General features: G+C 45.6%; 1 protein-coding gene and 2 pseudogenes across 1 annotated transcript in view; 2 read left to right on the top strand and 1 right to left on the bottom strand.

Moving 5' to 3' along the window:
* Positions 1 to 23993: 23993 nt before the first annotated feature.
* Positions 23994 to 25206, bottom strand: LOC120705176 (annotated as a pseudogene).
* An 8373-nt stretch (positions 25207 to 33579) lies between these two features.
* On the top strand, positions 33580 to 40563 carry LOC120702138 (annotated as a pseudogene).
* Positions 40564 to 70547: 29984 nt separating this feature from the next.
* LOC120703674 (putative disease resistance protein RGA3) overlaps positions 70548 to 72089 on the top strand; it is a 2888-nt gene continuing 1346 nt past the window's right edge. Inside the window, exon 1 of the mRNA XM_039987824.1 lies at positions 70548 to 72089. This exon is cut by the window's right edge and continues 1101 nt beyond it. Coding sequence (XP_039843758.1) covers positions 70608 to 72089 — 1482 coding nt within the window. The 5' untranslated portion in view covers positions 70548 to 70607.

Below are 72089 nucleotides of genomic sequence, written 5' to 3'. Positions count from 1 at the left end.
ACACCCCGGTATACTCACAGGTAAAATGCTACAGCGGTATTCCGTGCGCTTGCAGATTTATTCGTGGTTCATGAAATACTGCCACCCCAAATTGGCGTCTGCGGGCGTCATCGCTGGTGACGTTGGTAGGCGCCAACAAGCTTTTTTTGTGCCGTTGCCGGGGAAGGCACAGAGTGAAATATATAGACAAAGTTGTGAACAAAATTGAAATTGGTATTCGCTTGCTAAACAGGCTAACTTGACTTTATTTTCTTGTCTTTGTTGATATGAAGACAGGGTAGTGTATGACCGGTTTCGACTTGCCGCAAAACTTTCATTTCGATCCAGAGTCACTTTTGAGGAGGACGCGAGGTCGTCTCGTATCACCTCGGAGATCACTCTCGGCAGTTGATCCAGTCATCGCATCGTCGTCAGCTCCTAGAGCTATGGCCCAGAAGACACTCCGTGATTACTCTGCTCTGTCTGCTAACCAGGTCTCCATCGGGCCCGAGGTTAACATCGGACTAGAAAATTTCGAGATCAAGATGGGTCTCATTACGATGGTGCAGGCCAGCCCATTCTGTGGCAAGGCCAATGAGGATGCCAGCGCTCATCTCCAGTAGTTTTATGAGCTCTGCAGTACTTTTGTTATCAAGGGTGTATCGCAAGATGCAATCCGGCTCCGTCTGTTTCCGTTCTCTCTCTTGGGGAGAGCGAAGCAATGGTTTTATGCTAACAAGGCTGATGTGGATACTTGAGACAAATATGCCAAGGCGTTCCTCTCGAAGTTCTTTCCGACGGGCAAAACCAATGCTCTTCATGGTCGGATTTTGAATTTCCAGCAGGCATCAAATGAGTCAATTCCTGATTCATGAGGATAGTGAGAAACAAGGGCTATGGGCAGAGCCCGGTTGGGATGATCAAGACTATCACCCCTCTTCCAAGCCAGCTTGGGAGGATTGAGAAATTCATACTCCACCAACCGAGCCAGTGGAAGATGTTCAGAAGATCCCTGACTTCATTGCCAACACAGTATGGGAAGATCTGGAAATCGTCTATCCAGCATCTGAGGATCATATTCCTGCGCCGTTTACGCCATCAAAGAAGATCAAGATGAAATGGCGCAAGAAGAACAAGACTTCATCGACCGCTACTTCTCCAGGTACGGACGAAACGACCTCAACCTGATCAGGTATGGAGAAAGGTCCTGCTTTTCGGATCCTAAACCAAGAGCTAGCTTGGGGGAGGTTCCCTTCCCTAAGTCAACTGTATCCCTTTATTTGCTTTCAATAAAATTTGGTAAAAACTTTTAAAAATAAAATAAAAATTTACTACTTTATTTCCCTTTTCCATGATGCGCGGTAAGAATGTTTTAACTCCCTTTTGATAAGTTGAAAGTATGAGTTTTGCTTTGCTCTATCATGTCTGTTGTGCCTAGTTTGAAAATAAGAGTTCTCTTGAGTTTATATTCGTTGGTTATACAAATATCTTGCCAATAAATCTGAAAGTTCCGTGGGTTGCATATGCTTGATCCGAGTCTAAGTTGTTGTGAGTTTAGATATGGTAAATAAGGTTATGCAAGCTTGTTCTAGTGATGCTTTAAGTCTGAAGTTGTTTTCGAAAAAAAAGGCAAGTTCCCCAGCGATATGCAATGTCCTACCAGAGCCATATGTCATAGTCCATGAAAAAACCCTTATACATATGCTGCTTGATGTTCTGTTGAGTTTTGTCAAATTGGGTGACCCTAGTGAGATATTCTTCATGCTTTCTCAATCATAAGCACGTACACATCCCATCCATTTGCTATATTCCTACACTGAGAATTAGCACCACCATCCATTCCACATAATAAATGCTCCATGTCTCGGTGATCTCTCTCATAGAACATCCCTGAAATAAAATAAAGTCAGATTATGGTTGCCCCAAAAAGAAGAGAAAAGATGGCATGCCAAAGAAGCATCACCCAAAAAAAAGAGAGAGAGAAAAGGGGTAACCATGTCTCAAAAAAAAGAGAGAGAAAGACAGGGATGATTCGAGAGAGAAAAGCCATTACCTCAAGGAGTAAGCCATATTCATCCATCCATCCATCCACTCATACACTTGCACCTTTTGATCGAGATTGCATGACTTGTTTCTCCATGGATCCTCTCTTTGACTTTACAATAAATAGAATACAAGTGTGCCCTGTTTTTATCCTACCTTGAGCTCCACAAAGGCTTGTAGTAGTAGGAAAGATCAAAGGCAAACACTGCCCTGGTAAGGAAATACAAGATGAGTGCCTCGAGAGAGTTATCCTGGGAGCTTTGCCATGTTTTCAAAAATCTTTCAAAAAAAAATGTCTCTAGATGGATTGCGTATCTATGAACAAGTGCACCGTTCTAACTCTCAACAGCCCAAGACAAGGAGACAGCTAAAAAGCCCCATGAGGGAGTAAGGTAATTGAGCAAAGGTATGCTAACCAACTTATTTAAGGTTATAGATGAATCTCTTTGCTTCAGACTATGACATGACAGGTAAGGTACGAGTCAAAGTGATTTTCTGATCAACAACCTGATTTGTCCTACTTTGCTCAGGACGAGCAAAGGACGGCTTGGGGGATCTTGTTGACGCTCACTAACAACCATTTTCAGGCATCAAGTTGATCAGAAAATCATGAGAGTTTGCATTTCTTACATGCATCCTTATCTAATAAAGTCCCTAAACCACACTTTACCTTTTAGAATATGCAAGTTGTGTTTTCAAGCTAATATGCAGTTTAAAAGCACACTTTGGCCCGACATAAAATCACAGAAATTATCAGAGCACCAATTCAGGCTCAGATGGACCAAAAGTGATGCAAGAACCCAATTCAAACAAGTCAAGACAGGCCAACCCCAATGTGGATCAGACAATGAGGCCCAAGACAGCCTGCCAGAAGAAGTTGGGGGCGGTTGGTGGCCCGGGCAGGCCGACCGACCTACCTGGTCGGCCGACCTAGCCCGTGGGCCCCACCGCCTCAACCAGGGCACATGGTGTCTCTCCATTGGTCCCCTACGTCGGTTGTAAAGGCTTCACCCTGTGGCTCCCTGCTATAAATACAAGGGGGGTGGAGAATAGGACACACACACACACACACCACACATCTCTCATCTCCTCACTTGCATTCCTTGCATAGTCTTTAGGCTTAGTGGAGTTTAGGAGAAGTCTTGGAGTCATCAAGTCGCCGGAGTTGCTCGAGAGTCTGGTATAGGTTCATCTCTAGTTCTCTCTTATAATATTCGGTTGTTTGTAATAGAATTAGACTATGGTTACCGATATCTGCTTGAAGTATATTCTGAGTTATCGAGTATATGTTTCTTGTCATGTTTGCGTTATTATTCAATGCTTGCATTGCATGACTGCCCTATGCTGGAGATGGTTAGTCTTTTGTTCTTAGAACTCTATCAACTGCTCCAGTATTCATATGATTGCTCTAGTGTGATGTCTATCCATCCGCAAGGTGGGGGCTCCGCGCGGGGCACTAGAGTATCCCTTACTAGTGTAGACATGGTGTCTCAATTAGCTAAGAGTTGCTGGATGTCAACTATACCCACGGTTTGTAGAGGTAGCCAGCAGGTGGTGACAGCCCTGTTCGAGCCTTTTAGTAATCCTCCATGTTCGGTATGGGGGGTAGGAGGTACATAAAGTCGCCGGGGTGTACGGGATCCTCCCATTACTTCGATAGCGATCTCCCTGTTGTGTAGTTTAATCTCTGATGAGCTACCCAATGAGAAAGTGTACATATAGCTAGCCTAGCACAGCTGACTCGAGCTCTGACTTTTACCTTGCTCCCGGCCTAAAGCATCTTTTATCTTTTATTTATCCAAGAGGGTAGTTTGTGTGTGTGTGTCACACTACCTCCTACCATGTTATTATCTTACCCCTGTTTATGCATGAGAATATCCAATCTAGATAGAGTTCACCAACTAATCTATATATCTTCTCACTCATCGCCTTCCCTGCAGAAATATAAATGACACCCCGGTATACTCCCGGGTAAAATGCTACAGCGGTATTCCGTGCGCTTGCGGATTTATTCGTGGTTCATGAAATACTGCCACCCCAAATTGGCGTCTGCGGGCGTCATCGCTGGTGACGTTGGTAGGCGCCAACAATTATCTTGTTGAAAATGAGAAGCCGATTGCTCACAATGCTTCAACGATGGTTTTGCATCCTTAGCTTGATCTAGTTGCTTCTTCTGCTTTTGAGTAATTCCTTTCTCCTCATATCCAGCCAAGAGTTTCCTTAAAACTCGGCCTTCCTTTCATCTTGTTATTTATGGAATTTTTTATAGAACTCCCAGATGGACCGGTCAGACCGGTTTCTAAATCGGTCAGACAGGTCTTATCAGACTTGGCGCCTCTCTTCTGCTCTTGCCCCCCGAGCATTGAATTTTTTAGTGAAACTTAAGGGGGCTTTTTTGCTGAGACTTTCTAGCCATGCTTTAAAAGCTTAGATCTTTCTTCACCAATTATTACATTTTTTTCCTTTTGACGATTCATTTGACTTTGCCGAATTAATATTTTGGGATCTTGCAACTCAATGGTATGTACTAGGAAAGGGGTTTTTTCAATTTGCATTTGTGGGACAACTAATCAGCCTTCATCAACCACCAATTGAATTTGTCTCCGAAGCATATTGCAATCATTAGTGGCATGAGAGAATGAATTGTGCCATTTACAATAAGCACGCCGTGTTAACTCATCAAGTGGCAGAATAGCAGGAGACAATTTAATGTGTCCTAATCTCAATAATTCATCAAATATACGATCATATTTGGACACATCAAAAGTAAACTTCATATTTTCTAGCCAACTTTTATTAATCGGCTTGAGAGAACCACAAGTGCAAGGTTTATCACTAGAGGACCAAATAAACTCAGCAGTACAAAACATCTTTATCCTCATCGTCCGAACAATTTGAATCACATCCAAGCACATAAACAAGATGAATAGACTTTTCATTAGACTTTTGTGAATTTCTAGCTTCTTTAACTAGGCTTTCATTAGTCGGAGCTTTTTGCAAGACTTGACTAACATCTAGAAATTCCTGTCTATCTAGCATTTCTTTATAAAAATCAAGTAAGCCAGAAAAAGCTAGATCCGCAAAATCTCAATCAGAAATTATCAAACTATAGCATCGGTTTCTTGTATCTCTAAATCTTCTAATATATTTAGAAATGTTTTCATGCAACTTTTGTTTAACCAATGTAAGATGCGATAATTTCAATTCAGTTTCACCAGTAAAGAAATAATCATAAAATTTCTGCTCTAAATCGGCAAAAGTGTAAACTGAATTGGGTGGCAATGAAATAAACCAAGTAAATGTAGCACCTGATAAAAATAAAGGAAACAACCTCAATTTAAAAATATTATTATTTCTAGCTTCACCATATTGTATAATAAATTGACCTATATGTTCCAATATAGTTCTACTATCATCACCTGGGGATTTAACAAATTCAAAAATTTTAAACCCTTGAGGATATGCAACATAATCATAATTCTCAGGGTATGATCTTTGATAAATTCGGCATTTCACCTTTGGTTCTATATCAAAAGTTTGCCGAAATATCTTAATCACCTCATCTTTAATACTACCAGATCCAACATCATCGGTGTTAAGCACATTTGTGACCGGTGTACTACTAGGTTGAGCAAAGTTCAGTGGTGTACAAACATGTCGCAATGAACTTACCACCCCATGTGGTGTCACATTTGCATGAGGTGTTGAGCTATATAAAGTTTTTTGATGTGGTGCTGTTTCATTAATTCAGCCAGATCATTGGTTAGCTGAATTAACCACCATGGCATTAGTAACAGTTGGAGTTCTTGCACTAGTCGAACCACCCATTGTTTTATCAGCATTAAAAATAGATGCATCTTTGTCACTACCAATAGACGTCATACCAAGGTGGTCTCTATTCGACTAAATCGAGCATCAAACATACTATGTAATTTTTGACCGACGAACTCCAACTTATTATTCAAATGAGCAACTACAGCACCATCTACCATATTAGTAATTTCTGAATCAAGAGCAGGTGGTTCATCAATTTTAACCTCAAATTGCGAAGAATCGAAGGTAACATCCTTGAGCTTCGTGACCTTCCCATGTCGATCAACGGAGAAGTGCGATACATAATGCTTCATATCTTCTTCCTCTTTTCTCTGGATCTCTTGCTAATGCTCTTCTCTGATAGTTTTCTGGATTTCTTCAATAGCTTTCTGATCTTCGGCCGAGAATTGCTCAAAAGTCGGCCTTTGAATATTTTTGCCATCAATCTCACCAGGTTTAGGTATCTTACCGGTCATGGGAGCCCATTGATTTTTTCCTGTCCCCAGCAGAATCGCCAAAAAAATATGTTGACGCCTTTGGGGATCAACACATGAACGAACTCGAACGTGCGGCACGAGCAGGGGCTCGCTGCAGCACCTCCTGCATGGACCGGTCGGACCGGTTTCTAGGAGTGGTCAGACCGGTCGCCGCCGGACAGATCGATGGTAAACCTACGAATGTTAGCCCGGGAAGACCCGTCAGGGCAGGCGCATGTAGGGTTGTTTTAGTATCGGTAGGCCATCTAGAACACCCTCAATCGACGTAGAGATGAAGAAGGAAAAAGTTAGGGTAAGAAAAAGTAAAAAGATAAAAGTTTTTATATTTGATCGATTAGATACCCTCAATTGGCCGTAACCCTTTATATTTATAGGGAGGGATGGTCTTACCCCATTAGGAATCGAAACCTTAATTATTTCATGTCAAAATACAACTCCCAACTCGGACTGGGCAGTTCGAACCGGTCTGACCACCTTAGCCAACCAGTCTGATCGGTCCGGGTCTGGGTTAATTCTTCATTGAGCCATAGCTCTCTCATCCGGACTCTAAATTGGATGTTCTATATATGAATCTTGATCTGCTCAACGAGAGCTATCTGATGGTGAAGTCTATTTTCATTTTGAGTAACTTGACCTGACTGGTCTGACCGGTTTAGTAGACAGATCTAACCGGTTTCTGTAGTCGTGCCAATTTTAGTCGTCAACCCATTCCATGATGCGGACAGGGCAGGATGTACTCCTCGCACACGGCGCACGGCGGCTCTCCCCGGTCTTGGCCACATCTTTTGTGAGCCCATTGAACAGGCTCACCGCCACCTCGTCGCCGCCGCCGTTGAGGTCGTGCCCGCCCTCCCGCCCTGGACGCCGCGACGTCCCCCACACCCTGCCGCTGTCGAGCTGGCGTCATGTTTCGGCATGGATGGCCGAGTTTCGACTTGGACGGCGTGGAGGGAGGGGTGGAACTGGCGGACCTACAGGGTGGCCAGGGTATGCCGTGGCATACCCTAAGCTAGCCCTCCTCTACACTAATGATTTTTTTTTTACTCGGATTTGGTCAAATTTAAATTGCAACTTGGTAGTTATATTGATGACATTAGACATGAGAATACCTTCAAAGATCTTACTAATCTTGTTGACCTCTCAGTTAAGCTAGTTCAAACTAGGAGGCATAAGATTTATGATATGGTTTATAATCTTCTAAAATTGGTCTTGCTTCTACCGGTGGCAACGGCAAGTGTTGAAAGGGTCATTGACTTTAGTGAAAATTAAGCTAAGAGATAAGATGGGAGATAGTCTTTTGAATGATTGTCTGCACACATTCATCGAGTGAGATATCTTCTTTCAGGTGGATGAAGATGATATAATTAATCTTTCATGAACTTTTATGTTGCAGTATAAGTGAATTGTCCACCTCTTTCCATTAGTTTAAGCTTTTGGGTTGAATTAGTTGGTGCATCCAACACAAATATGGTATCAGGGCTAGAGGTCTGGAGTTCGAATCCTAGTGGGCGTGATTAAATAAAATAATTGTAGCCGACTCCTATTTCACGTTTGAGGCCTGGCGGCACGTGAGAGGGAGTGTTGAAGTATAAGTGAATTGCCCACCTCTTCCATCAGTTTTAAGCTTTTGGGTTGAATTGGTTGGTGATGTGCAACTCAATATTTAAGAAACGTAGGCCTGATAAGAAGAAATAAGGTAACATCGTTGAACTTTTGTAGGTGTGTAAGCTTATTTTATGCATTTCTAAGATTTAATATGCTTCTACTATTTATATTGTAATCTATGCAAATATTGAACCTAATTGCTTATATACCAAATTGCTCGTGGAACTTTTTGTTTTGTACCGAATTTTTTAGATTGTACCGAATACCGAATTGTATCTTGAAATTTCCAATCCTAGGTCCGCCACTGAGGGGTGGAGAGGACGAGGCCGAATGCGCAGACAGCGGTGGCGGGTAGGTGGGCCCAACGGCTTTGGACAGACCGTGGGCGTAGAGGACGGAGAGGTAGAAACAGGATCCTAACTTGCTGTCGTTGGCCGTGGCGGTGGTGAGGTGCGTGGTGGCGCCGACACCGGATGCGTAACATTGCGCGCAGGTAGCCGGCGAGGCGAGGTCGGGGCCGCTGTTGACATTTCTTAGCGTAATCACTAGGAATGGTTAATTCCCAGCAACAGCACCAGAAATGCCTGTTGGCGGTCCTTAGTGCAATCACTAGAAATAAGGGCGCCGAATCCATCCTAGTAACTGCACCCAAGGGGTGCCACTCTCGTGGTATAATCAATACGATTATAGATGGATCCACAAGTGCACGGATATACCATTATAGCATTTCACCCGGAGAGTAAGGGTATCGTCATTTATTTGTGTCCCAAAGGACGGCAGCGACAAAGGTATTGTACTCAACATTAACCATGACATTGTGCCTCAAGTAACAGGCAATGCTCTAACAAGGGTAAGTACAAATAAAGAATAAGCAAGGGTAATGCGACACAGCACACATCCACACTCCAAGATGAAGAAATAAAGGAGATAAACTATAAAACAAGGAACTACTCTATCCTACATCAAGTCAGCTGGAGCTTAGGCTAGGTTAGGTGTCCAAGTGCTTCTATCCAAAGCTGGGGTCATGTTAGATCATGGTCAGGACTGCAGGTGCCAGGAAAATAGGATAGCGGGGTGAAGGTCCTGTACCGGAGTACATCCAGTCCCGTTACCTCATTGCATGAACTCCTACACCGAACCCGAACGTCGCGGAGTACGCTAAACGCAACACCGCTGTTACTCCGGACGGACAGGGCTGTCACCACCTACCGTCTACCCCGGTCACATCATGGAGCACGGTCATATCCGAAGGTTCCCGCATACTCGAGCACCACGCTCGTGTATGAAGTCACTGCTTTAGTGCCCCCAGGTCTCTATTGACGCTCCTTAGCGCCCTAATTTATATACCACAAGCGCACGGGATCGTGTAGCTTTTCCCTTAGAGTATTCCCCCAAGGTTTATCAATCTGTGGATCGACAAAGAACTACCTAAGGTTTTCCATCTAATCTAACGGATCTATCCTAACATGAAACATGAAATGCACATATAGAGTAACCTTTAATAGATATGAGTGTTGCGTAAAGGTTGATCTCATCCATGAACATAGGCGTAACCATAGCAAAACCAAAGACATGACTAGGCCTATTGTAATCTAGTTGTAGTTCAAGCTAACGAGCAAATAAATCATGCATCTCAATCAGTGGCATCTTTAAACCCAAAATCTCCAATCCGATCCTTCGATACCCCATCTACTTAAAGCAACGCCCTGTCAAGACGCCCCCCTTTTGGACGAAAGCACCCTGAAGCAAGTCAAACCCCCTTTGGTAGTTCTGCCATGAACCTCTAGCCACCATGACTACAATTGACTACTCCAACTAGCTCATGAACTCCACCATGGCACAACCATGCAGGGAGGCCATGGCGGCTAGGGGCGGCCTAAGCCATCTCCTAGACAACTTCGAAGACTTGCGGCGGCCGTCGTCTCCCTCCGGTCTTGGCCCTAGGTTTTCGTCGAGTTCTGGGTGGATGGATGCCGCGAGTTGAATAAGGTGTGAGCTATTTATAAGCCGAGGAAGCCACCGGTCGAAGGGGAGGCCGAACCGCCTCGGAAACGGGCTAGGCCGGCCGGCTCATGGACCTTGGCCGGCCGGCCTACGCTCTTTCGGGCCCGCCTCGGTCTCATCATTCGCGTATAGACTCCTCACATCTTCTAGAGTTTATGTCCTTCACGATTGCTCCTCTTTGTACGTCGCTAACTTGGAGATATCTTCGAGGAAAGGATAGGATAGGGAATCCTTCCTTAAATCTTCATTTGCTTTGCTTAATCCCGAAGTATCTTGATCTCATCTTCATGGGCTCGGTCCATTGGGCTCTCTTGGAAGATGGATGTGCATGAATGGGCTTCGAATCAACATGAGCTTTGGTCCTTCCTTTGGGCTTTGGCCTTCATCTTTCTTCGTGTTGGCGCTCGATCACGGGCCTCGTCATTTCATGCTCCAAAATAGGCCAAAAACCTGCAAAAACGAAGTTCCTCCAAAATATATGTGCAAGTGTGAAAATGACCAATAATTAGGCCAGGGTTAGTACGGTTAGTGATTTCGATATTAAATTCATGCCATTATCAAGGATAAACAAGGGATAAAATGGGTACTTAAGGAGCGCCAACAGTCTCCCACCCATCAGATGGACGAGTAAAACACTAGAGCAAGCCCGAAAGCACAACGAACCTCTATCCGTACCCGGATCATCTGGCCTAACCAAGACCGTAGCATAACTTATGAATAATCTAAGCATGGATTGATAAACTATCAAGATAGTAAAGCAACCATGGAAGAACTCTATATTATGAATAGAAGTCTGATAAGTCGGATACAAAGCAATAGCAGGAGCCGAGGATTCCTCAATGACCCCGAGGACGACTTGTTGCTAAAGAGAACTAGCCTAGCTCCACTACCTAGCTAAGAGAGCAAGAGAGGGGAGAGCCTTCTTGGAGAGAATGGAATGAAGTGTGTGTGTGTGTTGAGAGGGGTGAGAGGGGGCTCTATTTATACTAGTGGAGGTCGGTTCCCGCCAAATGCACGTATGGAAGGTGATCAGGAGACTTGGGGGCGACTCCTCCTCAAAATGCACCTGGATGGGAGGCCGGCCAGGTTCGGCCGACCCAGGGGGTCGGCCGGCCCCACCTGGCCGCCTCTCGTCCTTATCCTTCTCTGGCAGGCTGACATGTGGGCCCTGATATCTTTCCTTGTATGCATTGTGCGTGGTGTGCCCGTTTGCTCTGTCAGATGGGCCCTCTTTGTAAGTGGGTGATGCAGGATGCGATATTCTACATAGTTGTATGGTGTCTGCTATGTGTTTTCGTCTTATTCCGCTCTTGCTCATCTGAAATGTACAAAACTCGAAAACAACTGTGGAGCGAGGTTAGCGATACAAATATGCGAGTAAGGCATGCAGTTTTCCTTTATTATTGAGTATAGTTGATGGGTGAAAATGGCACTTAAGCACCATCAACAACTCCCCCAAGCTAGCCCTTTGCTCGTCCCGAGCAAAGTTTTAGACTTAGGTTGTTGATCAGGAGTTGCTACAATGTCGCATTCCTGACTTATGCCCAAGGCACAACCGAGTGTTCTTACCTTCATTCTAAATAAGTTGGCCTTGTTCGCACCTTTTACCTTACTCCTGTGGGGCTTATAGCATCATCCTCATCTTCGGCAGTTGAGGGTCAGAACGGCTCGTAGAGTACCACTTACCACTCCTTTGTTCAACTGTTAATCCGGAGGTTTTTATGAAGTTTTTGAAAAGAAATATTGTAGTTCCTCGGGTGATCTCTCGGATCGCTCAAATGTGTTTCAGTCCTCACCAAGGCCTTTTTATGTGCCTTTGTTTTTCCATCCTACTTCTAATGGCTCTTTTTGGTGGATCTGTAGGTATGGAGAATATAATGGTAAACTTGCTTCTCATATTTCGCTAAGTCAAAGACCGGATCCAAAGGAGAAACAAGTCATAAGCCTTGATCAAGATGTGCAAGTGTGTGGATATTTTTAGTGGATGGTGGATGAAACTCCTTTATATGATTTCTCTCTCCCTTGTATTATTTTTGGTATGGGCTATATTTTCTTTTTCTCCTTTTTTTTGACACACCTTGTGGGTGTGTGGCACACCTTCTTTGGGTATGCATCTTTTCTCTCCTTTTTTTTGACATGTCTTGTGGGCATGTGGCATAACTTCTTTGGGAATGCATCTTTTATTTCTTTTTGTATAGCCCCTACATCATGATGATAACATTGGAGAGAGATAAACATGGTACAACATGGAGTTTTATTTGTGAATGAATGGGGGATGTACTTGCTATCTTCCAGGTGTAGAAGTATAGTATGTGAGTGGACATGTACGTGATCTTGATCATGGGCGTATGAAGTGATTCTCACAAAGGGTCACAACAATTTGACAAAGCTCAATGAGAAGACAAGTTGCATATGTAGAAAAGGCTATTCAAACTTGTAACTCATATGGCTCTGGATAGGAATTGCATATCACTAAGAAACTTTATTCTATTTTTGTATTTTTGAAAAGAAATACTCCGGATATCAAGCATCACGTAGGAGAAGATCATAGCAACTCTTTTCAGCCATATCATAACCCACAACAACCTAGATTCGAATTCTGCTTTTCGCTACCCACAAGTTTCAAGCTTAATGTTTGAACATCTAGCCACCAAACTCAAAACTTAGGGAGAGCACAAGGTTGTAACTAGGCATATGAAAGGAACTAACAGAGCAACTATTCATCATCTCAACAAGGAAAAACTACACATGCTTACTACACATACTGGAAAGCAAGTAAATATTTTTGGGTTTTTAAAGATTTTGTCAATTTTTATTTGATTTTAGTTATGCAAATTTTTATGGATTTTCAAAATTTTACAAATTTTTGTTTGGTTTCATGCAAGGTTTTGGAAAGTGGTAAAGGAAGAGTTTGATACGAGGTACCTCTCATGGGGGTCCTCCCCCAAGCTAGCTTCAGGCTCACTGCTGCTAGTTGGGATTAAACCCAGCCCAACGGTAGTAGGCCCTCCACTCCTCCTGGGATTGCTGCTATTGCTGCTCTAGATTGCAGATCCTCTCGCCTATGTATCGCTGCCAGTTCTGTGTTGACTCGATATGCTGGCCCAGCGACTCATCGATATTGGTGGTGCGCACATTCAGCTCGCCCATCTGCCGAGTCAGAGTGGCGAAGCCTCAGGACAAAGCTGTACATCACGGGGGTCCGCTGGAACAGGAACTGGTGGACCGGTGCCCTGAGGCCTGCCGTGCCCACTCAGTGGAGCTGGCACTCTGCCATGACGAACCTCCAGCCTCATATTGCTATGGTTGAGGCTGAGGTTATTGATGTATGAACTCCTCCCTTCTGGCCCTGCTTCTTGTAACCCAGTCAGGAAGACCAGAAACAATATGCCGGTGGCTCTCCTCTAGTGGAACAAGAGGGATGGTTAGCGAACGGCAGTTATACAAATGATATCCCGCATTTGGCAATGGTATTTCATTTGCATAACCAAGCGAAAAGAAAATCAAGGAGTCATCCGGGCCTTTCTTGAGCGTGTGGCCTTGAACCAAGTACGCCTCATCGATCATAACACGGGGCTCCTCAATGAAAGGAACGGGGTTCCTGTCTAAGATTCCCATGTTTGATGCGATGCAGGTAACCAAATAAGTGCATTCAATAGGACCCGTCCTCCGAAAATTTGTGAGCCATTGCTTAACCATTGCTTGTGCAGGGGAGATTCGGATCTTGTTGACCATGGCGTATAATATCATCAACTCATTGTTCCGCGCTGGTTGTGGATCATCTCTTGGAAAGAGAGTGATAGCCACCCACTTGTGCATCAAACGAAGAGTCAGATTTTGAATGTCATTGCACTGAGGTGCAAACTTGCCATGGACAACTTGACCCGAAATCAAACCCCAAAACTCATGTCGATCAAAACCGCGACATGCTTTTGCAAGGGAAATCGGCAAGCGCGCGCTAAAACCAAGGAGGTGACTGAAATTTCTCCAATTAAAATAGCGTTTAACTCCAAAAAGTCGGAAAGAAACACCATCGTCCACCTCCCGAAGAGTGCAAAGAAACTGGATGGTGAGGAGACGAGAACCATTCTCCTCAATGGGCACAAAACCATCCCATCCAACCGCATGCCAAACACGAGCGAAGTCAACGTCCATACCTATTTTTTCAAGAAGGTCCGGATCGACGGCTCTGGTATGACCAAAGCTTCGATTCTTGATCATGGCGTAGGCTTGACGCTCGCGGTCATCTTGCAAGTTGAGGTATGGTGCATCATCATCATCTATCTCCATGTCCACGGCTTGTTGTTCTGCAGCTTGCTCCTCGAACTGTTCTTCTTGTTCGTCTTGCTCATAATCCATTGGTGCAGGTTCGGGGGAATGATGAGAGCTCGACCCACCCCGTGAATGAGATGATCTTGACCCTGTCATCTTCTTGATAGCTTCGGAAAGTTTCCAACCTACACCCTTCAGGCTTACAAAAAGAACGAACAAGAACGAACTAGAACAACTCGATTCGGGTTACGTTAGTGAAATGAAAATGAAACTCTTACCCGAAAGTTGTTCCTCCAATTATGTGATCAATCTTGTAGCAAAGAAATGAGAGAGAGAGAGAGAGAGATTTCTTGAAACCAAACTTGAGCCAAAATCCAAGGGAAACCTGAGCAAGAATGTGTGAGGGGGAGGAAGAGTGGAGAGAGTGAGCATGAAAGCTCATCACCCCTCTCTCGGCCTCTATTTGAAGGAAACTGGGCGAGTGCACCCGAGGAGGAGCCAGGCACAATGGTCTAGAAGCCGTTGGAGAAGGTGGGCCCAGGAGCCGTTGGCTCTAGGTCGGCCGACCTATGGGCTCGGCCAGCCCCAGGGTGGGCCCCCTGGTGACCCACTTTGGCCAGGTGATTCCTCAACGGTCATAAATTTGAAAATATGGAGCACGGCCAAAAGTTTGCTCGAAAATATGTTCAAATTATTTTTTCCCAAAGGATTAAAAACTCAGAAAATATTTTTGGTATTTTTTTGTAAAAAGGGAAAAGTGCTAGAAAAAATTCCAGCATGTAGAAAACAATTTTGAAAATTTCTAACATGCAGTGGAGAAAACAAATAAGGTGCAAAGAAAATGTTGAAAAGCAGAAAACAAATATGAGATAAATACCAATTTACCTTTGGCAAGGGCGCGTCGTTTTAAAGTCCGACGTGCACAACTCCTCTTTGATTACGATTGAGCACCCGTCCTGGGAGGAGCAGTGATGGATTGCTGTGCTTTCTCTGCTTTTTTCACTCTTGATGAGGAGGGTTGATCTTGTGGAGTTGTCTGGACTGGTATTACCACCTCTTCATGCTTACCCTCATTTATGACTTCTTTCACGAGGCTGACCATGTTGTCCTTCTTTCGTGGTGTTACCACGACTTCTTGTATGCCTAGTGAATTTGGCCCAAACTTGATTTTAATCATAGAGCATTGCTTAACCTTGGGATGAAATGGGAACCTTTCTTCCTTGCTGTTGATATTGAAGCGGATTTCTCTGGCTCCAACATTGATTTGTGCCCCCGCAGTTATTAGGAATGGTCTTCCTAGGATTAGTGGTGTATCCTTGGAAATGTTCATGTCCAGCACCACGAAATCGACAGGGATGAAGTAGTCCCTAACTTTTACCGGTACATCTTCTGTAATCCCCTGTGGATACCGTACCGAGGAGTCTGCTAGCTGGAGATGCATTGGGGTTGGTGTGAGCTGTGTGAAGTTTAGCTTGTCGTAGACGGCTTTTGGCATCACGCTGACACTTGCTCCTAAGTCACACAGGGCACGGCCAAAGTGTTGTGCCCCAATTGAACACGTGATTGTGGGGCATCCTGGATCTTTCTTCTTCTCCGGGGGTTGGTTAAGTAGAGCTGCGCTACACTCTTCCGTGAGCTTGACAACTTCTGTGGTGGGCAGCGGCCGTTTGTTGTTGATGATGTCCTTGATATATCGGGCGTAGGTCGGTACATGCATTATGTCCAACAGAGGGACGTTAACATGTATCTTCTGGATCATCTCAACAAAATGGGTAAACTGCTCATCCACGGTTGCCTTTTTGTTACGGGTGGGGAACGACAAGAAACTGGTTTCAATATAATCCTGTGGAGCCGTTCCCTTTTCTGGTTCCCTTGTTTCTTCTTGATCTATTGGTTGTTCTTCTTCCTGGGTTGCCGGTGTTTTTCCTGCATGGTTAGGGTGTGGTGGATAACGAGTGGACTTACCACCCCTCGTGGTCACCGCTTTAACATTCTTAGAGACAGGAACAGAAGCAGCTATTTGAGCAAGAAGAGATTCAACCTTTTTATTGAAACTTGACTGGTTTTTAAGAGTTGAAGACAAAGTTTCAAGCTTGACATTTAAACTTTCCAGGGATTTGTCATTGGCCAAAAGCTTTTTATTTATATTTTCGTTGATTTTAACTTGGCCAAGAACAAGTTCTCTCAAGGGAGGTTGGTTTGAATTGAAATTCGAATTATAAGAAGGATTGTAGTTATTACCTCCCTGAAAAGGTGGACATGGCTAGTTCCACCCCTAGCCTCCTTGTTGTGGACGGTACCCGTTGTTGTTGTTGTTGTTGTTGTTGAGGTAGGCGCAGTCTTCATGGGTTTCGAGGCAGTCGTTCCCCGAGTGTCCATCATTACCACAGACTTCGCACATGAAGTGCGAACCCATGGCGTAAACGGGAGCATGGATCGATTGTTTGCTCCCTTCCTCCATCTTCTTGATTAGGAGGTCCAGCTTCGCGGCAATCATATCCATCTCTTTGACGGTATGCATGCCTTTGGTGCGGGGTTGGAGTCGTTCATCGCTCCACCCCTAATTGGAGACCATCTTCTCGACCAATGCTTTGGATTTGGCTATGGTCAGGTCGAGGAAGGCTCCTCCAGCAGCGGCATCAATATTGGCTCGAGATGTTGTTGTGAGTGCGTTGTAGAAGCTTTGCAGGACGAGCCACTCATCCATGCCATGATGAGGACAGGCAGGATGTATTCCTGCAGCCTCTCCCAAGCTTCTGGGATGGATTACATCTCTGTCTGCTGGAAACTTGAAATTTTCCCGCGCAAGGCATTTGTTTTGCCCAGCGGGAAGAATTTTGCAAGGAATGCCTTGGAGCATTTGGCCCAGGTGTCGATGTCCTTTTCTTTATAAAACCACTGTTTCGCCTTTCCCAGGAGGGAAAAGGGAAATAGACGAAGCTTGACAACGTCGGCGGCGACACCCCGTATGACAACGGTGACGCAGAGCTCCAGAAAGTTCTGCAAATGTGCATTTGCGTCCTCATTCGGCTTGCCACAGAATGGGCTAGCCTGCACCATGTTGATGAGGCTTGATTTGAGCTCGAAGTTCACGTCCCTGACATTGATGTTGGGGCCTGTGGCCACATTGTCGGTGGAGGGGATGGAGAACTCGTGGAGAGTCTTTTCAGCCATAGCCTCAAGAACGAGTGGTGCTTCCGAAATGGGTTCCTGTGCTCGGTGGATAGTGAGAGAAGGAACGACGGGGGGTCGTGCCCTTCTCACGAGCCTCTCTGGATTGTCTAAGTAGTTTTCTGGCAGGGAGAAACCGGTCATACACTACCCCTGTCTTCTTTCAAATCAAAAATAAAAGAAGACATAAAGTGACATTAGCCTGAAAGAGTAAAGACTATATCCTGAGTACAAGGTCTAAGTTAATATCAGCACAATATCTTTGTTCACATGCCGTCCCCGGCAACGGCGCCAGAAATGCTTGTTGACATTTCTTAGCGCAATCACTAGGAATGGTTAATTCCCAGCAACGGCACCAGAAATGCCTGTTGGCGGTCCTTAGTGCAATCACTAGAAATAAGGGCGCCGAACCCATCCTAGCAACTGCACCCAAGGGGTGCCACTCTCGTGGTATAATCAATACGATTACAGATGGATCCACAAGCGCACGGATATACCGTTGTAGCATTTCACTCGGAGAGTAAGGGTATCGTCATTTATTTGTGTCCCAAAGGACGGCAGCAACAAAGGTATTGTACTCAACATTAACCATGACATTGTGCCTCAAGTAATAGGTAATGCTCTAACTGAGGTAAGTACAAATTAAGAATAAGCAAGGGTAATGCGACACAGCACACATCCACACTCCAAGAGGAAGGAATAAAGGAGACAAACTATAAAACAAGGAACTACTCTATCCTACGTCAAGTCAGTTAGAGTTTAGGCTAGGTTAGGTGTCCTAGTGCTTCTATCCAAAGCTGGGGTCATGTTAGATCATGGTCACGACTGCAGGTGCCAGGAAAATGGGATAGCGGGGAGAAGGTCCCGTACCGGAGTACATCCAGCCCCGTTACCTCTTTGCACGAACTCCTACACCGAACCCAAACGTCGGGGAGTATGCTAAATGCAACACCGTTGTTACGCCGGACGGACAGGGCTGTCACCACCTGCCGTCTACCCCAGTCACATCGTGGAGCACGGTCACATCCGAAAGATCCCGCATACCCGAGCACCACGCTCGTGTATGAAGTCACTACTCTAGTGCCCCCAGGTCTCCCACCCTTCGGATGGACGAGTAAAACACTATAGCAAGCCCGAAAGCACAACGAACCTCTATCCGTACCCGGATCATCTGGCCTAACCAAGACCGTAGCATAACTTATGAATGATATAAGCATGGATTGATAAACTATCAAGATAGTAAAGCAACCATGGAAGAACTCTATATTATGAATAGAAGTCTGATAAGTCGGATACAAAGCCATACCAGGATCTGAGGATTGCTCAACGACCCCGAGGACGACTTGCTCGCTAAAGAGAACTAGCCTAGCTCCACTACCTAGCTAAGAGAGCAAGAGAGGGGAGAGCCTTCTTGGAGAGAATGGAATGAAGTGTGTGTGTGTGTGTGTGTGTGTGTGTGTGTGTTGAGAGGGGTGAGAGGGGGCCCTATTTATACTAGTGGAGGTCGGTTCCCGCCAAATGCACGTATGGAAGGTGATCAGGAGACTTGGTGGCGACTCCTCGAAATGCACCTGGACTGGAGGCCGGCCAGGTTCGGCCGAACCAGGGGGTCGGCCGGCCCCACCTGGCCGCCTCTCGTCCTTATCCTTCTCTGGCAGGCTGACATGTGTGACACCTCAGGTGTTAGCACATTTAAATACAATCAATGTACCTTAGTTAAAGTTAAAAAGGAAAATTTTGAGAAATTAATTCAAGGAGAAAGGGGCAAATAAAAGGCAAATCATACAAAGGAATTAAAGGCAAAAGAAAAAGGAGTGAAAAGCTACTCAAAAATTAATTCAAATATGTCCACCAATTTTTAGTTGGCTCATGAGAGGTGTTTCAATTGACATGTGCTCAATTGAACTTCAGCCAAAATCAAGTCAAAAACTGAATAAAACTAAAGTCCTTTTGTGCAAATATGCAAATGTACCAATAGTTCAAAATGTGAGTGTCAAATGAAAATTTGCATAACACAAAAGTTGTAGATCTTGAAAAGTTATGCAAAAATGGTATTCAACACTTTTCCATTTGAGCCCTCCAATTAGGAGATAATTTCAGTTTACCGAGGGGTCCCTGGATTTTCAGAAATCACAAATATGCCCTTATCTCCATCTCTCTCTCCCCCGGCCTGCTCTGTTCGCGCCGCCCGCCGTACGCCGCCGGTGGACTTCGTCCACCGCGCGCCCACGGCCAAATGGACCCGGGGAAACCGTTTAGCGCCACCTGGCCCGCCCCTTGGCACCTCCTCGCGCGCACACGCGTCCCAGGCTGCTCCCCGAGCCGCCACGACCCCCCCCCCCCCGCCCTGCGTCGCGCCGCTGCAGCTCCGCTCGCTCGCCGTCATGCACCCCTGACCCAAATCGACCGCCCCCAGTCGCTACATCCCTCGCCCAGGAGCCCTTTGGCCTATAAAGACCCCCAGAACTCCACAGTCGCGCCCCTTCTCCCCTTCTTCCTCCTCCCGCCGCTCCGCCATGGCCGCCGAGATCCAGCTCTCGCGGACCGGCTAGCCCAGCCCCACATTGCCCCCTCCGACCACCGCAACAGCTTCACCACCTCCCAGTTACGCTCCACGCGCGCGGAATCGAGCCCAAACCTCCTCCCGACGCCGTTCCCCTTTTGCGCCGCCGCCGGCGAGCTCAGGCTCACCGCGGACCGGCCGGCTCCGAAGAAGACCAAGCACGACAGCTACCCCAGAAGCTTCCACGAGCTCACGCGGTGCTCGTGCGCGCCTTGTTCCCCTACCCCGAGCCCTCTTTCACCTCCAGCGCCGGCGAACCGAACAACCGACCCGCCATCAACGCCGACGAGCTCGAACCCGTGCACCAAACACTCGAACGTCGACCAGGGTAGGTGTTCCTCGATCCCTTCTCTCCCACGCGCCTCCCCGTGGCAGCCCCGGTAAGCCCTGCACCGCAGAACACCACCGGCAAGATGCCACGGCGGAGAAGGCCGGCGAAGGACCCGGTTGTAAATTGTTTTTTTTTTTGTTTAAGGGTGTTTCTGCAAGTTTTTCAGGGTATACCAGTGAACTCCTAAAATGCGAAACAAATCACAGAAAAATCGGAAAAATGCAAACTCAACTGATCTGGATTCCTTGTAACAAGATCTACAAATTTTGTAACATTCACATTTGCAGAAACTCAACCGAATTTAATCTAGGGAAAAGAATAAGAAAACCACCTTATGCATGTTCATGAAGTTCTGCTCATCAAATGACCTTGATTTTTGGATATGTTATCACTAATGGAATGTTAAGATCACAGTAAAAAGATGGACCAAACCAAAGCAGTATCATTTTGAAACAATCAAGATTCTCTAATCTGTTGTTAGCTTTCTCGATTTAATTCTGGGAAATATGCACAGGAACTTGCTCTGAAATTTTTACTACGTGCATGTAAAACTAAAACACTGTTCATACCTAAATTTCAGATTTATTAGAGTTCATTTTCTATATACCATGATTTATGCTTGTGTAATCAACTTAATTCCTCATATATAGTTCTTATGCTCAGAAAAATCCATATTTATTTCTGGAGTCTCTTTTTAGCTCTGTGTTCCTGTCAAAAAAATTTGAGCTGCAGTTGCTGAGTTTGGCTTTGTCGAATAATCATGCTTAGCATCTTAGTGCTAGGTTTACTATTTTTTGTTTTGAGTAATATACAATGTTTCTGGTCATGATTTTTAGGCATGATCTTGTTTAGAGTATGTTATACCTGCAATAAAAAGTTCAGATGCCATACTGGTCAAATGCACCTTGAGAAATTTATGCAAACTCATGTTAAGTTAACTGAATAACTAATTTATCATAGTAAGTTAAATCTTGAAAAAAAAAATTTCTGGAGTATGTTTAACTCATGACTAGTCTCTGGTAAAAATTTGAGAACCAAATCCTTAGTAAAACTTCCTGTAGAATTAATCTTTGTTAATGGCTTGCTGTTTTTATTCTTTTTATCACCTCTGCTGTATAAGTGTATAAAATCTGGAAAAATTTCAGTGCTGAGTATATGCTGTGAAGTTGCTCCCATAAAATTTGCAGCACCAGAACCCATGTTGAACATTCTGTACAAAAAGATGAAGCAACTAGAGTAATCCATTTGCATGAATAGTTATAGTTTTTGCTCTAGGGTAGATGCTGAAATTTACACCATGAATGTTCAAGTTTGAATCTGAGTTACTTTAGTGTTTCATCACTAGCTCTTTAGTAGTTGTGTTGTTAAGGAATAATGAAAGCATGCTATGTGTTGAAATTAAAAATGAAAACCCAAAACCCCACTCATTCATGAATAAACGTAGTTATGTTTGCTACTCTATAAACGATTGCCCATGCAATGAAATGCGAAATCGGCACTAAATTAACTTTCGTTGGACTACAACTTTATCGTGAAGGAAAGAAATTGTTATCCATGAATAACTCATAATCTTGCATTGCATATAGAAACGGTTAATCTCGCGGACGGTGACTACGAATTGGTGCCCGCAGACTCTCGTGCGGAGCAGGAGATTAACCTGAACTGTGCTAACTTGTCTCAAGACCTGGGCCAAGCCCCAGAGGCTTTTCTGCCTGGCAGTGCCCAAGAAGGCAAGCCCCGGAGCATAATCCCACTATTTTTTTCCGAATTATCATTCTGCTATCTATTTATTAATGTATGGTAATAGTTGGTTTTCTGCATTTAAGTTCTCTAGGCGTTGATCGAAAACCCTAGATGCATGATCCATAGGAACCTATGTTTGATACCGGATCTTTTTATCGACTAGTTGCCATGCTAAATAGGTACGGTAGAAGTCGAGTGGTTTCCTGCCTCTCGCGAGCAAATAGGAATTGTACTGACTTTAATTCCTGTTGAAATGTAAGGACAACGGGCGGGGTTGTGTAGTTGTGATACCCCGCTGGTGTAGTCAAAAATGGCTAAGGTCGCGGTGTGTGGCTCATTTCGTTAAGCGTTTGAAAGTACTAGCCACATACCGAGAAATATGGTAATCGGTAAGCTTAAGTACCTGATTGGACCGGCGAGTGGAACGATCTCGCACCCTCCTGGTAGAAGTAGGGTTTATTTTTATGTCGCGACGTACGGGTGCAGAGTGGTCGGACTCTGTAGTCGGGGAGGGTGTTCCGGATCCACGGTCTGGAAAGAAAGGGGAAAAGTAGCGTGGGCGGGAGCGAAGTCGATCCCCATGCGTGTGGTCTGGGTTCCCCTGGCCAGGTTGAAACTCGATTCGGAATCGTCCGCCTCTCACGGCATGAGATTGCTTAATGATTTCGGTCACATAGAGTAACAAGTGGAACATGATGATGATAATACTGCTGGTTGATTAAATGTTTGCTCTACCATGTTTGTGTAGAGTTAGTTGCAAATTTAGAATGGTTAATCCCACTAGAATCCGGCTAAGTAAAACCCGAAAGTAAGGATCAACACTTAGCGGTATTTTTGGCAAGCAAACCCCACCAACCAAAAAGCCTTGCATGTCTAGTTATCGGACTAGGTTATATCCGGTGACGGGTCAGTCTTGCTGAGTATTAGTATACTCAGCCTTGCTTGTGGCACTGTTTTTCAGGTACTAACTTTGAAGATCTGTTTGCAAGTCTTACTTGGCCTTGTACTCTGCCTCCGGGTTGGTCTGTGGAGTGGGATGGCCCTTCAGCTGGTGCTGACCACCCTCCCACTGAGTGATGCATTCGTACGGGCTTTATCGATGCGTCACGTTATCTCGCTAGTTATCTTTACTGCTTCCGCTGAACTTGAGACTTGAATAATTGGAATAGTTGGAACTCCGTAGTACTTGCTACTCTGAACATGGTTTGTAATAAAATTTCTTTCCGCTGCAATCACTCTGAGATGTATGAAATGCTTTGTGTTGTAATCTCTGGGCTCACCTTCGTGTGAGTGTTGTCTGCTGATCCTGGAATAGCGTGGCTTTTATCGAGGCTTCACTCGAGGAACTACCGGAGAGTGCCAAATTGGGTCAGAGTTGCTTAGCAACAAAGATCAGTGCACCCGGGCCCAGTAGTTTTGGGTGGTTCCGCCACAACATGTGGGCCCTGATATCTTTTCTTGCATGCATTATGCATGGCGCGCCCGTTTGCTCTGCCAGATGGGCCCTCTTTGTAAGTGGGTGACGCCGGATGCGATATTCTGCGTAGTTGTATGGCGTCTGCTGCGTGTTTTCGTCTTATTCTGCTCTTGCTCATCTGAAATGTACAAAACTCGAAAACAACTGTGGAGCGAGGTTAGCGATACAAATATGCGAGTAAGGCATGCAGTTTTCCTTTATTATTGAGTATAGTTGACGGGTGAAAATGGCACTTAAGCACCATCAACAGCCGCAGGAGGAGTTCAGCTCCCGGACGGAGTCGTCTTTGACCATGGCCTCGAATTTCGTAGCAGTGGAGATGTCGGAGCAGTAGAACGGGGTGACGGCGAACTGGTCCGGCTCCAGCCGGGAAGCACCCGGCACCAGGGAGGAGCCCGGGAGGCCCGCCGGCGCGCCGGAGATTAGCGGGGAATTTAACATTTTACCATTATAACAATCGCCACCTCCTGAGATAGCATTTTTGTTTTTGACATTATGGAATTAGCACTGGAGAGAGAAAATATTTATATTTTTACCACTCTCGCTCACGTGGCTGCCAGCGCGTTTGTCCAGATCGGCACTATGCCCCGTGCCCGACCCCCGACCCGAGCCTCTTTTATCCAGCCCGTGCGCCCAAACCCGACCCACTCCACTCTCTTCCTTCTACTCCCCTGGTCCGCGACGGCCTCCCCAGCCCCTGTAGCGCTGCCGCCGCCGTCCGTCCTCCGCACACTGCCAAAATCAAAACCTCGACGTCACGACGTCGTCATCCGCGCCGCACTGCCGCCGCCGGCGAGCTGCAGTAGCACGACGCCTGCCGCGCTCCACCCCCATGCCGCCGCTAAGCGAGCGCGCGCCAGCTCGAGCAGCGAGAAGTGGCCACCGATGTGAGAAAAAGCGAGAAGTCGCCGATGGTGGAGCTGCCCCTGCTCGGCGGCAGCGAGCGCCTGGCGCTCCTCGAGGTCCCGGCTAGCGGCGAAGACGGCGGCAGTTGCGGTGGCCGGAAAGACAGCCTCCATCATGGCCTCACAGTCCCTGACGATCTCGGAAATGAGGTCGGTGGTGAAGAAGGGCTGCTGCAGGACGCCGGTGATGACGGGGAGGCGGAGCACACCGCCGTGCGCTTGTCGAACTTCTTGAGGATCTTGGCGAGGCCGGTAGTTAATGCTGCTGTAGTTGAGCAGCAGCACCATCTGGCCGTGGAAGTCGACAACCTCGCACTGGATGCGCGCGATCTCGGCATGCGCTGCCGACGAGGGCTTGGCCTCGGCCGCCCACTGGATCCTCTCCTGCAGCTCCTGCAAGAGCAGATCGAGGATGAGCACGTTGTTGTCAGCCATGCCCATGACATGTGGACAGAGCGGGCAGGCTGGATCGAGGTAGATAACGAAGAAACAGAGGAACAAACGTTGATTGATTAGCCATCTCAATCTGCAGGCAGGAGCACCTGCCCTCTGCCTGATGACGAACTCCTCCTCCTGCTCGAGAAAGAAGGTGTTGAACTTGACCTTGGCATTGAGGAGCGTGAGGAAGTCGGCCTCGGCGGCGGGGGAGGGCACCAGGGAGGAGACGGCGTTGGAGCGGCACTTGAGCTCCAGGCCGCGTTGACTCGGCGGCGGCAGTGGCTAAGTAGCAGGGGAGGAAGACAGGGGCAGTGAATATGTGGGAGCAGCGGCATGTCGCGTCGGGCGGCGGCGACCCTAACGAATCGAGGCCGTCGCGGAGTAGAGGAGAGGAAAGAAGAAAGAGAGTGGAATGGGCTGAGTTGGGTGGGCGGGCCGGATAAAAGTGGCTCGGGTTGGGCACAGGGGCAGAGTAAGGACCTGGAGCCGAGCTGGACCAACGCGCTGGCAGCCACGTGAGCGAGAGTGGTAAAAATGTAAAGATTTTCTCTCTCCAGTGCAAATTCCGTAGTGTTAAAAACAAGAATGGTATCTCAGAAGGTGGCGATCATTATAATGGTAAAATGTTGGTGCATGCAACTCAATATGGTATCAGGGCTAGAGGTCTGGAGTTCAAATCCTAGCGGGCGCGATTAAATAAAATAATTGTAGCCGACTCCTATTTCCATGTTTGAGGCCTGGTGGCACGTGAGAGGCAGTGTTGAAGTATAAGTGAATTGCCCACCTCTTCCATCAGTTTTAAGCTTTTGGGTTGAATTGGTTGGTGCATGTGCAACTCAATATTTAAGAAACGTAGGCTTGATAAGAAGAAATAAAGTAACATCGTTGAACTATTGTAGGTGCGTAAGCTTATCTATTATCTTTATATTTAAAGGTTAAAAGAAGCCACCACGTTCGCCGAGAGGGTCAAGAAATTCCCACGTTAATCGGAAAAAAAGAGAAGGATACAGACTATTGGATTTTATGAAGATCTAATGGTCAAGAATAATCTACGGAATTCAAGCCCGATAAGGTTAATAAATAGTAAATTCGGAATTAAAAATCAAGAAAAAAGAAAATTTTGAGTCGGATACAAACTAGGACCCAAATACCTAAATAAAGAGCCCATATTAAAAATATCATAAAAGTACACAAGGCACACTAGAGGAGCAAATGTTCTATAACAGGGAGAACTTTACAAGAAGGCACACTAGAGGAGCAAATGTTCTATAACAGGGAGAACTTTACAAGAGATTATTCAAATGAGACACGGTAACCCAACAGATCAGGTAATTTTAATATTTTTATGAGTATTTTCATCTCATAATAACCAAACTTCTGTTATCCTAACAATTTTATGATATTATACATTACAGGGTTTTGTTTTTACATCAAGAGCCACAATTGATCGCTTCGAAAATACTTCCTGGTGGTAGATGTCATGCAATAGTTGCAACAAAATGCGCACTAAGATAGCCAACAAGTATCACTGCCGTAAATGCAATACATGTCCAGAAGCAATAACACCTAGGTACTCATACTTTCCCGAACATTGATTTCCAAACACCATGTTATTCATTCTAACCATGATAATATATGTATTGGATTCGTCTCCGAATTAGTGATCATACGACAACTACTACATGCAGTATATTTGATGATGATGCAAAAAAAGAATTCTCAAGAAAACTATTACAATCCTGCTTGAATAACTCAATGGAGAATCTGAAGAAGTTCCTAAAATTATAGAACAACTATATGGAAAGGCACTTATCTTTTGATTCAAACTCAATGACCAAAACCTGACTGAAGGAAAATAATATTATTTAGTTAAGAGAACATTTGAGGCAAACGATAAGCTTGAGTTGGTACATTCAAAAAATAAAATTGAAGGGGTACACAACATTTTCTCTTCTCTGCCGGGGCCTTCGAAAAGGAGCAACACGGAAGCATGGTAGTGCGGAGGGAGCAGCACAGCTAAATGGATAAGGTGTAAGGATAAGGCCGGGAAAAAATTAAGATTACTTAAGATAAACTAACGTACGGCCAACATTTTTAATATATAAATCGTACTCATTTGTTATGAATCTCATTACAAAAAATATCAATTCTGAAAAATTAGATACATAGACAAAGATATATTTGACCATTCCTCTAAAATTCCATTTATATTTTATATTGCTATATCAATAAAAACAATTCTCAGTTACAATTAATACAAAATTATTGTTGAGTGATAATAATATTTTATCATGGTTACAAATTATAAAAAATTAATTCATATCCAAAAATAAAATATTCCACAGAAAAAAAGAAATTTATGGAGTGCCTAAAAATAAAAATAAACATAATGGAGTAATACAATACCATCAATTTTTTTTAGTTACCAAAAAAATATAAAAAATAAAATAAGTTAGAAAAATAAAAAAATCGGAACGCTATGATAGATAATAAAATACAACTAGATGCACTATCACGGTTACATATGTTTTATATTTACTCATGAAATTATTATTACATATGATTACACATGGACTTTGTAAAAACATTAAAATATATAAACAAAAAATATTCTGTAACGCTATGATAGCTAATAAAAGACAACTAGATGCGCTATCAGTGCGAGCACACGTCTTGTCAAGTTCATATATGCCTAAGTTATATATAAGTCCGAAACCTAAAACACTAGAGTGAGATAATTGTGTCAATATGAAATAACTCTTAACAATTAAAGAAAAGGATGATCTAGCCGCACAAAATGCGCGGGTATCCTTCTAGTTTTATGCATTTCTAGGATTTAATATGCTTCTACTATTTATATTGTAATCTATGCAAATATTGAACCTAATTGCTTTATACCGAATTGCTCGAGGAACTTTTTGTTGTGTACCGATTTTTTTAGATTGTACCGAATACCGAATTGTATGTTGAAATTTCCAATCCTAGGTCTGCCACTCAAGGGTGGAGAGGACGAGGCCGAACGCGCAGGCAGAGGTGGGCAGGTAGGTGGGCCCAGCGGCGTTGGACAGACCGGCGGCGTAGAGGACCGAGAGGTAGAAACAGGATCCCGACTTGCTGTCATTGGCCATGGCGGTGGTGAGGTGCACGGTGGCGCCGACACCAGATGCGTAACCTTGCGCGCAGGTAGCCGGCGAGATGAGGTCGGGGCCGCAGGAGGAGTTCAGCTCCTGGACGGAGCCATTGCGGACCATAGCCTCGAATTCTGCAGCGGTGGAGATGCTGGCGCAGTAGGACGGGGTGATGGCGAACTGGTCCGGCTCCGGCCGGGAAGCACCTGGCACCAGGGAGGAGCCCGGGAGGCCCGCCGGCGCGCCGGAGATTGGCTACGAGAAGCTGTCGCGGTAGGCCGCCGTGGACAGGAGGCGGAAGCGACCCGTGGTGCGGAGGCGCTCCGCGAGGCCGATGCCGAGCAGGGAGAGCTGCGTCTAGCAATAGGCCGTCATGTTGGGCGCACCCCTAGCGCACGGCATCGGGTCCCACGGGAACGTCCGCACGTAGCCCAGGTCGAGCAGGCATGGCTCCAACGTCGCGTTCCTCCGCGGCACCCGCCAGCGAGCTGACGAACAAGAAGAGGGCGACAACGAGCGCAAGATGCCTGAGCATTACTATGTAAGTCGTGCCTCCTTAACAATCACAGGCAGGTGCAGGGAGTCAACTTGGTTTGGTAGGTGGTACGATGGGATCCCCACGAACAGCACCAACAATGGGGGCTTTGCTCTGCCTCCTACCCTCGCTAAGGGGGCTTTGCTCTGCCTCCTACCCTCGCTAAGGATTAGCGCAGAGGAGGCCGAGGGTGTCCCACAGGAAGAACGAGGGTAACACCAGGATGAACACAGCGGGACACAATAAATTCAGGAGTAAATGACCATTAATTCATATTCTCCAAAGTAATATCCTCGAGTATTTATAGGCCATACCGGAGGCTTGGTGAAATTACAATCATAGAGGGCTGAGGGGGTGGCACACCAAGGGCATCCCCCCAACACATTGTATTGCTTGCTCCCGACCCACTTGCCGACAGCCATGGGCGAGAGACAGCCCAACCTTCCTTGATCCAGCGGCGTCTTTGACCAGCGCGGTGGCTTCTTCAAGCCAAAGAGCAGTTCACTGTAGTTGCACTGAAATATGAACCGATGACTAGTACACTGAAATACCAAGATGCCGATCGTGCGCCCATATGACTCGTTCGCTCCGCGCGATCTTTTTTCTTCTTTCTCGAACACACAGGAGAATTATGTGCCATTATATTAAGAAGAATAAAAAGGAGGAAAGAAACCCCATACAACACCACACACTCACTCCTTGGAAAAAAGAAAAAACTAATCGCCTGGAGAACAGTTTACAACGACCCCTGACCTACGAAAACAGTCACTCAGGCAGCAGGCCAGTCAGGTACTCAGGTAAGGTATACCCTTGGCACCTGCAGTCCCCCACAAACCTCAACTCAGCGGAAGCAAGAGTTAAAACTCTAATTAGGGCCGTGTTTGGTTTTTTATAGGCACGTTTCCCGAGAAGAGAATCTCGCATGCATGGAGTACTAAATGAAGTCTATTTGCAAAACCTTTTCAGGGATGTGTGTAATTTTTCGAGACGAATCTAATGACGGTAATTAATCGATGATTTTCTATAGTGATGCTACAGTGCCATCCTCTAATCACGCGGTCAAAGGCCTCATTGGATTCGTCTCGCGATTTACACGGGGGGTTGTGGAGGTGATTTTGTAATTAGACTTCGTTTACTACTCTAAATTTTTGGTCAAAGGTGCTACAGTAATCCATGGTTTCTAACCAAACACGGTAGATTTGGTGAGGCTCCATTGAAGGCACAGCGATCTCATCGTGTGTCAAGTCAAGCTGAAGCAGGGAAGCTAGCCGCGAATCCAAATCTGGACTCTGAATTCTGAACAAACCGAAAAATCAAGAAACGATACATGCACGCTGGATATATCCAACAGAATCACACCTATAAGTTTATCAGACGACCATCATTTATTTTATCACACCTTAAATATCAAATCAGCTGGCCAAACCATCGATGGGAATGGGATGGCCAACAAAACAAGCAGTGGTAACATATTCTGAAATTCTAACCCAACTTAGCCTATCCAGATAAAAAGAAGAACACACGACGCAGTGGTAACATATTCTGAAATACTTTTTGCAAACAAATTAAAGGAAGATGTTGAAATATTACATAGGGGAGCAGATTCAGTGACACACTATGCGTAGCTGATTAGGAAGGCTTTGCAGTGGCCTAGCTAAATCATTCAGATCTTGCTGATCATAAAAGACACTGCCACCAGCCTGCCGTCAATGTGTCTGAACAGGACACAAACAATTGTAAGACCGAAGTGGTCTTAAAATTTTCTCATCCCAACAACACGTTCAACGCGAATCTCTTTTACTCGGCATAGGGCACTTGCTCACGGCAAAGCGACTAACCCTAAGTATGATTTATAAGATCCTCAAGTCAATTCGAAGCAAAACAAATAAATAAAGAACAGTTCATTGTGGTCGCACTGAAAAATTCAACCGAGCAATGCACTGGTATTGCTACCAGCCAAAGAGCAGTTCACTCCAGTAGCACTAAAATATCAACCGACGACCAGTACACTGAAATATCAACATGGCGATCGTGCGCCCATACGACTCGTTCGCTCCACGCCATCTGAACTCTGTAGCCCAAATCTGGACTCTCAAGTCTTAACAAACCGAGACAACAGAAACGATACATGTATGCTGGACATATCCAACAGAATCACACCTATAAGTTTATCACACGACACGACCATCAAAAAGCAAGTTTATGATGGAAAAACCATCGATGGGATGGCCAACAAAACAAGCACACGATGGAGCACAAGAAACATGCAAGTGGCAGGATCCATAGCCGGAGAATCAATGAATTGGAAGCTCACCTAGGCAGCATAAGAAATGATTAAGCAAAACTAACATATGAAATTAGCGTCAGGACAAAGAATGATGGGGAAAAAAAGGTACCTGAGGACAGATCCCCTGAGCGATTTCTTCTTGTAGTAGCATGAGTGGAGTGGCTCGACAAAGAGGGAGGGATGGTGGCTAGCCTCCAACCCGTCCCACTTGAGCGCATCCCAGACATCCTTCTCGATCTCGACCGTCGGCTTCTCCATGTGTATGCCACGCCTTTCCATGGATTGCAGTCGGCGTAGGCCCCAGCATCCCCTGATCTTGATGGTCATGAGCGCGGGCGCCAGCATCAACATCTGGGCCTCACATATCTGCCGCAACATTGGGAGGTTATGCAGGTGGATGGTCGTCAGATTGGGGATTGTTACGCGTGCCTCTGGGTGCTCTTCGTCCAGCACGAATACATGCCTCAGATCCATGCAGTTGATGATGTGGAGTGTCTGCAATCTGGGGAGGGCGGAAGCCCACACTGGAAGCACGAACCAGAGTCTGGAGCAGGCACGCAGGTTCAGGTGCTGCAGTTCCCCAAAGGAGCTGTAATGGTGATAGGAAAGACGGTATGTTCCTGGAAAGACGTCAGGAGATCCGATGCCCAAATAGTCTCCATAGCCTCGAAGCCATATGTTCCTGGAAAGACGGTATCCAACTTGGGGCACCTCCCACATGGCATTGCCTAAGGTAATCCCATTCATTCATGGGCATGTTTGCACTGGTTGAGATGTCATGCAGGTGCAGGGAGTCAGCACACCTTGAAACAGCGAGGTCAATGGTGAACAGTGGATCGCCGTGCCTCCCGAGCCGGGCACCCTCATCTTTATTGGCGGCGACCAGTTAATGAACTCGAGACAACCAAACTACACTACCATCTTCATATGTTGGTCTCTCTAACTACGTACTCACGCCGCAGCTTGTCACAAACGGGAGGGTGCCAGCGTGCGTGCACCACGTGAGAGCACCGAGCGGCCGCGAGCGCTTCTCGGTGCTGCTCAGCCGGCGTCGCAAGGGCGACCCCATGCTGCGCGCCATGGACGAGCACGAGGACCACCCCTTGATGTACAACCCCTGCAGGCACGAGGAGTATAGGGCGCTCCGCTTCTCCGAGGAAGGGCGCAAACTGCGAGAGCACAATCCACTGAAGGCTTTCCGCGGTGTGGAGAAAGATGGGTCCAAGGAATGAACACTCCCTCAAACCGTCCGTTTGAACCAACTAGCCGTAAGACCCCTGACCGGGCTAGAAGAACTCAAACCCCAAGTTAAAGAGCTCCACTTCTTGATAAAACAAATAGCTATGAGTTAGGTTACAGGGGGTCCTCGCTGGGGTAGCCTATGAGCACTTTGAGTATTATCAATCAACCAATGTTGCATCTCTCTTGATAGTACAATATACATATACTCAAGATTAAATATAAATCACTATTCAACCACTTGAGCTCTGAAACACTTCAGCTTTGCCATACTTTGACTTTAGCAAACTTGGAATTTCAACATTGCACATCTTCTCTTAAGAAAATCCATACTTGAGCTAGTGACTTAGATTTCCCATCACATTTGCAAATCTGTCCATGGAACCTTAATTCACTTCAAAAAGTAGTTGATGCATTACATTGCTTCTCCCAAAAGGGTTTAGATATGATACTTCGAAAACCCCTACAGATACTAGCCACTTCACCCTAGCAATTAGCACATGATAAGCCATCAGTTGACCAAAGTTTTTTTAGTAGCTCATACTAGTCATCTCGGTTGGTTTTTTCACCACTTACCCTCACCTCAATAAGTTAAGCCTTCCACATCAACAATGAATTCCACTTTTCATTCTCATATCTTTATTTCTTTGTCTTGCTTTGAAATCATTAACCTTTTATCCTTTAGACAAGGAACTCTTCATCGTGCCAAGCCATAATTAGAAAACATTATTGATCAATGTATGAACACTTGTTTCTATAGAATGTGCCACATTAGTACATTACAGTTAGGCTTGACTATGAATGTGCCACATTACAGTTAGGCGTGACCTTTACTCTTTTAGATAACGACATACTCCCTCTATACTGAAATGTAGAACATTCTAGGATTTTTACAACAGATTAAAGAGATATAGAAAAGATGACTGTACCCCTCATTAATATACTATTCAGTAATAATTATCTGATTCATTCGGTGGAAGCTAGGCAGTCACACAAAAAACAAAGCAGAAGAATGGTTGGGCTTGCCTCTGCGAGCCGCCGCGGTGACTTCGCCTGCGGGCTGCCACCATGTTGGGCCGCTGCCTACGCCTCCACGCCAAGCACAGCACGCCCCTCCACGCGTTCCGCGTGGCGCTAGCGCCGCCGCCCCGTCAGACCTGGTGGGAGGCAGCGGTGGCACATTTGGGTGGGTTGCGGCCGCCGTGGCAAGGGGTGCTTCAGCCTCCGTGCCGTCCCGCTCCATGCAGTGGGTCTCACTAGCCCTCGCTCGCTCTCCCACAACCACGCCTACGAGGATCACACCAACGAGTATGATGTTGGCTCCGTGCAAACGGCTGCGCGCGGGGCTGGAGCAGGCGCGGAAGCACCAACTCCAGGCGTTGGTGCGGCGTGTGCGCTGCGGCAGAAGGAGGCAGAGCTAGAGGCCACGTGCCGCCGACCTCGAGGAGCGGCTCCGTAGGCGGCCGTCGCAAGCCAGGCCCAGCTTCGGCAGCCCCAGTGTGACTCCCTCGATGACCAGCCCAATGGACTGGGAACGACTGGGGCCGCGATGAGCACTGGCCACGGCCGCAATGCTTGCTCCGTTCGTGGGTACTTATCGTCGTCAGAGGTTGAGTTCTCGCTCCGTGTCCTCCGCCCCATCCGCACCTCTGGCCGGTAGCTGGGCCTGCTCATCTCGCTGGGATGGAGAGGGACGGGTGCAGCAGAACGGGGGGAGGGGGAGGGAAGGAGCTCGATGGAGGGAGGCGCCAAGAATATTGGGGAAGATTGGGATGGAACTCGGGGGAGAGGAAGAGTGGGGAGCGGTGCGACGGGAAAAAAAGGCAACAGAGAAAAAAGACATTGCGAGGTCTGGTGCGTGCTCTGAAGCCAGTAGCCGCATCTGCAGCAGCTAGCCTCCGTTGCCGCTTCCGCATCACCTCCTCGATCTCGTGTCATGGTTCTGCCCTTACCCGCACAGGGCCATGTCATGCCGCTGTTGGAGCTATCCCACTGCCTCGTGGAGCATGGCTTCGAGGTTGCCTTCGTGAATACGGATTACAACCATGCCCGCATCCTCGAGGCCTTGGCAAGAGGAGAGGCGGGAGCGACAGCCCCGCCTACAGGCGGGATCAAGCTGGTCTCCTTCCCGGACAGCATGGGTCCCGACGACGACTGCACAAACATCATCAAGCTGCTGGAAGGCTTGCCAGCGATGATGCTCGGCACCCTCGAGGAGACGATCAGGTCCAGGAAGATCAGGTGGATGGTAGACGAAGTGTCCTTGAGCTTTGTTCGTGATCTGGTCCCCACGGTTGGCGTGAGCGTCGCCCTATTCTCCACTTTCTCGGCAGCCATCTTCACCCTGCGGGTGCACATTCCCAAGATGGTAGAGGATGGCATCATCAGCGAAATAGGTAAGAACAAACCAAAAAATAATACCTGACACCCAAAATTGACACAATTCAAGGGTTGCTAGACAATCTGGACAATTCGGTCAGACTGATCATGTAAACCAGTTAGATCGGTCTGGGTAACATTGTGAAATTGGCAATTGGATTGCACCATTGCATAGATCTTGTTGAGACGATCAAAATGTATATATAGAATGTCTAATTTGGTGTTCAGATGAAGAAGTTATGGCTCTAGAAAGATTTGCACCTCAGTCAGACCAGAGAGACTGGTCCGAAAAGCCCAATCCGAGTTTGGAGTTGTATTTTAACATGGGATTTATAAGGGTTTCAACTTCTAATGGGTACAGACCTCTTCACCCTATAAATATAAAGGGCTATGGCCGATTGAGACACCCAGAGGAACACTCTAGTAGAACAATTCAATTTTAACTTTTAAGTGCCGTGCATCGTCTTTAGTTTAGAAAAATCAAGTTGTGAAGATGGAGAGGACATATGCGAGAGGGAACGAGAAGATCCAGCTGAGCCCGAAGATGCCAGCCATTGGCGCCGCCGAGCTTCCCAGGTTCAGCCTCGGTAGGGTCCCTGAGTCATGCATAGCCATGATACAGAGCGTGATCAAGACCATCCCAACATTGAGGCTCGCCGAGACCATTGTTTGCAACACATTCCAGGAGATCGAGTCCGGGGCGCTGGCCCTCCTACCCATACTAGCTCTTCACATCGGCCCGCTAGAGGCGCCCAGGTGGCCAGGTCCACACCTACCGGTGGCCATTTCGGGGCCCAAGAGGAAACCTGCCTCCCATGGCCCGACGTAGGAACGGAAGAGCTCGGTCGGGAAAACGAAATTGGATACATGAGAAATCGAAATCATAACAATTCGATCGGAAGCATGTCCATAACGGTCGGAAAGTTGTATTTAAAAGCAGGAACATCAATACATGTAACCACTTCAAACATTGAACTCAACACAATAGATTCACCATATTCAGTCGTTGTTCTGCACATGCACGATGCATGATCCTAGCTACCAGTAAGGTAAGGATCAGTACACATGAGTCAGCTTGCAGCAGGCACGCTCGCTCGAGCTTATCATACATTTTCAGTTTCCGGCTGCAGGCTCCTTCCCTCGTGTAGGTAGCAGTAGCAGCAGCACGCAGACGGTGCAGCCAAGTCCAGGAGGGTTTCCAGCCTGCCAATTTACCATGCCATGCCTCGGCTTTCTGGAGGATTCCGTCATAGTTTGCGACCTACCATCAACCTAAATCACCAGCAGTTGGCCCTAGCCTGGGAGGCAGGGACGGTGGCCTATCGACGGCGACAGCCCGTGGCTGAGTGGCCTTGGCCGGCCGGCTACGCAGCTGATGGGCTGAGGGCTACACGAATGGATGTAGGGGGTCGGCGGCGGAGTGGATGGGGAGCACCGGAGCAGGAGCCGCCGCTAGGCGCTGGGTGCCGCCGGAGCGGATAGCGAGGGGCCGAGCAGGGAGCCGGTGGTGGCGGGGTCGGGGGTGATGTGTGCGGTGTGGAGGGAGGCTGGGACCAGTCCACCAGGGAGCTACTCGGGTTAGGTTTTGCGGGGGTTGGCGTGGGTGTGGGCGCCACCTGGGCTGCGGGGATGCGATCGGCATTGGAATGGATGGGTGGAATGGATGGGCTGTTGTAAATCGGGAATACCGACAGAAGCATACCGACTAAAAAATGGGATCCGCTAATTCGGTCGGGAAAATTCTCCAACCAATTTCGATCCCGAATTCGCCGAATTTTCCCGAATTTTTTTCCTGATTTTATTTTTTCCCAAAAACATGGTATTCGATCGGCAAAATAGGGATATGGTATCGGTCGGTACGGGATTTTCCTGTTCCTGCTTTCATCCCTATTCGGGAGCCTCACGGTGTTTGACGCGAAATGGCTCCAAGCCTCCAAGAGCTTGATGACAGGCTGGTGCTCATTGGGTGGCCGTTCCTGTGGGTGGCCCGGCCGAACTTTGCTGCTGGCATCAGCGAGGGATGGCTTGACGAGTTCGGGCGCCGCGCTACCGGCAAGGGGCTCGTTGTCAGCTGTGCTCCCCACCATCTAGTTAACCAAACGGGCCGCACGGCGCGGCATGAGCACGGCCCGCCCTCGGCAGGGAACTATCCAGGCATGGCGATTAGTCGTGCCGTGCCAATTAGCGCCGCTGTGCCAAACTTCAGTCACTAGGAAGACACGGTCAACACTTAGCCGTGCTGTGCCGAGCCTAGGGGCACGGTAGTGGTAGTGCCAGTGCCGGCAGTAGCAGGACAATGCCAAGGACCCTCAATCAACTTAGAATTTCAAGCACTTTCAAACAAGGAAAGCAACAAATATAGATTTAAACTAAGAAATTGAACATCAGACAAAATAAAAAACACTCAAGACCTAACAAAAGATCAATTTTATTAGGAGCTTGTGCAATGGCTGTCTCATTAAAAACCTCTCTAGGTAAAACTCACCCTTGTGAGAAACCCTAGAGGGAAAAAGAGTACGGCCAAGCTCTAATTAAGTTAATTACATCACAGTTCAATACTTAAAGTTCTAGATTCTATAAGTCCTAAATATTACAGATCCATTACATAAATGATAACTGATCAAGGATCAAGGTAAAGTCCTTCAAATGCCTCTTCCATATCCTTGTCTTCCACTTGCTGCTACTGCCTTGCTTCTGCAGCCTCCCAGTCATTGATGCAGGTTAGCATCTCAACCATTTTAGGCTTGAGCTTCCTTCGGCACTCCTTGATGATCCTGCCAGTCATACTAAAAGTGGATTATGAAAATATAGTAGACATAGGAACAGTTAAGATATCTTTAGACATGATTGAGAGAATTGGATATGTGAGTTTGTGTTGATGCCACCTGTTCAAGATGTTGAAGTCATCAGTTAGATGGCTGACAGTGTCATAGTCCAAATAGGACACAAGTTCAGAAGCATTAGAAGTTGATGACCTTATTGCATGCAACAGAGAAGTTGTAGATGTACCTCTAGACATTAAGACTACCAGGCAAGATACCAGCACCCAACCCAGCACCACCATCTTCATCATAAATTTTATCCTAAGCAGATCTTGACTTACCAGATAGGACTGGAGGGTTAGTCCTTCTCAACCTAACAGCACCATATTCTCATCATACTTATTGTACACATCAGGAAGTCAAGCTCTAGTACCAACCAAATAAGCAGCATAATCAGTACTAGTGAGATTACCTAACCTTCTAAGCACCCTAGTAAAACCTTTCATTTTAGCTCTAGGGTCCAAGATGAATGCAAAAGAATGAAGCAAAGGTATGTCCTTCCAGTACTTATTATATTTCTATCATAGGTTGAACCACAGATCTGATGTGCACATCATTAGCATAACTTTTTAGATGTAGAGCAATCTTAACAAGATAATGAATCATAAGTGGAGATGTAGGATAATATAGACCAGACAATGCAACAGTTACATCATAAAACAGCTCAAGAAATGATAGAACCTTTTGTGCCACAACCCAATGCTCATCAGTTAACAACAAGAGCTCACCTTCACACCTAGGATAGTGAGCATGAATGAAAGTAGTGAAAGGGGCCTTATGAGGAAATAGATGCTTAAGCATTAGAAAGGTAGAATTCCACCTAACAACCATGTCCAGCTGAAACTTACTAGGCCTAACACCTGTTGCAATGTAGTAACTTTTGTATGCAAAAATTCTCTGATTAGATGAATTTAAGAATGATAATACAGTTCTAAATATTTCAATCAAAGGCTTAAGAGTAGTGAGGGCCTCCTTAACAATCAGATTGATAATATGACATGCACAACGCTTATGTAAGAATATAGAATATAACTGCATTAGATGATGCATTGTCTGCATTGTATGATGCATACTCTGGTTCATTAATGACCTCAAAACCAAGGTATTTAGACAGGATAGGTCTCAGTTTTTGCATGGCTGTAGCATTAGATGATGCATTGTTTAAAATAATGGCAAACACCTTTTCAGTCAAACCATAATCAGCAAGCACAGATGCAACACGGTCAGCAATGTTTTGTCCATTATGGGACCCATCAATGAGAACTAGACCAAGCACCCTCTTCTCTAGTTGCCAGTAAGAGTTTATGTAGTGAGCAACAACACTAATGTAGTTCTCTTTGGCATTACCAGACCAAATATCAAAGGTTAGGCACACATAATTAACAGAAGTAGTAAAAGTCTCAACAAGCCTAGTCTTGCAATCAGTGAAGTACTTGAGTATGTCTCTAGTGGTGCTTTGCCTAGACACTCTAGCATATTTCGGGTTGTGAGCATTTTTAATATACTCTTCAAAAGCCTCAGATTCACCCATAGAGATAGGAACATCTAATCTAGCAATCAATCGAACTAATGGAGTATGAGCAACAAGAGGACAGTAGTCCCGAGTACGCATACTACCATCAGGATTAAAAGAGATTAGGACTGAGACATGCGAGTCTTTTCACCCTTCTTAACACAAGCATCAATATGACGCGTAAGGTGGCCAGTGCCACCACTAGAGAGAGAGAGAGAGCAGAGTACTCCTTAGAGCAATGCAGGGACCTAGCTCCATACCTGACCGTCTTACCATCGATGGTCTTGAATGACTTCTCGAAGTCATCCCAAATAGGAGAGATAGATGGACGTGAGCGCTTGGCGTTGTTCCCATCTGTAGCTGTAGGAGGTGCAGGTGCATCATCATGGCCGTCGATGGTTATGGGATCATCAGCGCCACGGTCGAACAGGGCATCACGGTCCTCACGCATGTCGTCCTCATCATCTTCTCCGGCCAACCCGCACAACCGCCACTCCTCGTTCATACCCACCTCCACCATCTCGTCGTCTGAGCTGGCCATCATCACTCGCCAGTGACCTGGTTCCTCAATGGCTACAAAGAGCAAGAAGATCTGGGTTAGGGAAATATCATAGAGAAGAGATCCAACAAGGACGACCCAAGATCTAGGGTTAGGGTTAGGGTTAGGGTTTGGCTCTTACCTCTGTAGCTGAAGCACCAGGAACACTGGTGACGTCAATGAAGCACAGATCCAGCCCTTCGGCTCTGGTTCCTCAACGCATCTCATCTACATCTACAGAAAGAGTGCGAAATAGTGAGACTGAGACACACTATGCACACACAGAAATAGAGAGAAAGCATTCCAGAGAGGATCCCTTATGCTAGATCTAGGGCACCATAGTCCAGCGGCATCGACGGAGACGAAGATGACGAGGAGGACGAAGAGGATGCTACATCTTTTGTGCAAGATCAAGATGATGGGTCTAGATGGCCGTGCCGTGTCTGAGTGCCGGCCCCGGGATGCTCAAGGCCATCGGAGCTCGAGAAGACGAAAAGGGAGACCGAGGAGAGGCGAGAGCGAGGGAGAGGCGAGAGCGAGAGAAGAGAGCGGGCGAGCGGCGTGGAGAGGGAGAGAAATGAGTTAGGATTAGGGTGGGGGTTGGTGTCGGCCGGCGCGGCGGTATATATACCCCTTCCCCCCTACGGTCGACAGGGGCGCGGGGGAGGGGCAACAACGGCTCTCGGTGTGCCGCCACCGTGCCGCAACTGGGCCACCCTCATTCCGGCCCATTAAGCAGGCCGTGCCCGTGCTCAGGTCGTGTGCCGCGAATGCGGCCCAAGCACGGCACCGAGCCTGGCATGGGCCCGGCACTAGCTTGAACGGTCATGGGCCAGACCATTTTCGGGCCATGCTTTTTCGGTCCATGCTAGTGCTGGCCCGTCGGGCCTGGCCCATCTGGCGAACTATACCCTAGCAGCACGTGCTCTGGCACCTCTCGGTGGCGTGCTTCCTGTCACAGGCGGAACTTAACCATGGAAAGGGTGCGGCACGACGTTCCATTCCTGTGGTGGCCCTACTTCGCCGACCAGTTATTGAAAAGCTACATCTGCGACCTATGGGGACCATGCCACTGTGGGGAACCGGCTTGAGGATCTGCGCCGACGAGCGGGGGGTTGTCACAACGGAGGAGATCAGGGGCAAGGTGGCGCGGCTGCTCGGGGACAAGGAGATCAAGGCGAGGTCCTATCATTGAAGGGCGCGGCGTGCGTGAGCATCGCGGAGGGAGGCTCCTTGCATCATGATCTGCTCAAGCTTGTGAACCTGCTAAGAGAAGATTGATTAGTCTTTACTAGCATGTTATTAGAAATTCTATAGACCCTCATAGTTCAGTTGATTAGATTTGCATTTGTTGCAGAACCGTAAGGAAATCAAAGCATGCAGATTGCTAGCATGTATTAAACATCATCTTTTGATATAAGCCGGCAATGACCAGGTTTTTCCAATGTCTCGTCGGATTTTTTAGGCAACGGCAGAGGATTTTTCCACATTTGGAATTGTGTCACTAGAGAGCAAGCGCAATGCAACATATAATAGAGGACCATGCTCTGAATACCATATATGCATCTCTCAATCAGCTAAGTACCCTGAGAAATTCCAGACAAAAACCAGCTGCCAGCAAGAGCAGTCCTGTAGGAGCCTAAAATGGCACATCCAATTTGGAGTGATCCTGACAGGAATTGATTGCCACGAAGCAGCACATGTTCTTCCTTTCGCAGTGAATGGGTAAACCTGCCGCCACCGCGCTTCGGTGAGCTAGTCAGGAGGAGGGGTGGCAGCTACTCCCTCAAATTCTACTCTGTTACAAATTATTGATCGTTTGATTTTTTTAACTTAAATTTGACCACTCGTCTTATTCAAAAAATTTGGCAAAATATCATTTCTTTTATTATGGGTTGCTTTATCAATACAAGTTCTTCAAAAATTACTTAAATTTGAATATTTTTGCATAAATTTTTGAATAAGATGAGCGGTCAAACTTGGAGTCAAAAAAGTCAAACGACCAATAATTTGGGACCGAGGGAGTATTATTTTTTGTTTCTCCAGAAACAACTTTAACTAAATATATAATAAAAAATATTACTATTTATTTTACAAAAATAATATTATTAGATGTATAATTGAATTTAGTTTTCTAATAAATTTATTTTAGATATAAATATTGCATATATTTTATATAAATTTAGTTAAACTTAGAGTGCGAAAATAATAAAAAAATAACAGTTATTTAGAAACGGAGGGAGTGCCCGGCTGTCACCCAGCAAGGCCATGCTGCCATCCCCATCCACTGACGACTGGAGTGCGTCATCCTCGTTAGCTGCCATGGTGGTCGAGATACCCAACGAATTAGAGATGGCAACAGGTCGGGTGAGGTGCAAGTGGAGCAAATACCTGCCCTGCACGCGACACTTGGCTACGCCCACCCTCAATGAGACCCGCGGGTGAAATGTCACACCCACACCTGAACCCGCACATGCGGGTGACCCGCAGCTTTCAGGTTGGGTATGTTAACAAGAAACTAATATACAACACCACGAGGTAACCGTGGTAAGCAATTCAGAAAAAGAAACTACTCCCTCCTTCCCTGTTTATAAGGCATACACGTATATCAAGATTCAAACCTTGTCATCTTTGACTAATAATTTGACTATTAAATTTTTATTTTTATAATGCAAATTTCATATGATTGGATTCATAATCAAATATATTTTACAATGATTATAAGTTTATAATCAAAAGTGATATAATATATGATAAATAAATGGTCAAAGTGTTGTTTAGAAGACCGTGTCATGTTTCACCATGCCTTATAAACGGGGAAGGAGGGAGTAATATACAACAAAAAATTATCAAATTTGGGAAGAAAATAGTACAAAATTACCAATCTTTGTTCACACAATGAATAAGAAACACACAACAATATAAACCTACTAGCAAATATGGTCGTGTGTTGCTACTGACGAAAACTACATAAATATATTTTCATGCTATAACATATGTGGCTAATCGTGATCCTTTAAATTATGATCCAATATATACTTTTCTATTCTATTTTTCGGGGAATTGAAAAATCAGTAATACTTGGATTTTATATAATATTATAATTTGGGCTAGTGCCTATTGTTTGGTTCATTGAATGACCTAGCTAGCTCCTGGTTTCAGATAATAACACTATCGATAAAGTACAAAACCTTAGGTGAAGCCAAAGAAAAAAAAACTAATCACCCTAGAAATTGATAGTGAAAAAACAATTTATAAATTAAGTTTCAAAAGAAATTCTTGCCCTACAGGAATCGAATGTATCCGTGTGTCCAAATTAGATATAGACCATGATGTAACTATATAAACTGAAATTATGTTTTCATTATGTCGTCAAACCTGCACGCAAAAAAGCAACTCCATATACCTTTTATACTCTGTTTAGCATAACTCAAAGTGTAGTATTAAACTAATATGCTACAGGTTGGGAGCTGCCTGCTCAATATATTCCATGCCGATCCCTCAAGCTCATAACTCATCTGGAATAATAGTAAGATTCACTACTAGAAAAGAGGCCAAAGGTCCACCCTAAAAGTACCAGTATGAAGATGAATCCGTACCTATACTAGCATAGGTATCGGTTCATCTTCATACCGGTACTTTTGGGGTGGATGGAACCTATAAAAGAGCCGACTCTCCATAGGCACCGGGCGGTAACTTTTACATTAGTACCGGGTGGTACCACCAACCGGTGCCTATGGATGAGCCTTAGGTACTGGTTGGTAACCTTAGACTCATCCATGGGTTACTTCAAAAGAAAAATATTTCCTTCTTAGTCACAATTGCTGTGTAGGTGAGATGGTAAAAGAGTAACGCGCGAGGTAAGAGGTCGTGGGTTCGAATCCCAGCCAAAGGATATTTTGCGTGAATATTTTGGTATCGGGTGGAATCTTGACCCGGTACCAAAGTAGGTCTTAGATACCGGTTATTTTATTCGGTGCCAAAGATCGAGGCCAAAGGTCCCGGTTAAAAAACCGGTACCTAAGGCCTCTTTTCTAGTAGTGATTTATTCATGAGGATTAACAGATCTAAAAACTGTATAACCTTTGGGAAGCATTCTCTTCATCAAGTCCACCCTTTCTCATCGGTAGTTCAATGACCTGCAAGAATCGAACATGAACACACATGTGACATGTTCAAAAGGTTCTGATAATAACAACACTTTATTTTGTAAATCGCTTTCTATGACATTAAATGTTCTGGTCAAGTTTATTATTCAGATTCAACTGTTCCCATCCATAGTAATATTGTTTGTTCTTTTACCGGGATTTCAAATATGAGTAGAATTAAAAAAAGCAGTACAACGGCTGAATTTCACGCCTTGACATGACATTGCACGTACCAGGAGTTGATAGATGACTTGCACGCTGAAATGTTCATTGCATTGAACTACTATCACGAACACAAAGATATCCAAGCTTGAGTTGTACACAGATGATAAACATTTACACTATTATAGAACTCTTAATTTATCCCGATCGGAAACCCCTGTTATCCCGGTTTCCCAACCGGGACAGACAAGGGTGGACAAAAGGCATGGGCCCTTCGTCCCGGGTCAGGGACCCGGGACCAAAGAGGACCTTTGGTCCCGGTTGTTAACACCAACTGGGACCAAAAGCCCCACCATTTTTTCTTTTCCGTATTTTCCTTTCCATTAAGTTCTTTTTCATTTCAATTGTACTTTTGTATTTGTAATTCAAGCAGAGTATGAACTCCACTATATATATATATAATGTTTGTCCTTAATATTTATCGTATACATAGGAATTCACATATATGTGAATTCCTATGTATATAGTAAATATTGATCTAAAAAAATATATATGGCAAATAATAAGGATAAATATTATATAAGAGAAATTATGTCATCAAGTATCAATTGAATAAGATCTATACTAAACTAAATTGGACGTGCAAAGCAGAATCGCGTACATACCGGAAAGTCTGTCTTCAATTTTATGTCGACGCTGAAAGTACCTCTATGCTTTCGAATGAATTTCTTCCAAACCTTGCGAGTGATCCAAAACAAATTAATATATTTATCTAATAATGTCAAAGTAATTATGATTGAGGGGTATGATCTAAATTAATTACTTTTTCAGCATATCAGTCATGTCTTTATATACGTCTGGAGATTTCCTGAGAGAGTCCATAACTACAGCTAAGCTGTTGTCAGGAAATATGATAACTTGCACCCAGTCATTTCTATAAGATTTTAGAAATCGGAGGCACTTATTGTTAGGGTTTATAAAATTCAAATTTACTGAACTAAAGAGTTATACGGCATAAAACACTCATTGAAAGTCAAGGAATAGTATGTAACCCTTGTAGTGCTGAACGGATAAGTATTTGTATACGTTCTTAAATGTTTCTCCAGGCTTATCTTGTAGGTTCTTGAAGTTCACAATAGTTAGGTTGATGAAGCCGATGTTGTAGTACCCTTGTTTCCTATATGTTTGAATCTCCATTCTACGGGATACAAAATGAACCAAGACATCAATAGGTTGAAGTCATGTAATAATATTCCTTAGTTATATATGATAATGAAAAAATTTAAAGACCACCACTTATAGAAGCCACAAATTGACAATAGAGATGTCGATTTGGTCTTGATGGTATAGTTGGTACACTTCTTCCCAATTACTCCATATCATGCCCTCTCCACGAAGGAAATTGTCATCTGTGAATTTTGAGCCTTGCATGAACTGCAGATCTACCATTGCTTTCATGTATAATTCATGTAGCCTAGCATTTGCGTTGGAAGCACAGGCATGATCTCTGGGGGGACAAGGCGGGTGCCTTTCTTAAATATCCATTTGACCACCGGAGCTATCAGATTTTTTTGTTCTTCCGTTAGTGGCCCTGTAATTTGCTCAGGCTGGAGCTTTGATGCTTGCAAAAAAGCAAGTAGCCCTTGTTGTTCCTTCTCTAACACAATGAGTGGTTCTATGGACTGCTTGGGTTGCTCTCTGTGCTGTGGAACATCGAACGATTAAGACCCTGATTTCCTCTTCTGGTATGATTTTGTAATCGAGCGTTCGTAGTCCGTAAGAGGTTTTGGAATGAACTTCCTCTTATTTTCTTTGCACATTCCAATAAAAATTTTCAATCTAGAAGGATCCGCTAGTTTATCATTCTTTGGCTCCTTTTTGAAGTGCTCTTTAACCTGGGCATCAGATATCCTCTTGCATTCTTCATGACTCCTGTCCTAGGGTAATGTAGGAGCCTCCTTGGCTTTATTATTCAGCTTCTGCTGCTTCATTGGAGGCTCCTTAAACAAAGCTTGCGACCTCAACGCCTGTTTTTACTTCTTTGGAGGTGGCGGAGGAGGTGAACCAGGAGACGACGGTGAAAGGAGTCAACGGCTGCGCTTTGATGCCTGCTCATTAGGCTTGAGGATATTGTAACGCTTGTCCCATAGAATGTAGCCATGAATGGCCTCTTCTAGTGTCCTCTCCCCGTCACCTCCGGGAATATTGAGCTCTAGTGTCTTCCAATCACTGCACACCTCCTTCACGCCAACTTTAGCATATCCGGCCGGAATCTCCTGCCCATGGTAGACATCGCTTGATTGGCTTGGCATAGCGTTAGCATATGCAACCATGAACTTCAAGTTCTTAATGGTAGTTTGCAGCTCACAAGGTGTCTGCTAGATGATCTCATCCACCGAATACCGCTGCTGAGCTGTCATTTCAATTGCGGCGATTCTGGTATCAGCAAGGAGGTCCGTGAAAGGTGCAACTGCTTTTCCGCTAAAATAGATCCGCGGTGACATTAGGCTCTGGAGGCACCGCTTGTGATTGCTGCTGCTGGCTCATTGCTAAGTCCAGTTGTTGTTTCACCTCATCCACCATTCTTGCATCGTATGAGAGGAGCTGTTCCTCTAGCCTTCACAAGTGCTCTTGCTCCTCATTTTTCCTTCTTTGCTGGCTTTTGTAGGAATCGATGTAGTCCCTGAACCCATACTTCCACGGAACCACTCCTTTGCCCCTTGTGCGCCCTAGATGTCTGGATTCTAAAGGGCGTACGTCAACTCGTCCTTTTCTCTATCAGGCTGGAATGTGCCGTGGGCAACTGCTTGTATGGCCTCATGTAGACTATGGGTCGCTTGCTGAATAGTTTGGCCAAAGTTGCACGCTCCAGTCTCTGGGTCCAAGCTTCCACCATGAGCATAGTACCAGTTCCTTGAACGTTCTGGCTAGTTGATGGTCGCAAGTATGATACCTTTGTCAATTAAATCCAGCTTCATCTTCTCACATTTTGGTTTTGCGAGTATGTAGCCACCTTGCCCTAAAGTGTGATGATAGACTTTCTTCGAGGCATTTTCCTTGGCCTTTTGCGCCATTTGAATCCCAAGCTTGGAACACTTGTATTGCACAAATGCATTCCAGCGGTCCTTATGCTTTTCAAGCTGTCCAGTAAACTCTGGCGTTTTTTCTTTCTTGATGTAGTTCTTCATCAAATTTTCTTGAATGTCTGCAGCTATTTGGCTATCTTGGTCATGGTCCAGTGTTAACTGATTTTCTGATTCAGCTAGAACCGTGAAGTTCTTCTTTGGCTCCCACCAAAGTTATTCTTTTTCTCTTTCCGGTACCACATCCCTTTGCTTGCTTGGATTGCTAGCTTTCTATAACCTAAAGCTTATCGGAATGTGGTCCCTTACAAGACATTCGCTTTGTCTTATGTATTTCTTTGCGTGGCTACTTTGGGGGCGATCGGTTCGCCATATGGAGCCACTTCAGTTATAATGTATTGCCCTTCCAATTTCTTGTTCGGGCCTCGTTTCATTTTTTTCAGCTTCTCCGATGATGTAGAGGGCTAAAAAAATACATATACATAGTAATGGGCATTACTCATTGTAGGCGGCCTCCTCCTCACCACCCCCGCCTCCCAAACCCGAGTGATGAGGTGCGGTTGCGAAGCAAGGCGGCGGCACTGTTGTCGGTCGAAACCCACCGGCGAGCAGCGACAGGCAACACGAAGAGCCGGGAGGTCGCCGGGGCGCTGGCAGGCACTGCTCCCTCGTCGACGGCCCGCAATTCCAGCACGCGCCGTGGCTTGTGAAGAAGCAGGGGTGTGCCACCTGACCTATACCCGATCAGGAAGGTGCGAACGTGCTTGCAACGATTAGCCTGCATACACAAACACGTGAAAACATAAGTCCGAGCCGTGGTCGGCTCCCCGGGACGACTCTTGCATCGGTTTTAAAGAGCCGATCGAGTCCCGGTGTCAGATTGGATCTGCATCTATCCGGATATTGATAAATAAAGCGAATAACTGTAAAGCTACTTCAATTAAATCTAACTAATCTAATCCACAATGGTAAAAGCTTCACTGCTAGATCGGAACATCCTACACGTGACTGGGCCGAATGAACGTAACAGATAACTAAACCAGAACCTAAAATAGAGGCCTAAGAATTAGCAAGAGCCGATTCCCGGAACGATCCCTATTAAGGCTAAGATAAAGCATCTAGTACACCACCGGATCATCCAACCCGTTTGCAAGGCCTAATCTAACAGATATTACGCCAACTCTTAGAGATAAGAGCAAACCATAACAGATTAGATCTACTAGACATAAAAGAAGCAGGGTGTTGCCTTTACACAGCTAACTCTATGCAACAAGAGCTAGCATAAGATGATGACATGATCGCATAAAGACAACATGATATTCGTAGATGATAAGCAACAAAGCACAACAGATCTACTAAAAGCCATGCTACGAACATCGAGATAACTAGTACTACTCGCCATCAAAAACGCTTCAGTACGAGTAATACCAAGGTAAAAGCAAGAACAACGCTGCCCTGATCGCAAGAAGCCCCCAAAGCCCCCACGGAGGGGAACGAAGAAGGAAGCAGCAGCGGCGGCGGATGAAGCAGCAACAGTGCCGCCGACGACGGCAACAGCGGCAGCGATGACGACGATGACGATGGCGGAGATACACCGGCGCGAAGCCCCAAGCGCCGTAGGCACTCAGATACCTACGATTGGTAGATGTAGGTAGCATCGTAGGGGTAGGATCACAAAGCCGAAGGATTAATTCCTTTGTAACAATCGGCTTTCCTTGTAATGACCTTTTATTAATGAAATCGACTTCCTTAAATTATGTGTATATCCATTTACTTTCCAAAAAGCCGATGGCAATGCATCAGGCTTTTATAAATATCCAAGAGCCGACGAAATTCAAACTAGAAGCAACCCGCACAAGAGTAGAGTAATACTTCCACCTTGAACCGAACTCAAAACAAGCTCTCAAATCCGAGTGTAATTTGAAAACCCAGCTCTACAAATTCGAGTAAGAACTCCTCAAGCATCCAGAATTCGAATCAGAGCCCACAGCAACCAAACCCCAAGTCAACGGATCTGAACCATGGCAGACTCTGCAGCTCAGACAACAAATCCTACTGTTGATGATGTGGCAATCTGCGGCCTGAAGGTAATATTCAGCCTAACTCTTTTAGTATTCCTCAGCTTATTAAGCTTCTGAAACTTTAAATCCTGAAACCTGACATCGTATGCATACTTCTGAATTTCTGAACTTCAGGTGTCAGACATCCTTTTGCCGCATCCTTCAAACCCAAAATCTTTTTGTCTTGGCCCACGAATTCATGAAACCCCATAGATTTAATCTCTTGTGAAGCAAATAGGATCCCTTTCGTGAGTCAAAACATCGATCTGAACCTCTGGGCCGACTGCTTAAGAGCCTGGCCTAACCCTCCTGAGAGCTGGATTACATGGTACAATAGAGTAGCGAAAGCTTATATGCTCTTGTGGCAGGATTTGAACATAGCCGATGCACTTAGCTTATCATTGTCTCCACTTGACTAAGATGAAAATCTTCTGAAAACCATCGGCTATTTTTGGTCCGATGCTCTGAACTGTTTCCTTTTTGGTCATGGACCCAAGACTCCCACTCTGCTAGATGTCACCATGATCACTGGCCTAGACATTGGATCTCCTAATCCAGCTGCCCACAAAATGGCAGAAGTCCCCTTCAAACTTTCTTCCAAGGTTAACTGCACAAACTGGAGCACTTACATGAATCAGCACATGAAAACAAAAGGTCCAGTGACTGAGAAGGAACACACAGCCTTCTTAAATCTTTGGCTAGAGCACTTCATCTTCTGTGGCCCTTCTTTAGCTCCAACTAAGAACTATCTTCCCTTGGCCTATCATCTGGCCCATGGCAATCACATCGGCCTAGGCAAACTTTTCCTTAGAGAAACCTACAGATATCTCCATTTGATGACATCTAACTTGCTTAACCAAAAGAAATTGAGAACTGGAGGCCCTTGGTGGTTTATTCAGTTGTGGGCACAACTGTACTTTCAGCACCAGATTCCGAACTTCCAAGGCCTGACCAAAAACTCTTTTCCTGATGAGAGTGGCAAACCAATTAGATGCACTAGCTACGGCCAAGCTTTATTTAGTCTCCCTGGCAGTAAACTGAATTCAACGGATGCAGCGAACTGGTTCAGAATCTTCTACAAGGGACTGGATAATCCACTCTATTTCCCATTCACTGAATCTGAATCCTTTGAGAACCCAGCTGCCTTTAGACTAGATAATTTTGCCGATGACGACAGCACTCGGCATCTATATTCCCTGATGATTCGACCTGGTTTCCTCCCTGTTGGCATGAGCACTTCCAATAGAATTATCAAGCCAGGTTATGAATCTTACCAACCAGTCATAGCAGCTCGGCAATTTGGCCTATGACATGTCCCTCCCCACTTTCATATTCACCACTTGGTGGAGAGCAGAGCCAATCTGCCTGACGGTCTCACCAGCTCAAGATGCTACAGCATGTTCGATGACCTCCACATTCCAATACCAGCTGATCTATCCTTTGATCCTTCATCGATCAATTTTGGCACATGGTGGGGAATGTGGAAAACCCATGTTTTCAGAAAAGCTCTAGGTCCTCGACTGCAGCAAATTGACCCTTAATATGTAATCCCCGAGGAAGAGGTACTGAATTTATGCATTTTACTCTTTCTAGATCATCCATTCCTTTACTTGACTAATCTTGCTCACCCTGTTAGCAGCAACAGGATGGTCCAGAACCTATGACCAGCAACGGGGAGCCATTCCACTTTCTTCCAACTGCTCCTAATGTACTCTTCTGCAAAGGATCATCGTCAATGAAGAAAGTGATAATGACTATTCAGCCAGACTTACTTCAGTCGGCTTTCAAACGAAGACAAACTTCTGCAAGCGTTGCCCCCCGAGTCTTGACCAAGAAAAGGAAGATGATCACTAGACGAGTCAGCAAGAAACCAGCACTAGCTTCCCCGAATCCATCAGAGTCCAACACCAACCAGGTAACTCATCATTCTAAAACTTCTTCTTTATTGCATACATATGTACTCTGGTTGACTGTAATTCTATTTCCAGGACGTAGCTGAAGACATCCTTGAAACCTGTAGCCCAGCACAACACGAAGTCATCGTTCATGAAGCTGACACTGGAGCAACTGAGACTTCAAATACTCTGACGGATGTGCACGACGAACAGGTTAACACAGTCGAAACCCCTGTTGTCACCTCCAATCCAACCGGATCGGCTACACCTGAACCGATCATTACTTCTTGTTCAGAACAGGTAACTTTTATGAGAAATAATTCCAAGCCAGCCGATAGCTTCATAAATGCATCTCGCTCTAACTTCAGATATGTCCATAGGGCTTTGATATTTCAAGTTTACTTTCCTTCGACCCGGCATCGATGGGTCTGACTGCCCCTGGAACAAAAACACCATCTTTGCAGCAATCGGCTAACTTGGCAAATCAGCTTCAACTCATCAAGGATCTATTATCTGCTCCGATCACTGCTCTGGTTGATGATCCCAGCAAGATAAAAGAAATTCTTGAGCAGATAGAATCCCAGCTTCCAGAATTACTTCGAGTCAAACTCTGGCCAGCCGGCCATCTTCATTTCTTTCGAGCAGAGGTGAAGGCAGCTCAACAAAGAATAGAAGCACGTCGTTCTCAAGTCTTTCTGAAAACTGACATAGCTCAAAAGTGCAAAGCCCTCAACCAAAAGAAAGCAACTCTGGACGCTAAAGCTGATATCTCCGAGAACACAAGATGACTCAACCTCTTGGAAAAGGAACTGATTGAACTTGAAGAAAAGGTCCGCACTACCCAAAGACTAATCCAAGAGGAGAAAGCTTCGATCGCAAACTCTAGGCAGGAAGCCCAAGAAATGACTGAACAAATACAGGCAGAGTTTGCAGAGATAAGCACCTTGAGTCGACAGATAATATCAGGCGATGACAAGGATGACGAAGAAATCATTGCAAGAGCTGATGCTATACGTGCGGACGCCATCCATGCCATAGAAAAATTTCTGAACTAGTAGAACTGTTCAGAAAACATTTGATGTGGACTGTTAAACCTGAAACTTGTACTTATTTAAAACATCTTGAGTCGATGGTTAGACATCGGCTGTCTTGCTTCTCATATGTATTTTTACTAGCCAACTCAACGTGTTGGCTTTTCATTCATCATTTTTTTTACCGGCCAACTCAATGTGTTGGCCTATCTCTTTTCTTCTCTTTTTTTCTTTTTTTTACCCGCCAACTCAACGTGTTGGCCTATCTCTTTTCTTCTCTTTTTTTCTTTTTTTTACCGGCCAACTCAACGTGTTGGCCTATCTCTTTTCTTTTCTTTTCTTTTTACCGGCCAACTCAACGTGTTGGCCTATCTCAGTACAGCCAGATGGATCTCATCGGCTCTTGTTACTCACTTTCCCACATGCTCGGGAAGTACTTCTTGAGGTGTTGACCATTGACAGCAATAGGAAACTTGACGCCGTCCAATTCCTCGAGCATGTATGCATTCCCAGGCAAAACCTGTTCAACCTTGTACGGCCCGTGCCAGGTTGGAGACCATTTACCAAACTTTTTATCTTTAGTTCCCAATGGCAATACTGCCTCCCAAACCAAGTCTCCAACCTAGAAATTCTTTGGCTTGACCTTCTTGTTGTACGCACGAGCAACTTTAGCCTTATTTTCCTTGATCTTTTCCAGCGACCAAAGCCTTAGCTCTGTCAGATCCTCCACATTATCGTTCATCAAGGCTGCATATTGTTCAGTTGTCAGATCGTTCTGGAACTCGACACGCCTTGATCCAACCGTGATTTCCCATGGTAACATAGCGTCTTGGCCGTAGACTAAATCGTACGGCGATGTCTTGGTGGACCCGTGACATGAAATACGATAGGCCCACAAAGCTTCTGACAACACCTCATGCCAGCGCCTAGGATATTCATCGATCTTCCTCTTTATGAGCTTGATGAGGCTCTGGTTGGATGCTTCAGCCTGTCCATTAGCTTGGGCATAATATGGAGATGATCTAATCAGCTTAATCCCCATGTCATCGGCAAATTTTCTGAACTCCTCTGATATAAAGACCGATCCTCCATCGGTCGTAATGGTCTGAGGGATCCCAAATCTGTGAATGATGTGCTCTTTGACAAAGCTGATCACATCTTTTGACGCTACTGATCTCATGGGCACTGCCTCTACCCACTTTGTGAAATAATCTATAGCAGCTAAGATCCATTGGTGACCCTTGCTAGATGACGGGTTGATCTGACCAATCATGTCCATGGCCCATCCCCTGAATGGCCACGGCTTGATGATAGGATTCATTACTGATGCTGGCACTATCTGAATTTTGCCAAACCTCTGACATGCCTGACATCCTTTGTAATATTTGAAACAATCTTCAAGCATAGTGGGCCAGTAATAACCCGATCGACTAATCAGCCGCTTCATCTTATGAGCCGATTGATGAGTACCGCAGGCTCCTTCATGAACCTCATGCAAGAGCCGATTCGACTCTGAAAGTCCCAGACATTTGAGCAGTAGTCCTTCCAAGGTCCTGTAGAACATGTCATCCCCTATCAGAACATACTTCATAGCCTTGAGTCTTATCCTCCTGGGTGCCCCCCCGAGCCGAATCCTTCAAGTAATTGAAGATATCGGCTCCCCAGTCTCCATGTTCTAGAAACTGAACCTCTACATCGACTCCATCGGCTGTTTCCTTGTACCCAGAAGCCATCTGTGCCAAATCATTGGCTTCATTGTTCAGAGTCCTGCGTATCCAGTGGAAATTGATGTACCTGAATTGTGACATCAACTCACGGTACTGCATCCATATTAGAAAAAGAGCCTCGCTCTCACATCTATATTCTTCCGTGAGCTGAGAAATCACCAACTTCGAATCTCTAAAAATTTCCACCGCTTCCGCACCAGCTTCGAGGAGCAGTTCCATCCCTTGGCGAGCGGCTTCATATTCCACCAAATTATTGGTGCATGAGTAAGTCGCCCCTCGAGGCGACACCAACAGAATTCCCACACCACACCCATCATCACAATCCGATCCGTCAAAAAACATAGCCCAAGCACGAATAAATAGTGCAGCTATATCAGTGCTGATCCTGTCTGCAACAAGATCTGCCAGTGCATGTCCTTTGACTGCTTTCGCAGGCTGATATCAGATATCGAACTCTGACAATGCAAACATCCATTTTCCAAGCCGGCCTTTCAGGACAGGAGCTGATAGCATGTGCTTTATGACATCCGATTTGCATATGACAATTGTTTCCGCCGAGAGCAAAATATGACGAAGCTTTGTACATGTAAAGAATAAGCAAAGGCAAAGCTTCTCGATCTCAGGATACCTGGTCTCGGCGTCTAACATGCACCTGTTGAGGTAGAAAACCACCCCCTCCTGGTCGTCGTGCTTCTGGACTAAGACTGAAGCAATGGAAGTGTCACCCACGGATAGGTACATGTAGAACGGTCTATCTTGCTGAGGAGGAACCAACACTAGAGGCTTCGACAAATATTGTTTGATTTCATCGAAAGCTTGCTGCTGTTCTGCCCCCCAGCGAAACTCATCATCGGATTTGATCTTCACTAAACCCATGAACGGTTCAATGCGCCCAGACAGATTAGAAATAAATCGTCTGACAAAATTAATTTTAGCGATGAGCTTCTGCCACTCTTTTTTCGTGGTAGGCGGCTTCATCGTCTTCACAGCTTCTTGACTCTTCAAGCCGATCTCGATTCCCCGTTCGTGTACCAGGAATCCCAAAAATTGACCGGCCGATACTCCAAAGGCACATTTCTTTGGGTTCATTTTGAGCCCAAATCTTCGAGTCCGCTCCAAAACTTGACGCAGATCTTCCAGGTGCCCCCCAACTGATTTGGATTTGACCACGACATCATCAATATAAATTTCTACCAGTTTGCCGATGAGATCATGAAAAATGTAATTCATGGCACGTTGACACGTTGCACCGGCATTCTTCAGTCCAAAGGTCATAACCAAATATTCGAACAAGCCGACTGCGCCTGGTACTCTAAACGCGGTCTTGTTCATGTTTTCTGGGGCCATGAAGATCTAGTTGTAACTGGCATTACCGTCCATAAAACTCATCATTTTGTGGCCAGCAGCTGCGTTGATCAATGTCTCTGCAACAGGCATCGGGTATTCGTCCTTTGGCGTCGCTCTGTTGAGATCTCTAAAATCGACGCAGACACGCCATCGGCCATCCTTCTTTTGTACCGGTACCATGCTGGAGATCCATTCTGCATGCCGGCACGGCCTGATAAACCCAGCATCCAACATCTTCTCCACTTCTTTCTTCACTTCTTCTAGGACTTCGGCCTTCATCTGACGTGCTCGTTGCTGAAATGGCCGAAACCCTTTCTTGAGCGGGAGCCGATGCTCGACGATGCTTCTGTCTAGACCGGGCATCTCGGTGTAGTCCCATGCAAAACAATCCCGGTACTCTTTTAGCAGTGCAATCATCTCCTCACGCAAGACCGGATCCAACTTCTTACTGATAAATGTCGGCCGTGGCTTATCCCCAGGACCAATGTCAACCTCTTCCAAATCATCAGCTGACATGAACCCGTATCCCAGCTTGCCGTCGTCTGAAAAACTAGCTGCGAACGCAGGCGAATCTTCGTTATCCACAAGGTCAGCGGCAAACACAGGGAGATGACAAGAAAAATTATTTGGCCAACCGCATGGGCTGGCCGCTTCTATACTTCCATTATTATCCGAAACCAAATAGTCGATGAGTGGCCAACCACCAGAGCAGGCCATCGTATGTACATGATGTAACAATTCCGACCCCAAATAGGATTTTTCTATTTTTTGGAGCCGGTCGCTGGGACCGGCCTCTCTATCTCTACTACACCCCATAGCGTGCCAGGATGCATCTACTCTGTGAGGCCAGTGGATAAGACTAGCCTCAGTCCATTTTTTGTCGCTTCGATCCGATCACAATCTTCTAGGGCGATCCCTGAGATCGGCTCTTGGCCTTCCGCATCCCAGGCATTCATTTCTGCGAGCGAGACCTCGCTGGAGTCATCTGCACGGACCACCTCCACTTCATCGCCATCCCATTGGACGAGATACTGATGCATTGTGGAAGGGATACAACAGTTGTCGTGAATCCAATCCCTCCCGAGCAATACCGTGTATGTACTTTTGCTGTTGACGATGAAGAACGAAGTCGGGATCGTCTTGCGGCCCACTGTCAACTCCACATTAAGGACCCCCATTGCCTCTGATGGTTGTCCGTTGAAGTCATTGAGCATCACATTGGTCTTGATTAGGTCGGCAGTAGAACGCCCCAACCGGCGCAACACCGAATATGGCATCAGGTTGACTGCAGCACCGGTGTCAACCAGCATCCTATTAACAGGTTTACCGTTGATGAAGCCCTTGAGATACAGCCCCTTCAAATGTTTGTAGCTTTTTTCCTTTTGCTTCTCGAAGATGATCGGCTGGGGGCCAAGATCCAACTGTGCAACAGGCAAATCCTCTGGTTGGGGTGCCCGGAACACTGATGGGAGCACGAACACCATGTTCACATCAGCCGATGGCTTCTCATCGGCTTTTGTCTACTTGGGGCGCCACTCTTTTCTTGGAGGGCGCCTTTCCACCCTTTGCGGGTGCTTGACTTGCTCCGCGAGATCCATACACGCCTTCCTGAGCACGTCAAGGTACTTTGCTTCTGCCTCTTCTAGATTGTGCAAGCGCTGCACTCTACGCTTCTGCGAGCGATTAAGCCCGTCAGGACACCACCGTGGGCGATGGTACCTGTCTTCTTCTTCTGGCTCGGAATCACCCCTGGTCGACCGCTCAACATGTTCATTGTGACGCACTTTGGGCCCCAAGCGTCGAAACACTGAAGTATCGTCTGACTGGCGTGTCTGAGGCCTACACTCCAGACAATCATCTATAGTGGGCAATCGGCTCATGCCAGAATTCCAGCAGTACCTGAAGAACGGGCAATGCTAGTGGTCGCGTACAGCCTGGCGCCTTCCTAGCGTCCTCCCTGTGCGGTACTTGTACTCCTCTTCTTCCGATTGATATCGGCGACACAACTTGTGCTGATATTCATATTTTTCGAGAAGCCGATCGGAAGCTGGAAGTTGATTGCGGATGTAACGCACTTGCTCTTCAGTAATATGTTGTCGCCCTGGCTCATTTTGATCCTGGGGCCGTTTGCCAGAAATGGCCTCTCTCCTTTGCTCGTCACGATGGCGTACAGGCCTCGCCATGTTGATCTGGAATGAAAAATTCTGGCTCGTAGGAGTGAAGTCTGACAACTCTACCTCGTTGGCTTGTGGGAAAGGCTTCGTGTCGACCTTCATCGTGTGTTGAGCCAGAATTAATCAGCCTTGCTCGATAGCCGATTGGATCTGACGACGCAGCTCCTTGCATTCACCCGTGGCATGAGTGAACGAGTGGTGCCATTTGCAGTACAGCCTTCCCTGCAGCTCTTGTGCCATCGATAGCTTGTGATTCTCTGGGAGCTTCAGCTGTTTTTCTTTGAGGAGCAAATCAAATATCTGCTCTGCTTTGGTCACGTTGAAGTCGAAAGCCCTTCACAAGCCCCTGCTGTTTGACCCACTTGCACGGGACAGGGTTTGCCCCCCCCCCCCCGAGTCCACTCTGCCATGGCCACTTCTTGCTCCTCGCCAGAGTCATCAGATTCATCCGCCTGGGCCACGTTTATATGGCGCTTGAACTTGTCCTGGTACAGCTCAGGATGGTAAAGCTCATATGTCGTAAGCTTCTGCACCATGTGTGCTAGAGAGGTGAATTCCAACAGAAAAGCCAGATCCTTGATCGGCTTAGCGAGTCCCAGGACAGCCAAATCGACTGCCTCCTTCTCTGTTATGCGCGATGAGTAGCATCGGTTCTTGACTTCTCTGAAGCGCTGTATGTATTCCGACACAGTCTCTCCTCGCTTCTGCCTAACTTGGGCGAGGTCGGCAATCCCAGCTTCAGCAGCCTCTGAGTGATACTGGGTATGGAACTGATCCTCCAGCTGCCTCCAAGTTCGAATTGAATCTGGAGCTAATGACGTGTACCATCCAAAAGCCGGGCCTCTAAGAGATTGGCCGAAGAACCGGACCCTCAGAGGGTCCGATACTGAGATCATCCCAAGCTGTGTTAAGTATCGGCTCACATGCTCTATGGAGCTGGCTCCTTCCGACCCGTTGAATTTGGTGAACTCAGGGAGCCGATACTTGGATGGCAACGGGATCAAGTCGTAGTCATTTAGATACGGCTTGGAATAGCCGATCGCTTTTCTCTTGGGCAGGATGCCGAACTGGTCTCTCAGTATTGCACTGACCTGCTCCACACTAAGAACTCCTGGGGCCGATGGCTCAGCATTCGGCCCGGTAGCGTACTTTGCCAACCATGCTTGTTTCTCTGCGTCTGCTCCAGAAGCTCCTGTGCTTACCATCTGCACCGAGCGTGTTGGATTGAGGCTGTCAGGGATGTAGACGCACGTGTAGCCGTGCGGGATCTCCTTAGGTGGCTCGGTGAGGAATTGGCCTTCTCCAGGATCACCGCCGATCTTGTGGATGACGTAGATCGGCGAATTCTGCTGTATTGCTGCCACGAGCGAGTTGGTCCCGATGGGGAGTACTAGTTCTTGATTAACTCTTGGACAACGCGATGTGCCACGCGCTCAAGCTCGTTCACCAGGCTTTTTGAGTGCCGATGGAGCGTGTGAGCCACCATATAGTTCATCTCCTGGCGTAGGGCCCTGGTACGCTCCTCCGACGGCACAGACAGATCAACGTTGTCGAGAGTGCCTTCTGGTGAGAACCCCTTCCACCTGATGCCGTGGTTGCGGGTCCTCTCAAAAGAGCCGATGAGATCGGCTTCGAACTGAGCTTTGGCCTCATCGTATTTTTGCTTGTGTTCCAGAGTCAGTTCTTCATACGTGACAGGTTTGGTGACCGGCAGAACCGATGCTTGGTCTTGAGCTCCTGTCATCTCTGTGGTGGGCGTTATTGTTGATGAAGGTCCCACCAGGCGTGCCAGAATGTGTTGTCGGTCGAAACCCACCGGCGAGCAGCGACAGGCAACACGAAGAGCCGGGAGGTCGCCGAGGCACTGGCAGGCACTGCTCCCTCGTCGACGGCCCGCAATTCCAGCACTCGCCGCGGCTTGTGAAGACGCAGGGCGTGCCACCTGACCTATACCCGATCAGGAAGGTGCGAACGTGCTTGCAACGATTAGCCTGCATACACAAACACATGGAAACGTAAGTCCGAGCCGTGGTCGGCTCCCCGGGACAACTCTTGCATCGGCTTTAAAGAGCCGATCGAGTCCCGTTGTCAGATTGGATCTGCATCTATCCGGATATTGATAAATAAAGCGAATAACTGTAAAGCTGCTTCAATTAAATCTAACTAATCTAATCCACAATGGTAAAAGCTTCACTGCTAGATCGGAATATCCTACACGTGACTGGGCCTAATGAACGTAACAGATAACTAAACCAGAACATAAAACAGAGGCCTAAGAACTAGCAAGAGCCGATTCCCGGAACGATCCCTATTAAGGCTAAGATAAAGCATCTAGTACACCACCGGATCATCCAACCCGTTTGTAAGGCCTAATCTAACAGATATTACGCCAACTCTTAGAGATAAGAGCAAACCATAACAGATTAGATCTACTAGACATAAAAGAAGCAGGGTGTTGCCTTTACGCAGCTAACTCTATGCAACAAGAGCTAGCATAAGATGATGACATGATCGCGTAAAGACAACATGATATTCGTAGATGATAAACAACAAAGCACAACAGATCTACTAAAAGCCATGCTACGAACATCGAGATAACTAGTACTACTCGCCATCAAAAATGCTTCAGTACGAGTAATACCAAGGTAAAAACAAGAACAATGCTGCCCTGATCGCGAGAAGCGATCAGGACAGCATGACCCTTACTTGGATGAAACCCTAAGATTAGGGGTGGCGATGCGCCGAGATTGTTGTTTGCGAGACGTGATGATGTTCTTTTTTTTATGAATAACATAGGGTACATATTTATAGTCCAGAGACTTGGGAAACAATCTAAACTAATCTTGTCCCGATCGGACTCTATCTCTAATCTTAAACTAAATCTAAAGATACATGGCCCATGTGGCCCAAATGCTCACGCAGGAGCCGATTTATAAGCCTTCTTCAATCTTCTGCTTTAAGCTCATTTTGCTTTCGGCCCATAAATTAATCCTGTTAATTTATGACGATAGCAGGCGCTAAGAGCAAGTATTATAGGCGGCGGGGGGCGTGCAGAATCCGACGTGGGAGAAAGAGAAATCAGGAGAGAAGAGAGCGAACGCCTCGCGAGACGCCAGCCACGAGCGGGCGCATGCTCCCGCGGGGACCTCCTATTCACAGATCACAGGGCTGCTGTGCTGCTCGCCACTTATTGGCTGCTGCCGCTTGCGCTGCTGCTGCTATAGCATTAAATGCTGGCCCCGCTGGCTTATTTTTCGCTCGCTGCCGCTGCATCCATTAGCCATGCTCTAAAGGGAGGAAAAGCAATCGCGCAGCTAGGGTTTTGCTGTGGTGCGGGCAGTGCTGTTTGTTATCTATGGTGCGGGACTGCAGGCAGTGCTGCATTTTTTGGGCCGGCTGAAAGGCTGCAGAGGCCCAGGCCCAGGGTGCCTCTCGGTGCTAATCAGTTCAATGACGCGTCTAAAGAACAACTGTCTCCAATGAATATGTCACTGTGATTAGTGACGTGTTGTGAGGAGACCCATCTCCAATATGGGTGACGCAGATGCTAGGTAAAGATATTAGTGACGTTTCCAATTTACATCCGTCACTAATCTTAAATTAGTGACATGTTTTATTTTCGTGTCACTATATTATGTGCCTCCTTTCTTTAGTTCTTATGCAGTGACAGGCGAGTAGTCGACGCATGGCCAACATATGATGAACAAGCCGGAAAAATTATATATTAGAGAAAATAATTAATAAAAATTCACCTAGCTTGTCCGATGCTCCTTTTGCCGAGAGTTAGCGTGTCACCATGGCGAAGTGGACGGCTGTCGAAGTAGGCGACTAGTCGGGACTTGTCCCTGACTGGTTGTTGATCGCCTTGGATCAGGCCCGTTGATGGCCAGGAGCGGGGTGAGCGACCGCTCCGGGACCCCCAAAAGGAAGGGCCCCAAAATTTTAATGGCTGAAGTCCAATACTCCATCTATCGTTGCTTGTCTGTTAAATCTGCGGTTAACGAATCATCGCAGTGAGCCTTTTCCCATGCCTGCATCGCGTGTGGCGTCCCTTCCACTCTCGCTGTTGCCCTGACGGCCGTCTGTGAACTGGTTGCGATCGGCAATCCCATCGACTGTCACCGCTGCCGACGCCAAGCTCCCTCCGCCAGGCCCGTCTTGAGGCAGCAATGACCTTGGCGTCTCACAATCGCAGAACTCCAGCACACCAGTAGCACTCCCCTTGGTCCATGTCTCGACGCAGCACTCCAGCAAGACTATAGGACTGCGATTTCGTCTCGCCAATCGCGGAATCGCCATCTCGGCCAAGCTAGTAAGCCGCCAAGACCCAACTGCCAACGTGAGATTAGTCTTTTTCCTGAATTGAATCTTGTTATTTTGACCATCCCTAACCGGCTAGTCCTAAACAACACTGCTAATTCTTGTATATGGACGTGTTTTGCAAATGGGTTGGCTCAAGTTGTTCAAATCCTATTTGCGTTCTTCTATGAAACAAGAAAGATTTAATGGGTTGGTGACAATAACTCTTAAAAATGTTGTCTTGGAGAAGATTTATTATGAAGACATAATTGAAAAATTCATTTGAGAAAATACTAGATGGATATTGCTTTTTAGTAGAACATGAGGTTAGAACTATCTTTACTTTTTAGCACTGATATTTGATATATTTCAAAATATTGTATGAAATGAGATACACTGTATGAAAATGTATCTTAGTTATATCAAATATACTATTCCTTTTAATATTTTTAGGACCCCATTTTAGATCTCGTAGTTGGGCTCCAAATTCCTGAAGACGGCCCTGCCCTGGATTTCATCCCGGACTGGTATGTGGAGTCCCAGCGGTCGTCGTTGTAGTCGGTGTGTCGGCGGAGCAGTGCGTGCTTCAGCCCACACATACACCTCCAATGTATGTCCAACACGGAACTTGGTATGAGTCTTGGGTGCTCATATATAGCTGACTTATTGATTTCTCCATCACGCCAACGTGTACTTTGACACAAGTAAAAAAATTCCCTCCGTACCGAAAAAGCACGTGAGTAGCGGGCAGCAGCAGTAACAGACCCGGTGTCCCGTAGCTTTTGCCCGACGTGGTGTGCCTGACGGGGAAAATCGCAGGATGAGTCACGTGATGCTAATATCATGTGGGCCCGCACTTTGCATAGAGCTCGATGTCGTCTCCTCTGCGGGCTTTGGCGCAGCTGCATCCACGCGTGCACCGTCATGATGTCGTGAGTCGTGTTGCTGTCGCCACGCAGCGCTTTCTCCTAGCAGCGCCGAGTTGCCGTCGTGGAGATTGCCACGCACCTTGTGAATGGCTCGTGCGTGCATCGTGGCGACCATGCAACCCGACGAGACGAGTATCACGTACCGGATCTTGAGCTTGATCTCTTGCAGATCCGTTCGGCGACCAGAACGGCGGCGCGACTTGATCGAAGAAGATGATTGAAAATTGGTTGGTGACTCCCATTGAACTCGCCAATGATTCTCGACGAGAACCCCTACCTGGCGCCAAGTGTCGACATTTTATGGTCGTCACCCTACTTTGGGGTATCCCAAAGTAGTGGATTTGTTTGGTAGAGTATCGGCGAGAATAGTAGATCGATGGACTACGCAGGACAACGATGTAGACAGGTTCAGACCGCAGTATGCGCCCTGCGTCCTGTGTTCGGTGTATTGTCTTGCGTGAATGAGATGTTTACTTGGCGGCTACGACTAGGAGAGTTACAATCGAGTACATATGGTAACATCTAGATAGAGTCCGACTAAATCTACCCGTATCTTAAGCATCTACGACGACTTGCACCGTGTATGCCGCGATTTTTTCTTTTTTATATTTAAAAAAATTAAAATTTCAAAAATATATGTCGGTTTTGGAAAATTTCAAAAATATACCACGGTCGCCCTATGGGGGGCGACAGAGCTCAAATGTAATTTTGTTTTTCTTCAAATTTGCAACGAAGTCCCTGGAGAAAAAAAAGGGGCATGTCGCCCTCCCAACGGGCGACAGGCCCCTGTCGCCCTCCCAACGGGCGACAGGCCAGTGGGCCCGCCAGGGGGGCTGGTCGCCCCTCCTGCGGGCGATAGGGGGGTCCTGTCGCCCCCCCCCCCCACGAGCGACCGGGTCAGCCCGCCTATATAAGGCCTTCCCCTCATTCCCTCCTCTCATTTGACCTCAAAAAATCCAGAAAATAGAGAGGGGTGAGAAGAAGGGAAGCAGCGAAGCTCTGCCGAATTCCGCACTTGTGATCTACCGGTAACTTTCGTATAAATTCGTTGATATTGTATAACAATTTAATTTAATTAGCAGATTAGCTGAATTAGATTTGGTGCTTTAGAACACTGGTTTAGTATTACAATTTGAGTACTATTACAGACTTTTTCAAATAAAATAATTATACATTAGAATAGAATTATGATAGTACCTTATTGATATTGCAGTATAAGACAATAGAATTATAACAGTACCTATATTTTCACGCATCGATTTGGTATACGATATGTGCATTGCTTAAATTATGGTTTGTTATTTGGCGCACCACACTATAGCGCCAATGTCTTCGTCAGGATCAACCTACATTCCGTGGAGCAAGTGTAAAGCCACCGTACCCAAAGGAATTGATGTGCCAATGTGCTTCTGCGGTTCGTTATGCAAGTTCATGCAATCTGAGATTTTAGGAGATGACTACGGCATGAGGTTCTTTATGTGTGAGAACTACGAATATGATCCACCTAAGCGATATGGCAAAGACCGGGCCAAGGTAGCAGGACAACATACGCTATTTTTCTATATGACCTAACATTGAGTTATGATTCTAACTTGTGTTGGACAAAGTCTCCTCCGCCTCTTTGTGATTTTATGCAGTGGTTCGACACCGTGCAGTCGCAGCAGGCAAAGGACATTGTCGAACAAAAAGCAAGATGGGCTGTAGAACGTTGGCGCCGAATGAAGCACGAGGAACAGCAAGAGGAGAAGCGCAACAAAGAGCAAGAAGAGATCCGCAAGAGGATGGAGGAGGTGGATCGTAAGGCGGCGGCCGAACGTGAAGCTGACAGGGAGAGAAAGCGAGAGAGGGCACTCCGTGCAAAAGAAGCCGGGCCCGAAGCAATTAGGAAGGGCAAATATCCTAGGTGCACTCAGTAGAGTAGTACCATGTAATCCTGGCATTTTACATTCCATAAGGCATGGTAGGTTTAGATGCAACAAGAAATTATCTTGTCGCGTGCACATGCCACTGCAATTAGTTGTTTGTGTTTTAAGTTGAGAGCTTAACTCTGTGTGTTGTAGCCTTTACCATTAATTTGCAGTTGTAGCCGGGAGTCTATGAAATCTTTGAACTTTTCTTTAATATTTTCGGAGCTTTTCATGTCACTAGAATACTAAAAAACACACATTAATATAACGATAAGAATTAAGAACTAAGAAATACATCAGGGTCTGCTGCTAAAAAGCTCGAATAGCTCAAAATAGGAACCAAAGTGTATCTAGCTGCGAGTACGAGATCACAGGTTGCCACTGCTCAGCACGGCGATCACGGGTTTCCCAAATGTCACATTTTTTGCCCAGACATACGTGACAAAAGACGACAACCCAATAGCAGTGCTCTTCCAACATTTCAAAAAGATGTGACAACACGGCAACCACACCAGCTCACCTTCAAAGCAGTCTCTCTGGCGAGGACGACGGACCTGTCATTCTACAGCGAAGGTCTGTGGCGTGTAGTGGGGAAGGCGGCATCTAGGCGCGATCGACCGAGCGGCAGTAATGCAGTGCTGTGAGTCTGCATGCACAGAGATGCATCGAGTAGTCATTTCGAGAATCGAATCTAGCCTTTTCAGTGTTAGGTCAGCTAGCCTCTTCACTGTGTTGTCATGTAGGTTTTTTAGGTGCATTTACACTCCACACTCCGGGTATCAGACCTTTGTGCGCCTATAAATACTCCCAAGTTTGTGAACTCCCAGCACAACTCAAACATCAAACCTCATTGTATACCCAATGTCTGGAGGTGGGTCTAGCGGGAAGAATTACTATGGTTTTGGGAAAGGAAAAGGGGGAAGAAAGGGAGACCCCATAATATGGGAGGGGCCTTTTGGACCTGATTCCTTTCCGGAACCAGTGTTTGAGTTTCCGCCACAGCACAAGAGTGAATTTACCAATGAAACTCCTCTTCGACAATACGATAACCGTAGAGAACCGTGGCCAAAATGCAGACATGGTGAGGACTGCTTAGTGCAGATGTGCACCGACGGGATGGATGGCGGTCGGCGTTTCTTTAAATGTCCACATGCATGGGTAATACTCGGTTGTTTCATTTCTTTATCTTCAATGAGATACCTTACATGGAATTTGTTTTGCAGTCTTCCGATGCACCAGAAAACTGTGGTTTTACTAGGTGGGTAGATCCTGCACCAATTGATTCTGTTCAGGAGTTCATCGAGTACCTCCAGATAAAGATCTTTGATCTGGAATGTAAGGTGAACCATTATGAGGAAGTGAGCGAGGGTAACAAAGACGACGAAGTTGATGATATCAGCAATGCAGCCGTTTCACAGGATGAACCATGCACTATTCCTTACTGCAACTGCCCTTGTCACAAGAAGAAGGGCCATGCGCCTCCGGCACCACCGCCTGCACCACCTGCAATGGGTGGATACTGCGGAGAAGGCTCAACGCAGTTTGCTACGTGGGGGTACGGCTACTAGGACTACCCTAGTGCTAGTGACATGCTGTATCATTGTGTTTATTCTGTTTTTTTAATTACCTAAGGCATGTTAGGTTAGTCCGGAATCTGTTTACCGTAGTTTGCAACGGGTTCTGACATGCCACTGCATGTGTGATGTGTGTTTCATTATCGTTGTATTATGATGTAAAATTTGGTGGTTCACATTACGTAATGCATTTCTTAGTTCTTATTTCTTATCGTTATATTAATTACATGTGTGCTTTTAAGTTACCTGTAGATCAGGAGTACACAATTCGGCAGAGCTTCGCCGCTTTTCTTCTCCTCACCCCTCTCTTTTTTTCTGAATTTTTAGGCTCAAATGACAAAGGGAATGGCGGCGAATGGTGGCCAGGGTTTAAGCAATAACGGAAGCAGCAGCAATTAGTGGATTCATGTTGAGTTCCTCGTGTCAAAAAAAAAAAGAAATGGTTAAGGATACAATCAACCAAGAAATTATTACTTCGAACTTCTAAGCTCTATTGGTAGAAGTAACTAATAAGTACAAATAAATGATAATCGAAATCGTCCGAATTGCTTCGAGACCTCGTTTTTAATTTCTAATCATTATAGGTTTGTGTAAATCAACGTGAAATCTGCATCTACCAGACATCCGCGCTGACAAAAAAGTTTATAGTTCGAAATCACATGAAAAGTAGTTTCTCTAGTGTCATCCTTTAGAGGCCGCATCACCCACCAAAATTGACATCCGACACCTTCCGTAAATTTCATGATAATTCGAACTCGATTTCCAAATCCTTCTGCAAATATATCACAATAAATCTTCGGACGCTGGAGGAATTTTATGCAATTCAATAGGCTTTGTTGGCCAAACACAGGATCCTGTCGCCCCCCAACGGGCGACAGGGGCCTGTCGCCCCTGGGGTGGGCGACAGGGGCCTGTCGCCCGTTGGGGGGGCGACAGGCCCCCCCTCTTTTTTTTTCTCCAGGGACTTCGTTGCAAATTTGAAGAAAAAAAAATTACATTTGAGCCATGTCGCCCCCCATAGGGCGACCGGGGTATATTTTTGAAATTTTCCAAAACCGACATATATTTTTGAAATTTTAATTTTTTTTAAATATAAAAAAGAAAAAATCGCGTGTATGCCTTCTGGAAGTAGTTGGGCCGGCCCATCCCCTAGTCGGGGTGCCCCAGTCCGTTGTGGGGCGTCCCATACATGCTGGTGAGAAAGGAGGGAGGACAACAATCGTGGAGTGCAAGGTGGGGATCGAGGGCAATGTCGGTCTAGGTGGGCTGAACTCTGCGAGGAAGGCGAGGTGTGGATTTTTTTTTTAGATATCCAGGAAAAGGTAGAGTAGTCATGATGGGGACAATAGAAATACTACTGGCGCGCGTGCAAATCGACATGCCATGTCTTGTTGCAGGAGGTTCCCAATGCAAAGCTTATGGAATGAAACTTTTTGACTGTTATGGATGGTTTGTGCGCCAAACAACCTGGTTATTTTCTTAGGCGGATAGTGTCGAATAGTTCATGAGGTATTATCCCAGGCAGTTTTTAACTTGAATTGTATGAAACAATGAATTATCCTTGATGGGTATTTGGAAGCATTAGGGACAAAATGAGCAAATTTGCAACTTTGATGTCAAATTCTGGAAGGCTTGCGAATTGACTGTCAAATATCATGTGAGACATGGATATTGAGTCCCAAATTCTGAAATCTCTTAGGTTAGACATGGTTCTTTGAGATATAAACATTTGGAAGAAAGGGGAGTGTTCAGTTCAAATTAAATTTAGACATCAGTCGGACACCAGTATCCGATAAAATCCAAGAGATATAAAAAATGCATTATGAATTCTTTTGAGCATGTTTCAAATTTAAAATAAAATTTGAATGCTATTTGGGTCATGAAACCCTTATTCATATTGTTAATTTTCATCCTCTAAAGTTTTAGTGATTTTTAATTGATGATAAAATCAGGGTTTCATAAAAATCCTGAAAATGGTATTGCTTTGGTAGAAATCATAATATAATTGCTATTCTACCAAAAATTTGTGGGACAGCAACATTTTCAAACGATTGTGATTGTTTATTATGAACAATTGTTTGGTGTTCTACAGGTGAAGCATGAACTCCCATGTCTCTAGCAAATATCAAATTACCATTAAAGGCCAATGTCGTTGTTTGGCAATATAGGCCAGCAGCCAATTTGGGTTCATTTGCAATCGGCTGTAGTAGTTGTGCTTGATAGTGGGCAGTTGAAGGGAAAAAAAAGCAACCTCTTGTAAAAACATTAGTTAGAAAAATGACTGAAATCACAAGATAAAATTTAGGGGGAAATTTAGGGTCTGTTTGGACGGCGCTGAAGCATGCCGCGCCCAGACTCTGGTCGCTCCGCAGATGCGGTGATCGATTCGTGAGCCACATTCTCGGCGAGCTGCGGCACACAAATTGAACTAGCATGCTTTTGCGAGTTGTGGCGGCGCCGAACTTCACGTAACCAACCAAACGGCTGCCTAACTTGCGCGAAAAAAATTGTGGCGAGCTGTGGCGTGTTGTGGCTATGAACCAAACACATTGGGCCTAACTGCCTATTAACATGTCAAGAAACTAGTGGGTAACGTGGAAAGTTTTTCCTTTTGCAGTACAAACACGCTGCACAGTTTTCTTATAAGTTGTAGGAAGTTTAATATTAGCGCATTGGGCCATGAATGTATAACTACTTTTGTCGTATCTGCTATTTAAGACACTTTAATTTCTTAATGCATTAACAAATCAAATGAAATCCTGCAGGTGGCGAAGGAACCGAAGAACAATACATATCAACAGCTGGATTTTACCATGATGGCAGGCCCTGACTGCAATGAGCAGGAATTTTATGATATACGTGAGACCCCTTCAGATGTTATAGAAGAACTCATTGTTGGGAGGACTGATGAGAAAGAAAAAATAATGGCTTCTTTATTACAAGGTGACAGCATGAGAGATAGCATCACCACTGGTCCCCCCCCCCCCCCGAAGTTGTTCGGAAAAAAAAGAGATAGCATCACCATCCTTCCTATACATGGTATTGGAGGCATTGGCAAGACAACATTTGCAAAAATGATTTACAATGACACAAAATTCAAATATTACTCTCAAGTATGGGTCTATGTGTCCCCAAGATTTGACTCAAATAAAATCGGTAACTCCATAATTTCACAGCTCACTGAAAAGGAGAGCCAACTAAATGAGAAACAGTTGATACGGACACGCCTCAAGAAGCTATTAGCCGGGAAGAAGATTTTGATTGTTTTGGATGACTTAAGGGAGGATGATCCATATAAATTGTTTGATTTGAAGACTATGCTAATGCTTGGTGAGACAGGCAACATAATAGTTATAGTAACAACACGTGATGAACACGTTGCTAAGGAAATTGGAACCATTGAGCCATACAAGATAGAACTCCTGACAAAGGAGTTGTGCTGGGAGATAATAAAACAAAAAACTGGTTTTGAAGCTAAAGATGACAAAGAACAGATGAAGGATATAGGAATGGAGATTGCCTCGAAGTGTGGAGGTGTACCTTTAGCTGCTCAATCTCTTGGATACACATTGCGGTCCAAGGATTTGAATGAATGGGAGAAAGTTAATGATAGCGATGTTTGGAATGAACCTACTTCAAGGAATGGATCTTTACAAAATCAAGTGCTTGCAGTCTTGAGGTTAAGTTATAGTGGTATGGATCACCGCCTAAGGTCATGCTTTTACCTACTGTGCAATCTTTCCAAAAGGTCACAACATAATTAAAGATGATCTAAGTCACCAATGGATTTCACTGGGTTTCATCAGGCCAATGAAAGCACCCTTCAAGAAGCACCAGCTCAGTGAGAAGTACATTGCCAAGCTCCTGGGAATGTCTTTCCTTCCACCTTCAATGTCACCACCAGTGAGTTATTTATGTCAATCTCCAACCTTTAAATTCATTGTTTCCTCAAAAGAATTGCAAGGAAACTCACGTAAAGATGTAATTTAGTACACTGTGACCAACAAATAGTGACCATAAACAATTGACAATAAATGCCGTATCTATATATAATTACAGAACAGTGAACCCAAGCTCATAAGGGAAAAAAAAACGCACTAGGGAGGACAAGATAGCCTGACCTATAACATTGTGTCATTGTGTGTATGTGCGTGAGTGTATGCTCATGCGCAGCTGGATGGCCCTTGCATAATCTTCTCAGTTCCATGTCAGCACTCTGTTTAATTGAGATGTAGATGTTCAAGGGCTTATCTATTTCATTAAGAAATTAATTTGGGGATCTAAATGATATCAGAAGGAAAAAAAGATTAAGAATCTTGGGTGTAATCTCACCCCCTTGTTATAGTTTGTACTTCATTCTTGAACAAAAAAAAATTATTAAGTACATTTAATGGATTTTTCCTGCTATAGGCTTTAGTAAGAACAAACTAGAGGGGTTACTATTCATAATATACCTGCTGGTAACCTGAGAAATGTACAAATATTATGTTCAGTTTGTTTTAAGAACAAATGTTCCTTATCAATAAACATCCACACAAGAAGGCTGTATATCTCTGTATTAAGAAAAAAATATAGAAGTTTATTTTGTGACATCAACGTGGGTCATCAGCAACCACACACGACCATGGAAACTACAAATTTTGCAATTGTATCAACAGTAATATATGGGTGGCAAACAATTTCAATACACTATAGTATATATTCTTGTGTGACGATATATTTCCTACAGTGTTTAAGGGAAACCCAACAAACTCACTCCCCACAGCATTTAGGTACTTTATAAAAATACACAAACTGTTGTTACTTTAAAACTAAAGATGGATGAGAATAATCGTTTATGCTGTGGTAACAAACTAGTTGTAATACACTTTAATTTTGTTGCTACGTGCATACTAATATAAAAAATAATAGGAATTTAGAAACCTGACACAAGTATAGACTTTGTCGCAGACTTCTGGAGCATATTATGAAGGTATTACATTCTTTACCATGCATGATCTGGTGCATGACTTCGCGAGATTAATATTGGACGATAAAATTTTGGATGCTAGTAAAAAAGGCAGTACTCGGGGAGGCAGCTGCCGTTATGCATTGCTCACTGATTGTAGCAAACCGTTGGGATTATTCTTGACTTGTCCTGACAGTCTAAGGGCACTGTGTTTTCTGGACTGCGGTAATATTGAATTACGTGGCGATATGTTCTCATCTGCAACGTCCTTGTGCATCTTGGATTTAAGTGAATGCCGCATAAATCAGTTGCCAAATTCTATTGGCCACTTACAGCATCTGAAGTATCTGAACGCGCCAGGTATTCGTGGTAAATATATCCCGAACCATATTACGAGGCTCTTGAAATTAAACTATCTAAGCATTAGTGGGTCTTCTGAAATATTAGCATTGCCCGAGTCGATTGGAGAAATGGAGGAACTGGTTCATCTTGATTTGTCAGGTTGTTCAAAAATAAGAAAACTGCCAGAACTGTTTGGCAATCTTAAAAATATGGAACATCTGGATCTTTCAAAATGCTCTGATGTTACAGGAGTATCAGAACAGCTGGGTAGCCTCATGAAACTGGAATATTTGGACGTATCATACTGCAAAAATGTTGGAAACTTACCAAGAGCGTTAAGCAGCCTCACAGAACTGCAATATTTGAATTTATCATTCAGCTCATACTTAATGGGCATCCAAGATAGCCTCCTTGGGGATGAAGAATCATACAAGTATCCTGCAGAAAATATTTCAAATCCTGCAGGCGGATCCGGCATAGTTGGTATTGTTGAGGCAGAGATCTTGGGCACCCTGACCAAGGTCAAATATTTGAAGTTCTGTATAGATGGATTTTCTACATTATTGCTTCCAAAGCTCCCTGAGGCTTTGGGATGCTTTAATGAACTAAAGTATTTAGACTTATCAGGTTCTTCTTCACTGTATAAATTGCCATCATCATTTGGGAAGCTCCACAGTTTACTACATATTGATTTGTCAGACTGCTATCGTGTTGAAGGTGTACCGGAAGCCTTGACTGGCCTAAACAAGCTCAGATATTTGAATTTATCAAATTGTTCCATCGGTGCAAATGAAGAACTGCCGAGTCTAAGAGGGCTACAAGAAGCAATTGCCAATCTCACTGAACTACGCTATTTAAACTTAAAAAGTTGTCTTGAAACTATATGTGGTGACCAACGAGTAGACGAAAGCAACGCTTTCCTAGGTCACATCAGTGCTCTTTCCTATCTAGAGCACCTGACGCTGTCAAGAAATGGGAATCTTTACAGTTTACCCGAAACTTTTGGTAAGCTCAGAAAGCTGCATAAGCTGGACCTCTCATATTGTTGTAACCTCAGGAAGCTGCCAGTAAGTATATCTGAAATCGGCAGTCTGAGGTTTCTGAATACGGATGGTTGCCGCAGTATTGATGAGTCCACGTTACCTCAGTTCAGAAATAGTTCTTTCTTATTACCTCACTTT

The sequence above is a fragment of the Panicum virgatum genome, chromosome 4K, assembly GCF_016808335.1.
Source record: "Panicum virgatum strain AP13 chromosome 4K, P.virgatum_v5, whole genome shotgun sequence".
In the NCBI taxonomy this organism is placed as follows: domain Eukaryota; kingdom Viridiplantae; phylum Streptophyta; class Magnoliopsida; order Poales; family Poaceae; genus Panicum; species Panicum virgatum.
The sequence above is the reverse complement of the archived record's forward strand: the minus strand, read 5'-3'. Positions and strand labels throughout refer to the sequence as shown.